This window comes from Nicotiana tomentosiformis, chromosome 12 (assembly GCF_000390325.3).
Source record: "Nicotiana tomentosiformis chromosome 12, ASM39032v3, whole genome shotgun sequence".
Taxonomy (NCBI): domain Eukaryota; kingdom Viridiplantae; phylum Streptophyta; class Magnoliopsida; order Solanales; family Solanaceae; genus Nicotiana; species Nicotiana tomentosiformis.
The window spans coordinates 115,982,035-116,054,123 of NC_090823.1; the positions used below are offsets into that span (position 1 = coordinate 115,982,035).

The 72,089-nt window shown below is 38.5% G+C and overlaps 1 protein-coding gene, 1 long non-coding RNA gene and 2 pseudogenes across 2 annotated transcripts; 3 read left to right on the plus strand and 1 right to left on the minus strand.

Annotated features, from left to right (window-relative positions):
- Positions 1–11,622: 11,622 nt before the first annotated feature.
- Positions 11,623–18,179, plus strand: LOC104096806 (25.3 kDa vesicle transport protein SEC22-1-like). The gene is made up of 6 exons (XM_009603240.4): positions 11,623–11,861; positions 13,904–14,112; positions 15,285–15,445; positions 15,550–15,696; positions 17,067–17,143; positions 17,727–18,179. The coding sequence occupies exons 2-6, from the start codon at positions 13,925–13,927 to the stop codon at positions 17,808–17,810; spliced, it is 657 nt and encodes a 218-aa protein (XP_009601535.1). The 5' UTR covers positions 11,623–11,861; positions 13,904–13,924; the 3' UTR covers positions 17,811–18,179.
- On the plus strand, positions 12,779–12,861 carry LOC117276930 (U6 spliceosomal RNA; annotated as a pseudogene).
- Positions 18,180–35,160: 16,981 nt separating the features above from the next.
- LOC104084680 (protein PHYTOCHROME-DEPENDENT LATE-FLOWERING-like) lies at positions 35,161–43,795 on the minus strand (annotated as a pseudogene).
- Positions 43,796–69,199: 25,404 nt separating this feature from the next.
- On the plus strand, positions 69,200–70,007 carry LOC138903597 (uncharacterized). The gene is made up of 2 exons (XR_011412904.1): positions 69,200–69,338; positions 69,757–70,007. It is a non-coding gene; the product is annotated as an uncharacterized lncRNA (long non-coding RNA).
- The last annotated feature ends 2,082 nt before the right edge of the window (positions 70,008–72,089 follow it).

Below are 72,089 nucleotides of genomic sequence, written 5' to 3' on the forward strand. Positions count from 1 at the left end.
GTATTATTTGCTTTATGTTGTTATGGATTGTTGTGTACTATTGGTTGTGGACCCGACCTTGGTAGAAGCTCGTCACTACTTTTAACCTACGGCTAGGTTTGTTACTTACTCAGTACATGGGGTCGGTTGTACTGATACTACACTTCTGCACATTGCGTGCAGATGTTGGCTGTTGTTGTTGCTGTGCTCGATGGTTGCGGGACTTGAAGATGTACCTGCGTTCCTGTTGTAGCTGCCTCTTGTTCAGGGTAGCCTTAGATTTATAAAAGCTCTGTTTATGTATTATTCAAACAGACTATGTATTTATTTCATTTCCGCTTTGTATACTCTATTCTTAGAAGCTCATGATTTGTACTACCAGTTCTTGGGGAGATGTATCGGTTTTAGATATTTTCTTTTAATTAATTTCATTGGAATTGGATAGTTGGAAATTGGCTTACCTAACGGGTTGGGTTAGGTGCCATCACGACTAGTGGAATTTTGGGTCGTGACAAGTTGGTATCAGAGCTCTAGGTTCATAGGTTCTACAAGTCATGAGCAAGTGTCTAGTAGAGTCTTGCGGATCGGTATGATGACGTCCATACTTATCTTCGAGAGGCTACAGGGCATTTAGGATAATTTCCCATCTTTCTTTCCTTATCGTGCGGAATTGATTCAGCTTGAAATATAACTCTTTGAATTCCTTCCACGTATTTGTATGCGCACATGAGCGCTCAGTATCAGCTGTGCATCGTCGGCTTGTGATTCTATGAATAAGGTTCGAGGTGTGTATTTTGTGTTTTGGTGATGGGCCAGTCTAGAGGACTTGAGGCCAGGTTTAGACCGCAGCTTAGGCTCGGTAGCTTCAGTTGTAACCTGTACATTTGGACTCATATGTCCGGTAATATCCCTATGAGTGGAAGTTGTGGCTTAATGAGCGGCGGAATGGCTTTGTGATAAAGATGATGTAAATGCGGGATGTGTTAAGACGATTTGAATATGACGAGAAGTGTTTCCTTGAAATGTAAAGGAAAGGTCATTGGGTGCTTGATTTCTGAATTGATGTGGCGTACAATCTCTAGTATGAATGTTTTGATGGATATTTCACATTGTTAAACTTTGGGGTAAAACTAAATTCTCACGTCTGGTTAATGAGTTTGGACTCAGATAGACTAAGTGATTGCATAGTAATTGTGAATGCGAAAGGGTATAACAAGATACCAGATTGAGGCTAAGCAGGTGGATTATCCCCTGCAGAGTAATCTACGTAGGAGTATTCCTTATGATGTGAGTAGAGAGTTTCTTTTCTAATGACGGGGTGTATGAGTGGAGATTTGAATCTGAATATGGTTGAGAAAGTTGACTTGTGTGTTAAGAGGATGAATACGAGCTTAGCGGATGATTGAGGTATTTTTATGGTTGGCATTGTATGAACTTGGGAAGAAGTTTCGTTGGACTGACTGTGGCATTATGGCAGTAAGAGAGTATTGGTATTGTGAGTTATGGAATATTTTAATATATGGCTTTGAGCCAAGTGGGGGAGTTTGCTATTGACAATTTGATTTAATGGTTAGGTGTTAAATTTTAATTTTGGTCTGAGGCATACTTGTGGGTTAGCTATGACTTGCAGAAGTTGAGATCGAGTATGACTCGAATAAGGAAATTCCTGGATAAGGATTATATTGCACGTATGAGTAAATGAAATTCGCGGGATGAGTAAGTTGTTATTGGTGAATGATGTAGTGCGCACGGAGTATGAATTTGATATGTGGTGTTAAAGTAGAGTTACTTCTTTGAGTGCTGTGGTGCTAATGGGGCACATGTCTTTTGGCCCATTTGGGCGGTGCAATTAGATTTGAGCAAAGTGGGTGACTCCTGAGAAAATTCCAGTGGGTTTGAGAATTATATATAGCAATTGAAAATATTTCCGGACTTGTGTATGGATAAAATCCGAGATTTGCGTTTGATGGTGCCTGGACTTGCGGAAATTCTATATGACTAAGGATTCTACATTTTTGTATAAGGAAGGTAAGAAGTACAATTTCAAATTCACATAAGGTATTCTAAGAGTGAGTGTTATAATTGTGGTATTTTTGAATGTGCTTAAGAAGAGTACACTTGCTTATGGGTCGTAGGGCATTGTGGTTCTATGCTAAGGTTTGTAGGGTGAGTTGTGGTTAAAGATCATGGTATTTTAGCAAGAAGAAGTATCAATCTGAAGACAAATTCGGAAGGGACTCGGAGAAAAATAGGACAACTGGGTAGTAGGTTGGATCAGTATGGTAATGGATAAGATCGGTTCTTTGGGTGCATATGATGTGGGGGTTTTCTACAGGTGCTTTGTGGCAATACACTTGGACTTGGCGACCTGCGTGGCTTGGTCGAGTTAGAGGAATTTAGTTTTAAGGGCTTGATTATGTGCAAATGGATTCCAAAGTATTCTTGATGGTTTCTACCGGTGTGGAGAACGTGTTATGTATTGTGATTTCCTCCTGGAAAGAAGCAAGAGAAAGGTTTCTAACTAAAAGGGTATGTAAATTATTGGTGACTCAAAGTTGATAATGGGATTCTTGTGCTTGTCACATGATGGCATAATAGATGCGGTGAGTTGTGTGTGATTAAGGTTGGCGTGTGCAAGGTCACGGTTTAGCCTTAAAAGGGAGGTCATAAATTCTTAGAGGCATGAACAGTTTTCGATGTCTAGATGAATACTATTACTACTTGGTGTTGTATGAGAAGGGGCGGACGTCAGAAGGTGCACTGTATTTTAACTTACGGATGTATAAATTGGTATTGCGGTACTCACACTGTTGATAGAATGCTGATATTCAAATTTTGACAAGTGGCACGGAAGAATTTTTAAAGTATTTCTCGTGGGATGATCTTGTATTAGAGAGGTGTTAGACATTCGGGCGGTGGAGATGGAATCAAATATGGTGATTCGCGTGTTCTATGGATTTGGAGATTGGGAGTTCTCAAGAGCGGATTGTTTCATGGTTATGGACTGTGAAGTTGTGGCCGGAGCTGGCCAGATGATAGAATGTGTTATCATTCAGTCATTATGGAGTTTCGGAAGAATTTTTATCTAATTGTGGATAACCCGAGTTGATTTGGCGGTCCATTGGTAGGCCCAATTAAGATGTGTATTCTACACCGAGCCGGAATGGTTGGCTCCATACTGCTATTATTGAGGGATGTGTCATTCGGTTGATGTTGAGCTTATTCGTGTTCTCAGATGATCTGTGAGTTGCTCCTTCATGCTACGAGGAGTTGTGATTCATTGGTTATGTGCACAGATGGTGCGGTCCTATTTGAGTTTTATAGTGGAATTTGAGCGTGATGAGTATTTGGGTATTGCATGATCGATTGCGTAATGGTTATGTTCTTTCAGGTTTTGTGTGGCATTTTTGTCATTTGCCTCTCCGTGGTTATTGATTTTGAGCAGGGTGGCTCGGGGTATATTATATGGACCAACGTTTGGATGGGGACACACATTGCAGCAGAGCTATGCTAAGGTATGAACCTTGTGTTAGAATCAGGTGATGGTTCTACGGGATATGATGAATTTTCAGCATTTCATTGTGGCGGTACTTATTAATATTGCGGGGCAGTTCTCTCATTTGAGTCATTTTTCATGACTGAGTACATTTGAATTGTTGCGTATTGGTGTACAGATGGCACGGGTTGTGGCTCTGAGTTATATTGGTGCGGCATGTCTGTGGAAATAGTTGTGTTTAGTAATATAAGGTCATTGGACCTCGAATAGGTACTATCATATTTGATTACGGTATGTTAGGGAGGATAATATTGAAAGTCGGCTCAAAAAGCAATTATGGTTCTGGTTGGGGCGAGAAAGCTTCGTGACTTGTTTATTTCGCGTGTTTCTTTTATTATCAACAGTGTACGAAGGTTTTGGGATGAGGTTTGGCTTGATATGAGGTTTTATACTAGTACTTGGTTGGTTTGGAGTAATTACTGTGATCGACAATAGTGCTACGAGCATGCGAGTTGTGTAATATGCTGGGTGATTATATCAGTGGTTATGGTTATGGCTTGACACAGCTTGTTCAAACTCATAAAGTGTGTAAATGTAAGATTCGTGTCTTGAAAGAAATTCTAAAGGTTGAAAATTAAACTCCAAGGTTTATGGGCTAGAGTTAAATTAATGAATTCAGTTGGATTGTGTTGTCAAGCCTATATGGAATAGGGTGACGTGGGTTCACCCCCGGGTACGTGTGTGGTAAGATGGAACAGTGATTTGATGGCTTGGAAACAACTCTTGGCACGTTCGAGGACGAACGTATGTCTAAGTGGGGGAGAATGTAACGACCCGACTGGTCGTTTCGAGTATTACAACCCAGTTTCCCCATTTACTTCTCAAATTGGGCTTTACAGTTATTGTGTGACTTACCGGGGCAAATGGTTCGGGTTCGGTGAGGTTTTGGAATGAATTGGAACACTTAGTTCCAAGGCTTAAAGCTTGAGTTAAAATAGTGACCGAATGTCGAGTTATATGTAAACGACCTCGGACTCGAATTTTGATGATTCCAATAGCTCCATGTGGTGATTTTGGTCTTAGGAGCGTGTCCGGTAAATTATTTGGAAATCCGTAGTGGAGTTTGGCTTGAATTGCCGAAAGTTGAATTTTGAAAAATTTGACCGGGGGGTTGACTTTTTGATATCGAGGTCGGAATCCTATTTTTTTGAGATTGGAATAGCTTTATTATTCCATTTATGACTTGTACGCAAAATTTGAGTTCATTCCGAATTGATTTGCTATGTTTCGGCATTGAACCTAGAATGTTCGATGTCGATTCTTCAAGAATATGTGGTATCACATTAAGCAAATGAGCTCCAAATTCAGTTTTGATTGAAGTATTAGATCCGTATTGAAATTACGGAGCCATAGCAAAAAGAATCATTGAATTCGGACATCGTATGAGAGAGTTATGCCTATTTTCGTGTCTGGAACGATTTTTCCGTCGCCGCGAGCGCCCAGGGTAGCGTGGGGCGCTAGCCCTGGCGCTGGGAATTTTGGGATACTGGAAACTGCGCCACAGGCAGCGCCCCACGCTACCTGTGACGCCCGAAACAACTGAGGGTTTATAAAACGGGGTTCTTGCCATTTTTACTCATTTTTGAGTTTATGGAGCTCGGTTTAGGCGATTTTTGGGCGATTTTCATGGGAAAACATTGGGGTAAGTGTTCCTTATCCTATATTGATTATATTTCATGATTCCATATTCATTTACATTATGAATCCATGAATTTATAGAAGAAAAATCAGATTTTTATAAAATCTTCCAAAAATATAAAATGAAGATTTGAAGGTCAATCCGATGTCGGAATTTGATAATTTTTGTATGGTTGGACTCGTATCGGAACTGGTGTTCAGATTTTGTAACTTTTGTCGGGTTCCGATATGTGGGCCCCATGGGCTATTTTTGAGCTAAATTTCGGATTTTTATGAAAAATTAGCATTTTCATATGGAATTGATTCCTATACCTCGTGTTGATTGTATCGAATTGTTTTGACTAAGATTCGAGGTGTTCGGAGGCCGAATCACGAGGAAAAAGTTTATTGGAATAAAGAATTTGCTTGGATTGAGGTAAGTAACTCTTCTAATCTTGGAGTTGAGGGTATGAACCCTGAATATATGTATTTTGTGAATTGTTGGGAGGTGACGCACATGCTAGGTGACGGGCGTGTGGGCGTGCACTATAGAAATTGTGACATAATTATTTATGTGGAATGTTATAGTTAAATAACCTTGGTATTTTCCATGCGGTTTTATGTGTTAAAGAAATTGAGCTGAAAAGCATATTACAAATCATGTTGAGGCTATGTGCCAGTATTATTGGGACCCACAGAGGTCATATTGCTGTGAATTATTGTGTTAAATTGAAAATTCATACTCAGTCATATTCATTTCATTGCATATCATAACTCAGTTTTATGACTCTATTTTGATGCATAAAAATATTTTTGGCCGAATGCCCTGTTTTACTGAGATGCCCGACTGGCTTGAGAGGTTTATGACTGAGTGAGGCGAGGGCTTGATTTATGTTGCATATTCATCGGATCAGGCTGCACGCCGTAGCATGTTGCATATGGGATCGGGCTGCACGCCGCAACATGTTTGATATCGGCCGAGGGCCTGATTTGTGAGGATGAGTGTGGATCGGGGCTGCCCGCCTGCAGCATATCTGAGTGAGGTCGAGGGCCTGAATTGTGAGGATGAGTGTGGATCGGGGCTGCCCGCCTGCAGCATACTTTATTATTATCGCACGTGAGTTGTCCGTGCAGATTATAGCGCTTGGGATGAAGGATCCCCTCAGGAGTCTGTACACACCCCCAGTGAGCGCAGGTACCTACTGAGTGCGAGTGCCGAGTGCTGAGTGACTGGGAGGCATAAGTGATTGTGACGTATGTCCGAGTGGCAAGAGTGATTATGAGGTATGCCCGAGTGGCAAGAGTGATTGTGAGGTATGCCCGAGTGGCACGAGTGACTGTGAGGTTTGCCCGAGGGGCTGTATATGAGTGATGTTCTACCCGAGGGGCTGTTGATGATTTTTATTATTGAGTTGCATTGCATTGGCATGCATACATGACATACAGGCATAGAGATGTATTTTTCCTCATGCTGTACAACATCACATCATTCATGAGTTTTCACACATTGTTAACAGATGGGCATAGTGATGCATTTATTTTTACACGGGTTATCCGGAAGGAAAATGAAACATCTTATTTATTATTGACAAGATTTTGGGAGAAATTTTATTGTTTTCAAACTATTCATATTTTTGGCAACTCCAGCAAACGATTTGGGTTTTCACTGATGTATTTGAAAGAAAGAACTACTATTTTGAAATCATGATTTGGCTGAGCATTTTGTCTCTGAGTTACTTCTGGTATTATTTGCTTTATGTTGTTATGGATTGTTGTGGACTATTGGTTTTGGACCCGACTTGGTAGAAGCTCGTCACTACTTTCAACCTACGGCTAGGTTTGTTACTTACTCAGTACATGGGTTCGGTTGTACTGATACTACACTGCTGAACATTGCGTGCAGATGTTGGCTGCTGTTGTTGCTGTGATCGATGGTTGCGGGACTTGAAGATGTACCTGCGTTCTTGTTGTAGCTGCCTCTTGTTCAGGGTAGCCTTAGATTTATAAAAGCTCTGTTTATATATTATTCAAATAGACTATGTATTTATTTCATTTTCGCTTTGTATACTCTATTCTTAGAAGCTCATGATTTGTACTACCAGTTCTTGGGGAGATGTATCGGATTTAGATATTTTCTTTTAATTAATTTCATTGGAATTGGATAGTTGGAAATTGGCTTACCTAACGGGTTGGGTTAGGTGCCATCACGACTAGTGGAATTTTAGGTCGTGACATCTCTATAGATAAAGAAGAGTACAATGATAATGCCGGAAACAAGACCATGGCTATACCTCAACCATAATACATAAAGAACAAAAGATACATGACCCCGGGATGAAGTGGGGCTCACCAAGTCAGCGGGGAAGAAGGTGTACTGCTATCACTGATCAATGTCTCCTGCTATGGAACCATCTGCATCCATTTAAAGATGCAGCGCCCCCGACAAAAGGGGTATTAGTACCGTCGAATAGTACTAGTATGAAAACTAAACACCAATTTAAGAATTCAGAAATACAAGATGAATATGATGAACCAGTGCGGCAATAGAATAATATAGATAACCGTTTAAACCATAACAAGCTTATTAAAAGCTATCAATAACATTTATAGGATCTAAGATGAGATCCTCTATAACTATCTTCACACAAAGAGGCACCGCCGCCTCACCCGATGTATGCAGGTGGAGGTGTACGTACAATATCACAACTCTAATCAAGCGACCCTGCCGCCTCACCCCAATGTATGCGGGTGGATGTATAACCACAGTACCAAGAACCTACACAAAGCGGTCGTACCGCCTCATCCCATTGTAAGCGGGTGAAGGTACAGTCCCACAATACCATAATCCCTACACAAAGCGGTCATGCCGCCTCACCCCATAATCCCTACACAAAGTGGTCATGCCGCCTCACCCCAATATATATGCGGGTGGAGGTGTATCACAATCACAATCTCTATACCATAATCCCAACACAAAGCGGTCATGCCGCCTCACCCCAATGTATACGGGTAGAGGTGTATCACAATCGCAATCTTTACACAACTTGGCATAATAACTTTCACATAAATCACGACTAGAAATTATAACATGTGGATACATAATCCATAGTTTGGGACACATCCTCAATTTATAATGCAATATGATAAGAGCATTTGAAACACGAATTGAACATATATCTTCATCACAAAACTTATCGGATTACTCCATTTATAATTAACATATCGGAACTTGCAAGGATATTGGGAATTCCAATTCTTAAAGAAGAGTTTAGCCAATATACCTCAATTGAGCTTCCTTAAACTCTAAAATATTTCGGAATTCTTAGCAACTTCAATCTATTTTAGAAATATAACAAATTGAACCACAATTAGGAAGATGATTATGGTTCTAGCTCATTTGAGCATTTTATCAAACACTAGGTGTGCATTAAGATTTTAAGGCCCTTTTTATGGAGGATTCCATCATCCCACAACCCAATCTTTACCATTCTTAGATCAACAATCTTCCTACACCCTTTGATAACACACGCATGTAAGATAAACAACTCTCATGCCTAAAAATTATCTTGCTGATTACCTATTTTCAGATGATTTCGAAACTAGAGTTTAGGGTGTAGAATCTTACCTCTAGGATGAAGACCTAGTGAGCTTCTCTTCTTAATCTTCCAAATCTTGAGCAAGAATTGAAGAAAAATTATTGAAGAATCACCTTCTCACTCTAGGGCACTCTCTCTTACTCTAAAATGTGAGATAATAGCTCAAAAGTGACCCAAAGAGTGTATTTAATGAAATAGGGTCAGGTTTTAAAAACCCAAAAATGAAGCTCCGGATTAGGTTCTGCGGTCGCATATGCGACTGCATAATGGTTATGCGGACCGCATATCGGTCGCATAATTAGTGTCCAAAATGACCAAAAATCTGCCTGAGTCTGCGGTCACTATGCGGTCCGCATAACTGTTCTGTAGTCGCATAGTACACCGCATAAAAGTTATGCGGTCGCATAGTCGACCGCATAATTGCTTCCAACTGACCCAATTAACTGCCTCACTCTGCGGCCATTATGCGGTCCGCAGAGTGATTCTGCGGTCGTATAGTGGACTGCGAAAATGCACTTTTTTGTCAAAAAATTTTCTTTACTTTCCGGTGCATTGTTCAACCCAAAAAGTCCGAGCCGCGGCGAGCAAGCTCGCTGCTAAGAATTTCTATAATACTCAACACGTAAAATCAATTCGGCACCATGAAACATTATTTTCTTTTGTAAAATTTTACGGGGGCTTACAAAGATAAACTAAGTTATGCATTTAATTATAAACCAATGTAAAACTAAAAAATAGATATCCAACACTATCTTTGTTTGAGTTACTATATTTATGGGCTACAAAATTTACTTACTATTCAAGAATATTAAGTCCAAACTTGAAATAATACTTTAAAAGATAAAACAATTAAAAAGTTTAAGAAATATTTATAAATTATATTTCAATAAATATTTATATGTATAAAATAGTTTTAAAAATGGTATAAATGTACTATCGGGTTGGTTTGATTTCGGTTTGACTTTTTTTAGTTAAAACCAAACCAAACCAAACCAATTATGGTCGGATTATTTTTCCAATATCAAACCAAATCAAACCAAACACAATCAGGGTTTTTTTTCCGGTTTGACTCAGATTATCAGCTTGGTGCGGTTTATCGATTTTCTTTGTACACCCCTAGTGATAAGAATGTATCGCCAAAATTTAAGGGTAATTTTACAGAGTGGTGGTTCGACCAACTCTGCTGTATGAGACAGAGTGTTGGCCAGTCAAGAGCTCTCTTGTGTAGAAGATGAAAGTAGTAGAAATGAGAATGTTGAAATGGATGTGCGGGTGTACCAGGAGGGATAAGATTATGAATGAAGTTATTCGGGACAAAGTGGGAGTGGCCTCCGTAGAAAACAAGATGCGGGAGTCGAGGCTGAGATGCTTCGGACATGTTAAGAGGAAAAACATTGATGCTGCTGTTAGCAGGTGTGAGAGCTTGACCATGGCGTGTTTGAGAAGAGGTCGAGGCAGACCTAAGAAGTACTGGGGAGAGATGATTAGGCGGGACATGGCGCGACTTCTGCTTACTGAGGACATGACCCTTGATAGGAGAGTGTGGAGGTCGAGAATTAGGGTAGAAGGTTAGTAGGTAGATGAGAGTTTTCTCATTTCTTACCAGTAGTACTAGTAGCACGCATGTACTTTCCTATTTCTCAGATTTATATTACATCATGTTGTTTAGTTTGTTTTAATTATCGTATTCTCCTGTTGTTACTATTTTGGTAATACTTATTCTCTCCTCCCCCCCCCCCCTCCTCCCTCTCTTTCTTTTCTCTCTCCGCTTCTTCTTCTTATTCTTCTTCCTTTTCTTCTCCTCCTTACCTTTCTAAGCCGAGGGTCTATTAGAAATAACCTCTCTAACTTCACTAGGTAGGGATAAGGTCTGCGTACATATTACTCTCCCCAAACCCTACATGTGAGAATATACCGATTATTTTGTTGTTGTTGTTGTTGTTGTTGTATAGTCAAACCTCTCTATAACAGTATCGTTTGTTTTGATATTTTTTGGCTTTTACAGTAAATAGTTATTATACACATATAACAACATTTGGCGTTTAAATATATTTTGCTGTTATAGACAAAAATGATCCAAAAATTAATTTTTTCTTTTATAATATTACATGTAAAAGAGCAAAAAAATATTTAAAATTAAAATCTCAAAAGATATGAATATTTCACGAATTTAATGCTAAAGAAATTTAATACATTAAAAATTCACAATTGAACGTACAAAACCTCTAAGGCACACAATTAAATCTTTCAACATTGATGGAAGAACTCCATAATTGTAGCTTGTTTTGTACATTCCAGTCTCTTACTAACAGTATAACGCTTGAATCGGTGAAAATTTCCTTCTAAACTTGTAGCAGAAGGCTTCAAATAAAAAGAATGATGTGCATATCTTCAAAAAGTATAAATAGATTTTTTAAATATCTTTTGGCATTTTTCTAATGCAAAATATATTATTTGTAGATCTTCAAAATAAAAAATATATGATGTGTATATATTCATGGAACGTATTTCCATACTTAAGATAATATATTTTTATTATAAGTTGTAATTAAGGTTATAAAAATATATAGAATTATTATTAGCAATAATCTTAGAAAATTTATATGATTGTTATAGAGGGGTAATTTTACAAAAATAATGTACTGTCATACAGATGGTTGTTGCTGTTATAAGTAGAAAGTTATTATAAAGAAGTATAATATAACTTAAAAAATCGGTTCTGAGAAAAACTAGGTTGTTATAGTGAATGAATGTGGTGTGACTATATATATGAGGGTGTAGGTTAAACTTATTCCAAACTTGAGGGACCATTGTCTTTTTTTCTAATAAAATTTCCAGTACTTAAAAACAAATAGGAGGCTGACAGTTTTTGCCAAGGACGCCTTTTAACGTTTAACCCCCCCCCCCCCCCCAGAGTCAATCTCTGCAGAACCCTCTTCTTCACCCACCTCCCCTGAATCCTGTACTACTCCTATTAATTACACAACTATAGAACAAAAATCAAACTGAAGAAAATTTAAAATCTTCCAATACTAGTTGCATCAGATTCATCAAAACCGAAGATCGGGACGTAAATCGATCAACCAACATAGGAGTCACGACGCGTATGATTGGTAATTTGATCTATCACAGATTTAACTTTTTGTCAATGTGCGTTTTACCTAAATTGTTGAATATTGTAACGAAATGGGTCCAAATAGAGCAAATGTTCGATCGGAACGTTGAAATCATGTGTTAATTGGTTTCTTTTCACATTCGATCTTCTTAATTATCTTTTTTTCTTTAAATTTAAATTTTATGGAACTTCTGTAAGTGTGATCTTATTGCATGTGTGAAATGTTAGGTTACATTTGCAAAGGTGTCTTTGTTCTAGATAATTGTTCTGCTAATTAGTTCACAATATCTTTAGTTATGTACTTTATTATGCCTCAATCCCCATCAATTTGGGGTCAATTCTGTGAATCGTCTATGTTCATTCTGCTCCATCCATACCCACTTTCTTCCCCACTAAGTGATAAATGGACTTTTTGCGTAACTCGACCCCAAAAGCTACCTCAGTATTGCCCAAGACCATATAAAGAGACTACGAAATTCAAATTCCACTGATGTGGCTCAACATTCCCTCACGCTCATGCCTGCAAACTAGAGCATGGATAATAGAAATGGGGGCCCAAACATCAGTAATAATAAATTGGGATGGGCCTGGCTCTGGTACCATGATAATGGACCTTGGATCTAACTCACCCCAAAAGCTAGCTCATGAGGTTAGAATTGCCCAAGATCAAAAGAGACCATGAAATTCTCATCTCACCGATGTGGGACTCAAGACTAAGTAAATGTCTCCAAAGCAAAGTGGAGGTTCTCCAAATTTCAGGCAAAACTGGACAGTCTGGACCTAATGTAGTATAATGACAACAACTAAGTTTTTATTCAAATTAGTTGGTGCCAGATTTTGCACATTGTCTTTTGAGGAATATAGCTCAGTTTAGTAGGTTCTTGATGAGTCCAAAGAGGAAACTGTTGTGAGGTGGTCCCTTCGAGGACATCCAATAAAATTGGAATGATAATAGCATGGCCCCTGGGCAAGGATGACACGCAAATCGGAACTGTTTTGGGGTAAAGCCGTTTTAAGAAATTTTAAATAGCTTCAACATGCCATGGGTCGAGGAGACCCCCTAAATTGTTATCGAATTTTCTTTCTTGAAACTTCTGAATTAAACATACCTTGTTCTTCTCAATAGTTAAGGAACACAAAGGACAATATAGGCAGGGGCAACTGCTTCATTTATGGCAGGTGCTGGACATGCTCTCGTAGGTTAATAGAAAGTTGCATCAGCAGGGTATAATGCATAAGTTATTGTCATTTATTGGGAGTATGTCATAAATTGGGAATGAGAGGATATTAGAAAATTGTTGGACTGCATCAGTGCAAAGTCCTAGCGAGTGTTAAATATCTCTAGATTTCCTAAATCTGAAGAACATAATTTTTCAGTAAACTCTGCACCTTTGAATCGTCATATCATTTTAACATCTATCTCCTCTTCGAAGTCCCTTAGGAGTGTCAATTTTTCGATTCAACGTCTCTACATTTTAGGCGATTTATTCTTTCAGTTAAGAGTTTGATAATTTTTAATAGAATGTCTTCGAAGTCATACATCTTTGCGAGCTTTGAATGATTTATTTGGTGTCACATAGGAGTAGTGGGTCTTCGATTTATTACTCTAGTTAACATCTAGTTATTTCCTTTATTTATCATTTGTTTTCAATTTTTTTTTTTTTTTGTATGTGTGTGTATTCTCAAAATGAGAGCAAAATCATTAGATTCTGAGAGATAAACTTAAAGATAAAAATGCATCTTTGAAAAGCTACTCGCTATCTCTTTTCCACTTGAACAAGAAAAGCCTGGCACTTATTGGAACTAAAAGTAGGAAAGTCCCTTAAACAAGGCCTTGTTGGAATCAACTGTCCAAATAATAGGAAGTATGAACGAATTTGTAAAGCCGTGTGCAATGAAAAATGCAAGCACGGCTTGGGGAGGGGTCTTTACTTGTTTATTTAATTTAAGATTAACATTTATTTTATTTAACAAGGAACTTATATATTTCCTGCTTCAAATCTGCAAGTTTAACTCTTACCTTATTGTGTTTGCTTGTAGTTGTATGCTTGTGGAAGAAAAATGGTGAAGTTGACAATGGTTGCTCGTGTGACTGATGGTCTTCCTTTAGCTGAGGGGCTGGATGATGGTCGTGATGTTCCGGATGCAGATTTCTATAAGCAGCAAGCCAAGTCCTTGTTCAAGAACCTCTCTATGGGCCAGATTGACGCATCAAGGATGTCTGTGGAAACTGGACCTTATATTTTCCAGTATCCTTTTATTTTGTTTCATATAGCATCTGTTTCGATGTTCCTGGTTTGTTTACATCTCTAGATTCAATGAAATCTTTCAAAATACGTACTTCGTAGTTACCTTTATTTTATTTTATTGTGAGATAGTACAAGCTAAGCAATAGAATGGTCTCTCCCAAAACACTTCACTGAATTACTTAAGTGTGTAGCAATTTCCATCTCAGAGAAAGACACAGAATTTTGTCAATTTGTTTATGCACTTGTGAGCGACACTGCACTTTTTAATTTTTGTATTTTATTTTTTGGGTGGAAGGGGGTTCCTTTAGAGACTCCCTAATGAATATTCAAGAAATTCAATGATCAAGTTGCCCCCTTCCTCTTTTTTGTTTTTTGAACAGTTTATGGAATAACAGCAGTTTGGTATACGCTTGATTGGATTGCTTAGCATCTGCATATATTGTTGCAAAATTTATGGGCAACTAGGAATTTTCATGATATAAACAGAAGTAGCATAACTAACAAGCGTTGCTCCGACTTCTTCTTGGGAGGACCAAAATTTGAGAATAAACCAAAGACAGGCCCTTATGTGTACAAAGTCAATTTTCTCCTTCAAAGGTTGCCTTGATTCTTTCCGTTCAAAGTACCCACATAGGGATGAAGAGTGCTCCAGCTTAATGCTTTCAATGAACTAAGAGGGATCTTTTTTGTTTTCCTTTTGGAGGACTTCTTGCCCTTACCATATATCCTCTCTGTTTCTCTTTCAGTACAGTTTCTTTTTCAATCTAATAAGCAATAATTTGATTGACACCTAACCTTGGATATGCAGAAACTGGTAAGTACATTTTGAAAAGGAGAAGCTGAATAAATAGGCATGATGCATTTTATACATATCGAAACTGTGATTCTGTTTTTAGGCTTTGAGTCATGGTATGCACTTTACCTATTTAAGCAATATGTTATTCATTTTCCGGATTAAATAGCAGGTTTAAGCTTATAGATGGAAGTATGATCTATTGAAAAAAATCTCACAAAGTATTTGCTTTCCATGTTACACCTTTGCGTCCACTACTTTTTCCTTTCTAAAATAGATGTACTTAACTACTGCTTGTTTGATACTGAAGTTTTCGTTCCACCAACTAAAAGTAAGGTGCTCTCTGGGGATTCAGTGCTCTCTTAACTCATGACCTCAGTTATATCATTGAAGGCCATGTTTGTTATTTGACAATGTGTGATCGCTCTTATCCCAAGAAACTTGCCTTTCAATACCTGGAAGATCTTAAGAATGAGTTTGAGCGTGTCAATGGGAGTCAAATTGAAACTGCTGCTAGGCCTTATGCTTTTATTAAATTTGGTATGGTCTTACCTTTACTGTGTGCTTTTCTAATTTCTTATTGATCTTCTTTTGAATACTAATTTTTCTTCTTCTTGCAATTTGTAATTTTCTTGATTCAATAGATACATTTATACAGAGGACTAAGAAACTGTACCAGGACACCAGAACTCAGCGCAATATTACAAAGTTGAATGATGAACTTTACGAAGTTCATCAGATAATGACTCGAAATGTACAGGATGTTTTAGGTGTTGGTGAAAAGTTGGATCGTAAGTCTCTCATTCTAAAGTTTGCCTGATCTCATTACCATCTCATAATATGTGGAAAGTTTCTTGTGCTAACCTTAGCACTTCCTCATTCATCTTCTAAATATCTGGGAAGCTACTGATGCTCAGTGTTCTACTTCAGTTTAGCCTTAAAAGGCTACTAAATACTGTCTGACAATTTCTTTATTCACAAGTATTTTATGCTATTACTTGCTTTTTCATTTTTTAAGTTTACTGTTATCCTGAAATATTAGTTATTGGTAATACCTATTTACTATGTATAGATTTCTTTGAAAACTTCCTAGTTCAGTCATAAAAGAAATATGGAGCTTCAAATTTTGTCGCTAATGGTGCACCAGAAACAAAAGTAGAAAAGATTGTGGAAGACATGTAACCTTTACTGGTTCGAGCATGAAGATATAGATATGGTTTAGTGATCCTCCGTAGATTTCATTAACTTTTTTAACAACTGACTTTGGTGTAACCGGAGGTGATTATTGAAGTATTCATTCCTCAATTTTATCTCCGTTATGTACCCCTGAAAAGAAAATTTCTGTACTCGTTCATTTCTTTTGATCATAAGATACCAAATTAAAGCTTCTGGTTTTTTTTTTATTAACTCTGGTTTTTCCTCTCACTGCGTGATTAAGACATTGAAACAGCATCTATTTATCAGATGAGCTATTATCTTTGTAGTCTTTATATTCTCAAAACTAGGTTGTGTAGCTCTAATAACACAAAGCCTATGCTGCTTGTGTTGCAAAAGGGTGGGCCAAAATCAACCTGTGTCAAAATAAAGGTAAGAGTTGCATCAATTGTGACATTTTATTGCATCAACAGTAATCTAAAGTGCAGCTAAGAACAGAATGCAACGGAAGCAAAGGGTTCATATAACTGATTCCAACTAATTTGGATTAAAGCTTATTAGTTGTTATGCCGCATTAGTTCATGTGTTTGTCAGGAGTGCTGTTATTCTAGTTAGAGACCCATCCGTTTAGGCATAAAGTGATATATAGAGAACTTCTAGTTTTGGAAAACTCTTAATTTGTCTTAAAAGACATTATTTTGGTTTCCTATAATCGAGAAATAAATCTGAATAAAGCGCAACAGTACGGAGTTTTATCTAGTTTACCCCAACTAATATGAGATTCAGGAATAGTTGATTGATTGATACAAGCCCAAACGCACACGTCTTTTTGTCAGTCATAAGACTCGAAGCTTTAAATACATCAGCAAATACTCTTTCTGTGATGTATCATTTGTCATGTAGTAGTTCTCCCTCTTTTTTTATCTTTCTTATGTTCATGGGATTATCTCCTATAGTTTATGTTTGATATATAGAGATTTGATTGTTCAAATGTGAAATTCTGCAGAGGTCAGTCAGATGTCCAGTCGCTTGACATCAGAATCCCGCATATATGCTGATAAAGCAAGAGATTTAAATCGTCAGGTTAGTGCCGTGGAAATTTAAGATAATGCTTTCATATACTTGGCGGGAAGTGTACTTTCCACTTTTAGTTGGAATGCAAAGTGGTGATGTAAAAGGATTTCAAGGAACATGAAACTTGGGATATGTTCTTTATGTTCTAATGCGCACACAGCTTCGTATCATGTAAGATGTCACTGTAGAAGATTATGGGGCTCGGTCTCCGGTTGATTGCGGATGGAAATTTTCTATTGTTGAACAGAGTATTTGGAGGCCTGTGGTTAAGAAATAGGATGGAGAAATGTTAAACTATGATGTATCACCATTGAGGACTTCTGTTTCGTGCCATTACTCCTCGAAACTTGCCCTTGCTTCAGTTTCGTTTGTGCTTAGACTAGGACAAACCAACAGAAATGGGAATGAAATTTTTCCCCGTCTGGTTCTAGTTTTAGGTGTCTTGTTAGATCCTTGCACTAGCATAGACATGTAGGCATGTATCAGATGTGGATGGTGTTGCTTCTTGTCTTATCATGGATATACTTCTTTAATTTTTATTTTTTTATCTGCAATTACTTTAATATACTGACTCATATCTTCATAACTTTAGGCTCTGATTCGGAAATGGGCTCCGGTTGCTATTGTCATTGGAGTTGTCATTCTCCTCTTCTGGGCGAAAAATAAGATTTGGTGATTCTGCCATCCATATGCAGTTTAGAGAAGTGTTATTACTCTTGAATACTTCCTGATTTTTCAGCATCAAACTGTGTGGCAACAGAGACCACTTAACATTTCAAGGTGGCTGCCGTGTTGTCTGCACAATGAAGAGATTGTTTTTGTGCGGCTATGACACCCAAGCTGTGATTTTGATAATGTAAAACAGAGACAGACCATGATGAGCCATGTTGGTAAACTTTGAAAAATGATACTAATTTCAGTCTTCTCAGCATATTTTGCATTATAACATAACTTTAAAACTTGAAATACAACATATTCTTGTAATTCTGAGGAGATTAGTTGCAACTTTGATATATAGAGATACAGTATAAGATTGCAGTGTCTATATTTCGTTTTCTTCCTTCCCCACTTATACATGCAAATGAAGTTGAAGTGTTTATATCGACGGATCGAAATTTCCCAGAAAATTTCGTGTTGTGCAACAGAAAATGCCTTCCAACTTTTAAATCTTGTTAGCTGTTAGTTTGATAGTTGGCGATTTAACTGAAATGAAGTTCGCCATTTCTCGGATATGAAGGTTTCGTCTGCTTTGTCAAATTAGCCTATTCTCCTATATCCTCAAGGTGGTATTATCTAGTCCATCTGATATCATTATCTTCTCTTCTGAATATTTCAGACCTTGTTCTGCCACTCATAGTTCAATTAATCGATTTTTGCCTCCATAATTTGTATGACTTTATACTGTAGTTAATAAAGCTGCTAGCTCCAATTTTCAGCAAATTCTCACCCGAACAGGACTTTTTTTAATTTTTATTCTGCTCCCCTTTGATCTCCTTTGTTGGAGCTATTGCTTCTTTAGTGAGTCGAACCCACGACCCTGAGATTGCAGGTGGAGGTACTGACTCAATGCTTACTACCTTTACGCAAGATCAACCAAAGAGAGCATTCCTACCCTTCATTTCGACAAAACAGCATTAGGCAGGTCAAAGTAACAAAAAAGCTCATCATGGGTGTGGAACATCCATTCTCAAAGGGATTTATTTGTGGTTCTGAGTTTTACTTTACCAGCTTCTTGAAAGAAAAAAAGAAAAGGAATTGGATATTTGCCCTTGTAGTGAAACAAAGATTGACCAACATAGATGTAATATTTTGGGAGGCCAAAAGTTCTGGCTTAGCTAAATTTTTATGAGGAAGAACTGTAATGTGACCATCGTATGTTCAAGTTCCATAGCGCGATAAATTTCTTTGGGGCAGAGGACCCGTATTTAGAGTAGTTATTGAAACAACATATTCACATTATTTCAATTAATAAAAATTCATTGAGTGTGCATATTCCAGCAGATTAGCTCAACTGTTGTGTACGTGGCCTGTTGAAATGCGCAGGGATGAACTTTCAAAGGGGTGACAAATGGGCGGGTTGGGCTGAATTTGGGCGGGTCAAGATGGGTTGAGTCAATAAATGAGTCATTGCCCAGCTCAGCCCAAAGAGTACTTGGGTTAAAATGGGCTGAGTCAAGATGAGCTAAACAATGGATCATAACCCAACCCGCCCAACTTGACCCATATTTTTACAAATTAGAACCATACTCCATCTTGCTTAAAGAAAACGTTTAACCTTTTATACACCTATGTATGTTCCCTACTTTCCTAGCTTTCTCATAATTTATTCATTTCATGCACCGGCAATGAATTGCTATATATCTAATTTTAAAGTTTTAGCTAACAAACACATGGATTAATCTTATACTCAACTATTCATGAGCTTTTATAACTTTATAAAACCAAATAAATATTAAAAGTGTAAAAGGAGGGGGGAAAAGCAAAGAAAATAGCGGTTGGACAATGTTTCAGAAAATATTTTGAAGAAAATTTTTGTGCAAGATAAAGGTTTGTCTAGTTGATTTTTTTTTTCCAGCTGTTGGAATTGTTCCAAAAACAATTCATTTAGAAAAGAGCGTTCCGGCAACACGAAATTTTCAGAAAACTTTGTTGATAAAGTCTTTTAGAGAAAAACAACCCAGATACTTTTCCGTACAAACTTTGATTTATATCTATTTATGTAGTTATTATTTGTTATGTAACACAAGAAGCCCTACTCCGCACTTAAGAAGTACTATCAAAATATATTTTCTTAAATAACAAATTAGTATTTAAAATTTGTAAGTTGAAAATTATCTTTTATGTTATTTCTAAATAAGTAAATTTCAGCACTACTCAGTTACAAAATTATTCATATTTATATTAAAACTTAGATACCTTGATTCTCGTTTTTAAACTTAGATACAGAAACTAATGATAGGGCAACTAAATTTCTAGACAAGCCTTCAGTTGGGTTGAGCTCCCTTTGTTTTGGGTGAGTTTCATGGGTTAGTATTTGGGTTCAACCCAAATAGACCCATGAGCTAAAATATTTCTAGCCTAACCCATTAATCTCTAGGCGGGTTGGATGGGTTTGGGCTCAAATTGGCACCCCTAATTTCAGGGTGAAATTTTAAAAATAGCCAGATTTACAAGTGGTAATTGAAAAATAGTCACAGTTTCAAAAGTAATCGAAATTTAGCCATTTTTCATGTAAAGATAAATCTGAACGAAAACACTGTTCAAAATTCGGAAAATATTCCAGCATAATATACTGAAGTTCGAATTTTTTACATGTGAACTTCCAGCATAATATACTGGAGTTCCAGTACATTATGATGAAACTCCATTATATTATGATGGAGTTCCGGTATAAATATACTAGAACTCTATCATAATATACTGGAGTTCCAACATAATATATTGGTCCAGCATAATATACTGAAAGTTCATACACATGTGCACCAATCTCCAGTATATTAGGTTGGAACTTTCCGTGTTGCAGCAAAATAGTGGCTATTTTTCAATGACTTTGCAAACACTGGCTATTTTTCAATTATCAATCTAAAAATTGGCTAGCCCGTGCTATTTTTACCTACTTTCAATCCATGCGCTCTACCTGTGTGAAGAGGGAGGAAATAAAAGTAACATACAAGAAAGAGCGCGCATTGAGGGTAGAGGGAAAAAAGACTAAGTGGGCATTTGGACATAAGAATTGTAAAATTCTGGAAAAAAATAAAAATAAATTTCAAGTGAAAATGGTATTTGAAAACTAGATTTGTGTTTGGACATGAATATAATTTTGGGTTATTTTTTAAGTTTTGTAAGTGATCTGAGTAAAAATATTTTGAAAAACAGCTTTTTAGAGTTTTTCAAATTTTGAAAAATTCCAAAATCCATCTTCAAGTGAAAATTTGAAAATTTATGGTCAAACACTGATTTCGAAAAAAAGTGAAAAAATTTCCAAAAAAAGTGAAATTTTTTTTATGTCCAAACGTGCTCTTAGTACTTATATATATATATATATATATATATATATATATATATATATATATATATATACATATGGAGTTCCTAGACATTCTTTTTTCTCTTGTTTATAACCTTCTTTTTCTTTCTTACCATCCTAATTTCTCAATTATACGTGTACCATGCCAGTGTATAGATCTTGCTTTGACTATCAAATTCGGGGATGAAGGTTGACCTTTACATGACTAAAGAGTTGTTGATAGGGTGAATTTCAAAAATAGCCAGATTTATAAGTGGTAATTGAAAAATAACCACAGTTTCAAAAGTAATCAAAATTTAGCCATTTTCATGTAAAGATAAATCTTAACGAAAATACTGTTTTAAATTCGGAAAATATTCCAGCATAATATACTGGAATTCGATTTTTTTACTTGTGAACTTCCAGCATAATATACTGGAGTTCCAGTATATTATGCTGGAACTCCAGTATATTATGATGGAGCTTCGTATATTTATGCTGGAGCTCCATCATAATATACTGGAGTTCCAGCATAATATGCTAGAAGTTCATACACAGGTGCTCCAATCTCCAGTATATTTTGCTGGAACTTTTTGTGTGCTGGAGTTCCAGCATAATATGCTGGAAGTTCATGCACAAGTGCACCAATCTCCAGTATATTATGCTGGAACTTTTCGTGTTGCAGCAAAATGGTCACTATTTTTCAATGACTTTGCAAACGCTGACTATTTTTTAATTACCAGTCCGAAAACTGGCTAGCTCGTGCTATTTTTACGTTACTCTTCTGTTAATAATTAGGGACCGAGAAAAGATGAGTTCACATGAATAAATCAAATGGATAAAGCTACAACAATCAACTTTCAGGTTTCACCTTATCTTGCAGTTCTCTACACGGCCACAGCTGATATTTACAGTTTCCTAATTCAAACTGAAAATTTGTCAACTTTCCAAGTAAGGATTAACCACTGTAAGTTTACACATTGTACTCGTTTACATGTTCATCAACCAAGAGTGCCAGAGTGGTTACAACTATTTCACACCCTAAGAAAGAGATGCAGCTATTCTCAACAGAGAAAACTAAACATCTAGAAATATCATACTGAACAAGATAGATTATCATATTTAGACCAATGGAAGTGGACTCATCTAAGATGCACTAACATATCAACAAACCTAGTGTTTATCCGAAAAATGGATAGAGTTGAATTTATACGTAGTTCTAAGGATACGTGGTGTAGCTTGACACAAATCGGAAAAGTAAGTAGAAAAATATCGAATATTGACTGTAAAAAAGGAATAAAATACAAACCAAACTGAGTAGAAAACGATTTATAAACAAGCAAGATGAATCAATGTACAAGGCTCACAAAAGGATAATTTCTCCTGTATCTATATGTAAATATCAATAATCTTTTCAATAAGGGAGTGTGTAGATGCCTCAATGTTCAATTACCCTTTTGCAGAAATGATAGCCACTCTTTTATAGTGGAGGGATCCTACTTTGGATATAATAAAAAATACATAGTGGGGATCCCATGATATATTAGTTAATTTAGTTTTTCCTTAATTTCCGCCGAGATTCTCTCCCCAAGTGCGGCTACAATGGCTCTTGTCTCTTAGCTCGATCTTGGTTGGACTTGATATTGGTCGATCTCCAGATTTCGAGCTCGATACTGACTCGAGCTCAATATTGACTCGGGCTCGAATCTTGAGTTCGATAACGCCACTTTACATCATAATTCGATTTGGACTCGAGCTCTATAATGACTTCGAGCTCGGTATTGATCGGTCCCTGAATCTTGAGGTTGGTAACTTGGCTTCAGATCTCATCTCGGTATTATGAAAACAACCCTCGGTCAATCATGTTCCAATCTTGACTAATTGCATGAAGGGCAAAACCGTTTTTGACCGTATACAGATAGTCCCCTCGTTTCTCTGAAAGAATGCGGCGAGAAACGACATGATTTTCCAATGATACGACTAGATACACACTGACGTTTGTATCGAGCTCGACCATGACGTATGTGATAACTGTCCCGTCGATTCAGTTACCAAGGCATTAAATGTATATCAGACGATGGTCGGCCACTGCTGATATTGAACCGTCATTGCCAACTCTATAAATAACCCCTCTCTTTACCATATTTTACTTTTAGATCTCCAATCTCCAAATCTTCTTCCTTTTTCGCATCTTCTAAGTTTATCCGCAAATCTGTGATTTTCACTACAAATTTCTTCTCAAAATACCAAAATACTTCTGATCTTTGTTCACAGAAATTTAGATGGCCAAAACGTCAAAAACTGTTCCTTAAAATGAGAATGCCTCTTCATTGCGGCCTGCCGGCGATAAAACACTGGTGGAGCCACGACCTGAGGAGTGTGTTCTCGGGGTGTGTGTTCTCACTTCTAATTTTAAGACCGATAAGGCCTCGTCGGTTCCCGATTGATGAGAGCTAATATCGAGGTATATATGCTTGGTAACTGAGGGATACCTCAAGCAAGTAAGGAAAGATTGCAACTGGGAAAACAAAGAAGTGGTGATCCCGGCTCCCGAATAAGATATCACCACCTATGCGGAAGGGTTTTAAGTGTGTACACTTACCCTTTCACGTTGGTCCCCCTCGACCCCGTTGTTGTTGACTTCTGCCGCCAGTATCAAATAACCTTAGGACAAATCCACCCTTCCTTTAGGCGAATTGTTATTCTGCTCCGAGGGGTTGCCTTTTACATTCGACCACCTCATCAAGTTTATACAGCCCCCACCTCTATCGAGGTGGGTTAATAAAAATTCAACGCCGAGCTACCAAAGTACTGTTCTCGAGCATAGACGAGGATAAGGACCGAGGTTGGATGAGCCAGTTCGTTCGAGTGAAGACTTCCGACCTTATCCCGGCCGAGAAGATGCTATTTCCCGAGAAATGAACTATGAGGCGTAAGTACAATTTTACTGTTAGCTCCTATTGTTTTGTTCCTTCGTTTCTCTCACTGATATCCTTTTATGTAATGTAGTGGTTGCTTGGATGCACGGTGTAATTCCTAACCTTAAGAGCTGGGTACGGGACCTGACCTTGACCTCTACATATGCCGAGCACTCGTGGCACGATTTATCAAAGGGCCGTTGGGAGGCCCAAACACATGGTAAGCTTCTTTCTCACGTCTTTGTTGACTTTGTAAAGTGTTTCTTACTTATTTTCTTTTTATACGATCCTTGGCAAAGATGCTTTTATGAGGCCATTATCTGGTGAGGAGGAGACTTCGATCCGGCACCGAAACCGGCGAAGGACAAAAAGAAAAAAAAGATCTCGACCTCCGAGGATCCGGAACCTTAGAAGAAGGTGGGTCGTAAGCTGAGGAAGAATATCATCCTCATGACCGAAGACTATGTTTGACGTCTTAGGAATGAAGATGAAGAAGAGGAATAAGATGACTCCAGGCTGGTAGCTCGAGTGAAAATGAACATCGAGGCCCCAAAGGCTACTGAATCAGTGAAAGCTGCGAAGATTCCATCTCGTGATGAAGGAGTCTCGGGAAGAGAATTGGTCGAAGTCCCCGAGTAATCAAGGATCGAAGATTTCCCCCACAATAATGAGCCAATGGTGGGTATGGCTGCAGGGGCTGATTTCGAGGCCCCCCGAGATGGAGGACGCCCAAAGTGATTCACTTGGGCTAATAGAAATTGGGAGCTCTCCGTTGTTCCCCTCGTTTTCCGAGGATATGATTCGAGAGGCTCGAGCCTTGAAGACCCTTCCTATCGAAGGAGTCCATGGAAGGGAGGATCCCTTCCGTGATTATTTTACTGGGGTCGAAGATGCTACCGGCCTGAGCAACTTGGAGGTTCCAAGGAAGGACTCGGGTGAGGCATCGAGCCTTTTCAATGAAGTGCAGCAAGCTCTGAATCGGGTAAGCCTTAACTCCCTTTTGTTGATATTACCCTTATGTTTGTTTTTCTTTTCTAACTTCTTTTCTTCTTTCTGTGTAGGCCTCAGTGCTTAATCGGGAAGCATTTTCTCGGTCTCGAGCTGAGCTGAGTCGGTACGAGGCCGACCTCCGAAAGCTCACGAAGGAGAGAAATGCCCTTAGACTTCTCTGTGGGCAAAGAGAATAGGAGACCAAGGACCTCCGAGCCGAGTTGTCCAAGGCTTACCAAGATCAGACCGACCTGACCGAGCAGGTAATGACAATCTTAAAAATTCATGGGCTCAATTCGGGAACGGTGGCTAATATTTCAATCTCACAGCTACAGCAGAAAATCGAGATGATCGAGCAACTCCGTGAGGAGGTTGACATGATAAAGGCGGAGACCTTGGGGTGGAAAGTAGGTATGGACCGCTTCGCTACAGAAAAAGAGACTGCCTTATCCTAATTGTCATCGGCCGAAAGTCGACTTCGAGGCATGAAAGAGAAGAGCTTGGCTCAGGAAAAGGAAATAGCGGAGCTCGAAGCTCGATTGGCTTCCGAACTTGAAAAGGCCAAATCTGAAGCTGAAAAGGCTAAAGCCTAGGCAGACGCGATCGTGGCCATCTATCAAGCCGATGTTGAAGCCGATCAAGTACAAGCGAGAGAGGCAGTCGAGACCGCTCAAACTCGAGCATATTGGATTGCCGAACTCGCCAAATGCCAATCTCGGAGGGAAACCCTTGAGGAGATCTATGATCGAGGTTTCGATCTTACCGAAGAGAAAATAAAGGCTAATGATCTTGAAGCCGATGCTGGAGCCCTGGCTTCCTATGATGATGATGATGATGACGACGATGAGAGCAAGAGTGGGTCTGAGAGTGAGGAGTAGCTTGATGGAGAAGAAACTGCCTCCGGAGAAAATCAGGAACCTTAGGGTTTTTCATTTTTGATCTTTTTGTGTCGGGTCCTGATCGGACCTTGTAAATATTCTTATATATATAGAGATATTTTCCTTTTTCGACTTGTCTTTGTTTTATTTTTTGCCTTGTGAAAATTTTTTTCATAAGTTCGAGGCTTTAGGTAATTTGATCGAAGTCAGACTTTGTAGTCTTTATAACCGAGTGAGCGTTTGCCCGAACTCGCATTAAGAGTAACCCTTGGGATTAATAGTCGAGTCTGTTTGCTCGAACTCGAAGTAAGAGTAGCCCTTAAGCTTAATAGTCGAGTGAGTGTTTGCTTGAACTCGAAGTAATGTAGCCCTTAGGCTTTATGGTCGAGTGAGTGTTTGCTCGAACTCGAAGTAAGAATATACCTTAAGCTTAATAGTCGAGTGAGTGTTTGCTCGAACTCGAAGTAATGTAGCCCTTAGGCTTTATGGCAGAGTGAGTATTTGTTCGAACTCGAATTAATGTGGCCCTTAGGATTTATGAGTGTTTACTCGAACTCGAAGTAAAAATAGCCCTTAGGCTTAGTGGTCGAGTGAGGACTTGCTCGAACTCGAAATAAGGTAGCCCTTGGGCTTTATAGTCGAGTGAGAATGATTTCTCAAACTCGAATAAATGGCAGCCCTTGGGCTCGATAGATAGTCCTCGAGTGAGAATGATTGCTCGAACTCGAGTTAGGGTAGACATTAGGCTTTATAGTCGAGTGAGGATTTGCTCGAACTCGAAATAAGAATAGCCCTTAGGTTTAGTGGTCGAGTGAGGACTTGTTCGAACTCGAAATAACATAGCCCTTGGGCTTTGTAGTCGAGTGAGAATGATTTCTTAAACTCGAATTAATGGCAGCCCTTGGGCTCGATAGATAGTCCCCGAGTGAGAATGGTTGCTCGAACTCGAGTTAGGGTAGCCCTTAGGCTTTATAGTCGAGTGAGGATTTGCTCGAACTCAAAATAAGAATAGCCCTCAGGCTTAGTGGTCGAGTGAGGACTTGCTCGAACTCGAAATAAGGTAGCCCTTGGGCTTTGTAGTCGAGTGAGAATGATTTCTCGAACTCGAATAAATGGCAGCCCTTGGGCTTGATAGATAGTCCCTGAGTGAGAATGGTTGCTCGAACTCGAGTTAGGGTAGCCTTTAGGCTTTATAGTCGAGTGAGGATTTGCTCGAACTCGAAATAATAATAGCTCTTAGGCCTAGTGGTCGAGTGAGGACTTGCTCGAACTCGAAATAAGGTAGATCTTGGGCTTTGTAATCGGGTGAGAATGATTTCTCGAACTCGAATTAATGGCAGCCCTTGGGCTCGATAGATAGTCCCCGAGTGAGAATGGTTGCTCGAACTCGAGTTAAGGTATCCCTTAGGCTTTATAATCGAGCGAGGATTTACTCGAACTCGAAATAAGAATAACCCTTAGGCTTAGTGGTCGAGTGAGGACTTGCTCGAACTCGAAATAAAGTATCCATTGGGCTTTGTAGTCGAGTGAGAATGATTTCTCGAACTCGAATTAATTGCAGCCCTTGGGCTCGATAGATAGTCCCTGAGTGAGAATGGTTTCTCGAACTCGAGTTAGGGTAGCCTTTAGGCTTTATAGTCGAGTGAGGATTTGCTCGAACTCGAAATAAGAATAGCCCTTAGGTTTAGTGGTCGAGTGAGGACTTGAACGAACTCGAAATAAGGTAGCCCTTGGGCTTTGTAGTCGAGTGAGAATGATTTCCGAACTCGAATTAATGGCAGCCCTTGGGCTCAATAGATAGTCTCCGAGTGAGAATGGTTGCTCGAACTCGAGTTAGGGTAGCCCTTAGGCTTTATAGTCGAGTGAGTATTTGCTCGAACTCGAAATAAGAATAACCCTTAGGCTTAGTAGTCGAGTGAGGACTTGCTCGAACTCGAAATAAGGTAGCCCTTGGGCTTTGTAGTCGAGTGAGAATGATTTCTCGAACTCGAATTAATGGCAGCCCTTGGGCTCGATAGATAGTCCTCGAGTGAGAATGATTACTCGAACTCGAGTTAGGGTAGCCCTTAGGCTTTATAGTCGAGTGAGAATGATTTCTCGAACTCGAATTAATGGCAGCCCTTGGGCTTGATAGATAGTCCCCGAGTGAGAATGGTTGCTCAAACTCGAGTTAGGGTAGCCCTTAGGCATTACAGTTGAGTGAGGATTTGCTTGAACTCGAAATAAGAATAGCCCTTAGGCTTAGTGGTCGAGTGAGGATTTGCTCGAACTCGAAATAAGAGTAGCCCTTGGGCTTTACAATCGAGTGAGGATTTGCTTGAACTCGAAGTAATGTAGCCATTAGGCTTAATGGTCGAGTGAGTGTTTGCTCAAACTCGAAGTAATGTAGGCTTATATGGAGTTTGATCTCGTTGATTGTTCAGTCGGCAGTCCCCGATTTACGGGATAATTTTTCAAACTCCGGTCATGGTCGACCCTTAAGCCTGTTTGCATAACAGATCACGAAATAGAAGAATCTTTCTAAGATATGAGATATCAGTAAAGAAGAAATTTCTCTTTATAAGTCGTTATACACGTGTTCATGTTTTGTGCCAAGGCTCGAGCAAACTACACGGGCATGGTTCGTTTTGACCATTTGGCCCTTATAAGTTTCCCTATCGAAACTCTGTTTCCATGAAGTAACTTTCTTGCATTGAACTTGATATATTCGAGGATAATGCCCCCCCTGTATTCGAGTTTGATTGTAAAGAGGTCTCGAATACTGTTGAATTATTCTAAGTTAGCACGATTAATGGTTGCCTTATTAAAAACCTTACCGAAAAACCCATTTGGGATAAAATCGGTCTAAGAGAAAAAGAGTGCAACACGTGCTTTCAGACCTAAAGGCTTCGGGTTGAATAATCGATCCCTGTTTGTAGTCAAACACCTATAAGGGTTAATTTCAAAATATAAATGAACATGGGAGGATCGTACCTTAGCAGTAACATCGCTTTAGGTGCGAAACGTTCCAATTACTCGGTAGTTGTTTGCCGTTTATCACGCCAAGCTTGTAGGATCCCTTTTTGATGATTTCGAGGACCGGATATGGTCCTTCCCAGTTTGGACCCAGTTTTCCTTCACTCGGATTTCGGGTGTTGAGAGTGACTTTCCTTAGTACCAAGTCCCCGATTTTAAAATATTAAAAATTGGTTCTTCGATTGTAGTATCTTTCGATCCGCTGCTTTTGGGCGGCCAATCAGACGAGAGCGGCCTCTCATCTTTCGTCCAATAATTCTAGGCTCGTGTTCATGGTCTCATTATTTGACTCCTTTGTTACATATCGAAACCTGATGCTAGGTTCTCCGACCTCAACCGGGATCAAAGCTTCGGCGCCATAGACCAACGAGAATAGCGTTGCTCCTGTACTGGATTTTGATGTTGTGCGATATGCCCATAGGATCTCAGGCAGTATTTCTCTCCATTTTCCTTTGGCGTCGGTCAATCTCTACTTAAGATTTTGGATGATGGTTTTGTTGGTCGATTCGGCTTGTCCGTTTCCGCTGGGATGGTACGGTGTTGATAGGATCCTTTTGATTTTATGATCCTCGAGAAATTTAGTTACTTTGCTGCCGATGAATTATTTTCCATTATCACATACAATTTCGGCTGGCACACCGAATCGACATATGATGTGGTCCCAAATGAAGTCTATCACTTCTTTTTCTTTGACTTTCTCGAAAGCCTGTGCTTCAACCCATTTAGAAAAATAATCAGTCATAAACAAAATAAACTGAGCATTACCTGGGGCCGATGGGAAGGGGTCGACGATGTCCATCCCCCATTTCATAAAAGGCCATGGAGATAGGACTGAATGGAGTAGCTCCTCGGATTGATGAATCATGGGCGCATGTCTTTGGCATTTGTCTCATTTTCAAACGAACTCCTTCGCATATTTGCTCATATCGGTCCAATAATACCCTGCTCGGATCGCTTTGTGGACCAGTGAATCGGCACTGGAATGGTTTCCACAAGTGCCCTCGTGAATTTCCCGTAGTATGTAATCGATATCTTCTGGTCCCAAACATATTGCCAATGGTCCATCGAAAATCCTTCTGAATAGCGTTCCATCTTCGGATAGGGTGAATCGTGCTGCTTTTGTGCGCAAAGCTCTTGATTCCTTTGGATATGATGGAAGCTTCCCATTCTTGAAGTACTCTATATATTTGTTTCTCCAATCCCAGGTTAGACTTATGAAATTTATTCCGGCGTGACCTTCATCGATCACCGATTTTATGAGTTGTACGACAGTCCCCGAGTTGAGTTCGTAATCTTCGACCGATGAACCTAAGTTCGCAAAAGCGTCGTCCTCGCTGTTCTGTTCTCGGGGTACATGTTTCAAAGTCCATTCTTTAAATTGATGTAGAGTCACATGTAATTTATCCAAGTACCTTTGCATTCGATTTTCTCGGACTTCAAAAGTCCCGTTAACTTGGTTTACCACGAGGAGGGAATCACACTTAGCTTCTATGATCTCTGCTCCCAAGCTCCTAGCTAGTTTGAGACTTGCAATCATGGCCTCATACTCGGCCTCATTGTTAGTCAATTTCGTAGTTCTGATAGAGTGTCTAATTACATTACACGTGTGTGATTTTAGTACAATGCCTAATCTGGATCCCTTCGCGTTCGAGGCACCGTCCGCGAAAAGTCAGCCACGAAGTCTGCCAAGATTTGAGACTTGATAGCGGTTCGGGGTCGATACTCGATATCGTACCCACCGATTTCTATGGCCCATTTGGCCAATCGACCCGAAAACTCGGGTTTGCACAAAATGTTTCGAAGAGGATAAGTTGTTACAATATGTATCGGGTGAGATTGGAAATATGGTTTTAATTTCCTAGAGGCGCTTATTAAATCAAGTGCTAATTTTTCTAAGTGTGGATATCTAGTTTAGGCCTCGCCTAAAGTCTGACTGACATAATAAATGGGGAATTGCGTACCTCGTTCTTCTCGAACCAGGACTCCACTTACCTCTATCTCCGAGACAGCTAAGTACAAGGTAAAGAGGTTCGTCCACTTTCGGGGTATGAAGCAGAGGCGGGCTCGATAAATACCGCTTTAGTTCTTCCAAAGCGTGTTGGCATTCTGGAGTCCATGCAAAGTTGCTTTTCTTCTTAAGCAGTGAGAAAAATCGATGGCTCATATCTGAAGATCTCGAAATGAATCATCCCAAGGCGGCTATTCTCCCAGTTAACCTTTGTACGGCCTTCACATTATCTACTACCGTGATGTCCTCGATAGCTTTAATTTTATCGGGGTTGATTTTGATTCCTCGGTTGGATACAATGAAACCAAGAAACCTGCCCGAGCCAACACTGAATGCACATTTTTCGGGGTTGAGCTTCATATTGTACTTCTTTAGCACGTCGAAAGTTTCCTGCAAATGCTTTAAATGGTCCTTGCTAGCAGGGACTTAACTAACGTGCCATCAATAAAAAATTCCATTGATTTTCCTATTTGTTTTTCGAACATTCGATTTACTAGGCGTTGATAAGTTGCACCAGTATTTTTTAGACCGAATGGCATTACGTTATAACAATAGGTGCCATATTTAGTGACAAATGAGGTTTTTTCTTGATCCTCCGGGTTCATTTGTATCTGGTTGTACCCAGAGTAGGCATCGAGAAAATTGAGAGTCTCGTGGCCGGCCGTGGCATCGATCATACGATCGATGCTATGCAAAGGAAAGGAATCCTTAGGGCATGCTTTGTTCAAGTCTTTATAATCTATACACATTCTAAGTTTGTTTCCTTTCTTAGGGACCACCACCACATTTGCTAGCCATTCGGGGTATTTAACTTCTCGAATGGATTATATTCTAAGAAGTTTGGTTACCTCATCCTTGATAAAGGCATGTTTGACCTCGGACTGAAGCCTTCTTTTTTGCTTTATCGGACGGAATTTTGGATCAAAGCTTAGTCTATGAGTGGCTATCTCCGGTGGGATCCCTGTTATGTCGAGATGGGACCAAGAAAAACCATTCATGTTAGCTATAAGAAATTGAATAAGCTTTTTCCTAAGCTCGGGATATAACCTCGTGCCCAGGTATACCTTTGGCTCGGGCAGATGTTCGACCAGCGTGATTTGCTCCAATTCTTCGACCGTTGACTGTGTAGCATCGGTATCATTGGGGACCACAAAGGATCGAGGGATCCCATAGTCATCACCTTAGTTAGACTTCTAATTCTCTAGCTGAGTCGAGACTGACGTTTGTGATTGTTATTTGGTATCCTGTTCACCCTTCGAATCTGATCCTTTTGTCGATGATAGTGTAGATATCGAAATTACCTCATCGATGGCAAACATTTCTCTTGCGGCCAGTTGCTCTCCATAAACCGTTTTGACTCCCTCTGATGTTAGGAATTTCAAAACCTGGTGGAGGGTCGAGGGTACAACTCTCATATTGTGGATCCACGACCTTCCAAAAAGAGCGTTATACCTCATGTCGCCTTCGATTACGTGGAACTTCGTTTCTTAGATGGTCCCGGCCATGTTTATTGGAAGGACTATCTCGCCCTTAGTAGTTTCACATGCCATATTGAATCCGTTTAGAACCAGGGTTGCGGGCACGTCCTGGTCCTGTAGACCGAGCTGCTATACGACCTTCGATCTAATAATGTTGGTCGAACTACCTGGATCAATTAACATACGCTTAACTTGAGTTTTATTTATAAGTACAAATATTACCAGTGCATCGTTATGGGGTTGTATGATTCCTTCTGCGTCTTCATCACTAAAGGACAAGGTTCCTTTAGGTGTGTAATCCTGAGGCCGAGATCGCTTCTCTCTTCAACTGACATCTTAGTGCGTTTAAGCACCGGCCCCTAGGGGATATCGATCCCACCGATGATCATGTGGATGATGTGTTGTGGCTCTTCTTGTTCGTTTTGTCTTCTGAAATCCCTGTTTTTGAAATGGTTTTTGGCCCGGTCACTTAAAAATTCTCGAATGTGCCCTTTATTGAATAATCGGGCTACCTCCTCTCTCAATTGCCTACAATCTTCCGTCCTTGATCAGCCTTTGTTCTCTGTTGATGTCCCTTTTAGTAACGGACCCAGAACCCAACTGGTTGTCTTCGACTCTAATCTTCAATTGATACCGATTGTGAACATCGGCCCAAGTAACAACTGGGTACTCGATCAGGTTCTGCTTCAACCGTTGTGATGCTATCGAGCTTCGTTCGTTCAGACCTTGAGTGAAAGCTTGAATAGCCCAATCGTCTGTGACTGGTGGTAGGTCTATTCGTTCCATTTTGAAACGAGATACGAATTCTCTCAGCATCTTGTTATCCTTTTGTCTTACCTTGAAAAGGTCCGACTTCCTGGTTTCGACCTTTATGGCTCTAACGTGTGCTTTTACGAAAGAATCTGCAAGCATAACAAAAGAATCGATAAAGTTAGACGGTAAATTATGATATCATATCATTTCTCCCTTTGACAGGGTTTCGCCGAATTTTTTCAATAATACAGATTTGATCTCGTCGTCCTCTAGATCGCTCCCTTTAATGGCACATGTGTAAGAGGTGACGTGTTCGTTGGGGTCGGTCGTTCTATTATACTTAGGAATTTCGGGCATGCGGAACTTCTTGGGGGTCGGTTTCGGAGCTGCGCTCGGGGGGAAAGGGCTTTTGTACGAATTTTTTAGAATCCAAGCCTTTCAATATCGGTGGTGCCCCCGGAATCTGGTCAACCCTGGAGTTATACGTTTCCACTTTTATGTCATTTGCTTCAATCCCCCTTTCCCCTGACTCTATTAGTTTTGTCCATTTCTCGAGCATCTTAACGATTTCGGGATCAGTCCCCGATTCTTGCTCATTCCACCTCACTACAGCTGGCCCCGTTTTGTGGGTGACTTCTTGGGTGGACTGGGCTCGAGCCTGGTCGGTGCCTGGGTTTGGCTCTGCAACTAGGATATTGCTGCTTGTTGAGCTTGCAACATTTCAAAAATAATACGCAAGCTGATTCCGTTTTCCTCAGTGTTTTGGGTATTTCGAGCTGCAGATCGAGTTCCACAGGGTCAGAACGTTGGTTTGCCTCAATGGCCACATGTGAATTAACGTCTATTGGCTCTTCGACAAGTGGCATTTCGCCCCCGGGCGTTAAGTTGTTGTTTTCATCTTGAAGGCGAGCTTCGTTGTCGATAGTTAGGGCCATTAATTGAGAATTCGTCGTTTTTCAGCCTGAAATCAAAGACACTTTCAAGAGCAAGTGTAAAATAGTGTGTTTCACAGAGATTCGTACCAAATAACCACTATTATCCTTAAACCCCATTGTGGGCTCCAAATTGTTTACTCGAAAAACGGATAGAGTTGAATTTATACGTAGTTCTAAGGATACGTGGTGTAGCTTGACACAAATAGAAAAAGTAAGTAGAAAAATATCGAATATTGACTGTAAAAAAGGAATAAAATACAAACCAAACTGAGTAGAAAATGATTTATGAACAAGTAAGATGAATCAATGTACAAGGCTCACAAAAGGATAATTTCTTCTGTATCTATATGTGAATATCAATAATCTTTTCAATAAGGGAGTGTGTAGATGCCTCAATGTTCAATTGCCCTTTTACAGAAATGATAGCCACTCTTTTATAGTGGAGGGATCCTACTTTGGATATAATAAAAAATACATAGTGGGATCCCATGGTAGATTAGTTAATTTAGCTTTTCCTTAATTCCCGCCGAGATTCTCTCCCCTAGTGCGGCTACAACGGCTCTTGTCTCTTAATTCGATCTTGGTCGGACTTGATATTGGTCGATCTCCAGATTTCGAGCTCGATACTGACTCGAGCTCAATATTGACTCGGGCTCGGCATTGACTCGGGCTCGAATCTTGAGTTTGATAACGCCACTTCACATCATAGTTCGATTTGGACTCGAGCTCGATAATGACTTCGAGCTCGGTATTGATCGGTTCCTGAATCTTGAGCTTGGTAACCTGACTTCAGATTTCATCTCGGTATTATAAAAACGACCATCGGTCAATCATGTTCCAATCTTGACTAATTGCATGAAGGACAAAACCGGTTTTGACCGTATACACCTAGATTATCAGTTGCTCAACCAACTTATCACGAGCTGACATCGAAGTGTGTTCTTTCGGCCTGTACAGTGATTGAATACCCCAACAAGAAAAAAAGAAATATCTGCAAGCTATGTCCTAAATGCTTTCTTGGGATCCTTGCATTTGTCTAATTCAGTCATACCACCCACGCTTTACAGTGCCCCCCCCCCCCCAAAACATATTCGTGTGGTTCTGTGCCATAGCCCAGTCTCAGCTTGTTTTCCATGAGAACAGCTTGTTGTGGAGTGAGTGCCCCAATGCAAAGTTGCTGACTGATTGCATTACTAATATTAGAAGTCTGGCTCAACTTTGTTGGCTTCTGAGCTATTTTGCCCATGTCTGGAAAAGAACCCAGCGGAGCTGAAATTCCAGTTTCACCAGCTCCTCTCACACCTCCCATGCCAAAAACATTACCAAGATCACCCAGTGCATCCATGTTGTTGTTAATGCTCCCCATACCTACATTTCCATGACCCATCATCATTTTCCTCTGCATTAGTGGTTGCTGCGGCTGCAGTTGTTGCGGCTGAAACTGCTGCTGTTGTAGTAACTGCTGAAGTTGCGGTGGAGAGGCTTTAATATCCATGTTATTAGCCAACTGCAGATAGGAATTCAGGCTGAGTCTATCAAAATGAGCCATTGGATTTACATCATGCATGAAGGAGGATTTCTGTAACTGTGGATGCTGCTCTTGCACCGAACGATTTTGATTATGTTGTTGCTGCTGTTGTTGCATCGAATGATTTTGATTATGTTGCTGCCGCTGCTGATGCAGAGGGGTTAAAGGATCAGATTGTTGTCTGGTAGGCATTGAAACCCCAGGCAGGCGTCCCTGAGAAGTCTGTAATGGCTGATCGTTTCCAGGCGGCAGTAGTCTTTTGACCTTGCATGTTCTGGGGTGAATTTACTAGTGCATCAACACTGTTAACCAAGACCCATTCAGATTTTTGCATTTCAGTGTCAGAACCAATTAGGGCCGGTGAATTTATTAGTGCATCAACACTGTTAATGAAGACCCTTTCAGATTGTTGCATTTCAGAAACAGAACCAATTGGGACTGTTCCTGTCTCTATAGTGTCATCGCTTGAAGCAAGATTCATGCAAATCGGTTTTGGTTGGACATGATCCTCCACAAGATGCCCTTCACGTATCATCTGCAAACACATAGGCATACAGGCAAAATAAGGGCAGGAAGAATATGCTGATGATTAGCTCTTAAATCTCACACAATTACCTACCAGTGAACGAAATTGTGCTGCTAGCAAGTCTGCAAAGTGCTGTAACAAAAAAAAAGGTACGATGTAAGAATCAGAACATTAACAAATAGCTGGAGATTCATTCTCCAGTTTTTTACATGTGCAATCAAAAACAAATAAGATGACTTCAATAAATTCTACAATGAGCTGTCCTCCAATTCTCCATGTTTCAGATAAAGCCTACAAAAATCACCAACCAATTTGAATCCATTGAACTTCTCAATATGACAACCTCAGAATTCATCTGAAGTTACCATTATCATGGAAAATTTATATCAGAAAGCTATTCTCCTAAAATATTGGTGTAACCTAGCATAGCGTTTGATAAGTGAATCTCACGGCAAATCTGGAATCTGAGATATTCAGATTGTATACACCAAAATTCCACTCAAAATTATTTAGCATACTGATTTTTCTGCTCAATTGAACTGCTATACAAAGATAGCTTGAACTACTACAAGAGCCACATGTACAACCTTTTTTTTTAATAACCGTGATGTTCGGACCAATTTGCACGCACCTTGACTAATTCCACGGGGTATCTGCTACCTCCCACCAGTAGAGGTACCGGGTAGCTCTATCCACCATGGTTTGGTCAGATGGGAAGAAATCACCTAGTATTTTTGACTCCATTGAACCTGAGACCTCATGTCTCTCAACCCACTTTAGTAACTACTAACCACACACACCCTTAGGTGCTACATGTACAATCTTGTCTCAAAACAGCTATTAGAAAGAGGAGCTTGAAAGAGGACCAAATACATTTCCCCAAGGAATATGGAATGGTGTGGTAGAAAAATGTGAAAAGAGACTTGCAACTTGGAAGAGCCAATATTTTTCGCTGGGAGGTGGAGTGGTTTTGAGGAATTTTGTTTTGGATGCACTTCCAACATATGTCATGTCCTTATTTCCTATTCCAGTTAAGGTAAGAAAAATAATAGATGCAGCAAGAAGGAATTTTATCTGGCGGGGTAATAGAGACAAGAGAGCCATTCACTTAGTTAACTGGGACTCACTCATTACCAGCAAAAGACAAGGGGATCTAGGTATCAGGAACTTAAAGGCGCACAATCAGAGTCTGCTCATGAAGTGGTTGTGGAGGTATTATCTAGAGACTAATGCTTTATGGAGGAATGTCATATATGAGAAGTATGGCCAGTTGGATCAGTGGTGCACAAGACCTGTTACCTTATGGGGTGGGAGTTTGGAAAACTATCAGGAAATTCTGGAATTCTATGTTGTGCAACACTAGCATAAAGGTTGGAAATGGAAGGAAGCCATTGTTTTGGAATGATAATTGGCTAGGATATGGTCCACTAAAAGAACTATTCCCTGAATTTTTCTGCATTGCTACACAGCTACAGCGCCTGATCTTAGAATGAAAGCAGCTTGGGGACAACATGGTTGGAATATCAATTTTAGAAGAGGTCTGAATGATTGGAAGCTTGGGAGAATTGCTGAGTTTTTTAATCCTTTGAAAGCTATCCAAGGTCTTAAAGATCATGAAGATTCTCTTATCTGGAACATTGGCAAGAATGGGATGTATACTGTCATATCAGCTTATCTTCTGTTGTCAAACACTGGCCATCACATAGATGGTTGGCAATGGAAGAGTATCTGGAAAGTAAAAGCTCTTTATAAGGTGATTTGCTTCACATGGCTGGTGGCAAGAGAAGCATGCTTAACTCAAGAGAACCTGTAAAGGAGGTGATTCCATCATTCCAACTTTGTTCTAGATATCTTTTATGTGGCGGAGAATTGGAAACAAACAGTCACTTATTCCTTCACTGCCCTATTACTAGTCAACTATGGCAGTTGTTCCTTAACATTGTTGGGCTAAGATGGTCTATGCCAGCTACTACTGTTGAGTTACTAAAATCTTGGAACAACAATGGAGACTCAGTGAGACAAAAGACATGGTGGAGATTGATACCTGCATGCATATGGTGGATAGTATGGAAGGAGAGAAACTCAAGAGTTTTTGAAAACAAATACAACTCCATTCAGGATGTCAAGATGAACTGTATATTCTATTTCATTTTTGGTGTAAAGAAAGTCTTGTAGAGGATACAGAATCTTTGGTAGACATGTTAGGCATTTTGTAGTTAAGATAGATAAAGATTGATCTATTATTCCCTGTACATATGGATTTGCACTGCCTTAGTGCCTTTTTATTAATACGAATGTTACCATTCTCAAAAAAAAAAGAGGACCAAATACATTTGCAAGTAAAGGTAATACATTTTCAACATCCAAATGAGCACATGCTAGCAGAAATGGGATTTGAGAGAACCCCCCAACCCCCGCCAACCCAAAAGATGATCTGTTCATGTCATTTTCCTTTTTTTCACTTCTGTATTGGGAGTTCCACAAGTGGTTTTTAGATTGAGGATTCAGCTCTAAATGGTTCGCTTCAGAATAGAAGCTTGTCAAGCTTGATTAAATCCATAAGAGTGGACACTGCATAAAGAGGCATGCACATGCACTGTATGAGCCATAATATACAGAGTGTGTTCAGAACTCACAGCATTTGGCAGAGTTGGGAGGTAATCCTCAGCAGTCAAGTATTCAGCATCCTCCATTTCTCCGATATGCATTGCAATAGTTCCATCATTTGGCTTTTCGGACATGATCATTCTAGTTCGTTCCTTAGGAACATAAGAGAAACCATTTCCTAGGGAATAACGTCAAGTTAGCCAAAAGATCGGTTAGGCTATATCTTGATCTAGATGGGGAGTGCAGTGCAGACAGACCTTGAAGAACTTCCTCTGTCTGCAGAAATGTCAAGTCTCTTTTTGTACAAATATTCATGTTGCCACCAACAAGTGACTTTGACAGTGCCATTCTGCAGGGTTCATCTTTGAAATTTTCATTGTTTGAATTATTGGAAAGATGAAGCAGCAGCTGTTGAGCAGGATATACATTTTGTTTCCTTCTGCAGTACTCGTCAACCTTATTCTTTTTGTGATTAAGTTGAAACCTGAAACTCTCAGGCCCTTGATGTTAGCCATTGAATATCATCAACAAACTAAATTATCTTGCTTTAGGAACAATGGTTGAAAAGAACATAGTATAAGAAAGTAAGTTGATAAATAAGAAACTACAAGTTCAACTGAAATAAAGACCACTTATATCGACTTTTTAAAGCACAAGAGATCCTTCATAAGTTAAGAAAAAGTATCGTACTCCCAACCTCCTTTGTTTTGACTTGCTTTATAATTTGCTCCATCATGATGCAATTACACCACAATTGCCATGTTAAATGTGCAAATGAAGTTGAAAATAGCAACAGTTCAACCCCAAAGGATAACAAGCAAGTTTAGTTATATTTGTTCACATTATGAATCATTTTCATTTCATAAGCTTCTGCTTCTGCTCATGTTTATGCGCTTATCAAGTTCTAGAATTCAAGATTACTTGGTACTATTATATTTTTCAGTAAATCTGCAGGGAATATGGACAAGGGATTCTTCAATCTTCCCTTTATCCAGTGTCATACTTCTCCTCCAGCTGTAGCTCAATGATGGGAACAATGCGAAATCAACTGAGAACTTTTTCCTTTTACTACAGAAAACTTTGCTTGTTTGGCATTTTTTTTTTTGGGGTAATAAACTGTGAACAGTTACCATTAACAAACAAATAATACACGTAATGAGCATGAAGCATCTAAAGTTTATATCCATCTTCTAGGAAGGTTGACATGAACTAGTAGACCTCAACAAAGAAAAACTAATTACATAAGTGTTGAATTAAAGAACTACATCTTTGTTTGGCATCTTGTAAGCATAAGATCTCATATATCTCATCTTATAGGGTTCCACAGAGAATCTACTGAAAATCAGTGTTGAAATAGCCAGCATGCTCCCGTTAAGATGATATCCTTCGGTTTCTCCTACAAGCAGTCTGTTTCTATTGTTTTATCTGTGGCACTTCCAGACCATGAATACTAAGTCAAGTGACAAGCATTGAAATAGTTCAAGAAAGATTATTTTAATTGAGCTAATTACAAAAGGAAACACATGTATCTGTAGTCTTCTGGCTGATAGACACAACCTAAGAGCTCCCTTTTAGACATGATATAATTGTGTTGATTCAAAAGAATATCTGGTTTATACGGGAAAAATTTTAGTAAGCAATGTACCTCACTGTCACCATTTTAATCTTGGAGAACCTTTCAAGCATGATTTGGTCAGCCAAAGGTGGAGTTCCCACGAAAGGACTACTTGCATAGAATGGAAGACCCATGTTACTGGCACCGGCAGGAGAACCAGCTCCCATCATGACAGGGGCCTTAGGAACAGAACTGGATCTCCGCTTTGCAGCAACTTGAGGCAGGTGTTGCTGCCGCATGGAACCATTAGCAATGGAAGTCATAAATGTTAAGACACCAGCAGAAGGAACAGATGTGGCTGCTGGCTTCTCCTTCATCAATTGTGTAAGTCCATTTGCCACAGCTGCACCATACTGAGGTCGTACTGAACCACCAGAAATATCTCCAGATTTAGATGATAAAGGAGATCGAGGCAAACCTCCAGCAGAAGCACAAGGACTTTGCACTATTTTCCTCTTTTGAAGTGAGTACTCTTTCCAAGGATTGGTCTCAAGAGGTTGACCAAGACCATTCCAGGTTATCTGTGGGAAACCTAATTGCGTTAACTGCTGGGGAAGTATTTGATGTGATCGTGCCTGCTGGAAATCCATAAAGTTCATATCTGATTCCCCCACCTGACTCTCATTCTTAGTCCATCGAGGCTCTAATTGGTCCATTCTCTCTATTTCAGCAGGCTCTTTCTTTACATTATATCTAATTCCTTTCTGTCCTGCCGCAAATGGCATTGTCCTAGCTTCTTGGTTCAAGCCCCCTTGGAAAGTCTGTTGATGGTAGTTTAGCATGGTGTTAGCATAAGGAATAGCCCTGGAAACTGACTGCGGCAGTAATAAAGCATTCTTCCAAGGATAATCTAGAGTGTGAAGGCCATCTACCTGTGTGCCTACATGTTGCATATAATTAACATCAGCAACCATATGCCTAACTCTTGTCCTCTTATTTGAGTTGGACAGGGAAGATTCATGTCCATCCTGACTCTCTCTCTTGCCATGTATAGAAGCACTGGAGGTCATAGCATTTGTGCATGACAGCATCATATCTGGTGCAGCAGGAGAAGATACTGATGCATTCAGAACAATATCTGACTTATGATCCTGCATAATTCTAGGACTCTGAACTCCCATTTGATATTTTGAAAGGTGAGATACCAAATGTGACGCTGGAACAAAGGCCTTAGACACAAAACTGTCACTTTTCAATGTCAACATATCCATTGGTCCATTATCCTGTGCATTCAGATTGTCATGAAGAGGCTGCTGCACAAGAGGTCCTACATCTCCTGACTTTGAGCTTCCGTCACTCTATCTATACAAACATTTTTCCCTTGGATTCTACTATTAGATGTGACAGTAACTTCTGGAGTCTCCCTTAGTCTTTTCCTGAATATATTGCCTAGACCCAAACTTAACTGCAATATAATACAGCACCAGCTTAAATAAAAGAGTGAATTTTACCAGAGGAAGATGGAAAACAAAACTACTAACTCATCACCTTAGAGAAAACTGGGTTGTTCCAAAGCCTGTCTAACTTCGGGGTGGGGTCTAGGCAAAGTTGTGGTTCTAGAGCTCTTAATATCCGTGATTCAACTTCCTACATTTAAAAAAAAAGAATGCTAAGAACACAAAACATTTGGTTGCTACTAAGAGGGATTTATCTTACTAACCATTAGATCACCATATGTCCAAGCATTGTCTGAAATCAGTGGAATATCCTTCACCACATTTTCAAGCGACAATTTGAGGCATAATCTACTAATAAAAGGAGAATCAGTAGCAGAAGGCACACTTTTTCCAGCTTTAGAGAAGCACTTCCGATAATCCCGCACCTGCAGTAGTAGTCAAATCCCTAATTAAGAAATAAAAGACAACCTCAAAGCTACATTGTCGTCACGAAAGGGGAAGAAATGGTAACATTCATTCTATGAGAAATGCCGACTGACTGAACCATCCAGCAGAAAAGCAATTATGCAAACTCTGGAATGATAATTTGACGTGTGATTCTCTTATGAGTAAGCTGATTAATAGCATCTGATAATATAAGAAAAAAACAACTGGAGATCTCTACTCGCCTGATGATGCATGCAATTTGAAGGGAGTAGAACCCGCAATACTCTAATGCTGTAGAACATATAATTGACGAAACGCGTCTATAATAAACCTCACCTCACATACTAGGGTCCCATCGACATATTTGCATGGTATATCCTCCAAAACATCACCAGGCAGTCGGCCAGACTCAATTGCCTCCAAGTGCACAATGTACAAAGAAAAAGTTAAGAGAAAAAAGGAAAAACAATATAAGTCTTTGCAGATGAAAACTACATAGACACAGATGTAATATTAACTTGCAAATGAGCATTAGATTTCTATCTCAGGTTTCATAAACTGTCATAAAGACACAATACTCTTAAATGAGAGCTCAAAAGTTTATAAGCATTAGCTGAAGCATAAAGAAGAATTTCGCAAGCTCCGCCGCTCAAGTTAGGAAATACAGTGTAGATCAACAGATGAACCACACACTAAGAAATAAGAGACAGCCAGACAGAAAAGGAAAGAATACAAAAACCAAAAAAGACAGTGCAATTACTGAGAAGAGAGTTTCAGATGCACTATCGTATGGATGTAAGAATTTTGGAACAATTTCAGAAGTTTGATGCCCAGATTCATTCTGCAATTATAAAAGGAAAAGAACTTTCTTCAGTCCTAACACCTCAGAATTGTTAGATTGGACCAGATGAATAACAGACCTCTGAGGGTCTCCGAATAGAATATCCATCCAAGAAAATGCTTAATGTGAAGGAAACTTCTTTATCTGCAGAATGTAAGGTAAAATAGTCAATCCTGACAAATGTACTAACTCTTGAAATAAAGAAAAAGAAGATGTAAAAATTAACTTAGAGAAAGAACCAGGAAACCGATATATGAAGTCCTTCACAAAACTCTAACTTACCAGAGAGATTAGCAACATTGTCACTCCCATGATCACCCGCACCCTATGACGAAACAAGAGGATTTTATCAGTGAAAATAGAAATTTGAAGAGTAAACTATCAAAACAAAGCCAATTTTTCAAAAATTTTAAGCCCGCCACGTAAAGTAATTTTTGAACTACCTTGTCACTACAATAAATATTTTTCTTACATGAAGGAATCAAAAGTTTATATGTATATATATGAAAAAAAATTAAGTTTGCCCTATTTAACAGTATGATTTTCCAAGGAAGGGGATTCAATTGAACCCCTTCATTGGCTATGGCTCTGCACTGGGTTCAATCCACACCCAAAAATATTACTAATAAATAAATACATCATTCGACCAACAATCTCCAAGTGATGATATTCAAAATCCCACCTTTCAGACTCTCTATTTCATAAAATAGTTTTTCTACCCAAAATGCAACTTACTGCATTCAGTCAGACTTACTGAGCAACAAAGACTAGAGGAAAACTAAGCTCCTGCTAAGCGCGGGGTCGGGGAAGGGCCGAACCATTGCAATAGGTTGTTTCTGTTGAGGTTTATTTTTTAAGATGAAATAGTGTGAATGGGAAATGGAGGGAAAATGAAATTTTTGAGTAAAATTTTAAGTTTCCCTTTCTTGACAATGAGACATTGTCCTATATTGGAAGAGGAAGAGATTTTTGGTGGGTATACACCAAAGATCGACGGTTCAAAGATATCAAATCTACCAATTGACCGAGTATATCCGACATAAGTTTACTACGGAAAGTTCAAACGGAAACCTACTTATCCAGATGCGATTAATCCTTGCTTGTAAATCACACAGTTTTTTCATGCATACTTCCGTGATATAGCCATTCCCCATTCATGTGGGGGATTGTTGAGGTTTTATTTTTTAAGATGAAATAGTCTTAAAATGAGGGTGAATGAGAAATGGAGAGAAAAATGAAATTTTTGAGTAAAATTTTAAGTTTTCCTCTCTTGACAATGAGACATTGTCCCATATTGGAAGAGGAAGAGATTTTTGGTGGGTATATATATAATTGCTCTTCTTGTAGCTCTTAAAGAGTTAAGAAGAAAGCAAGCCTCGCGCCGTCGTCGTCGTCGCTCGCTCGGCTCGGCTTCGGCTACGGCTACGGCTTCGGCATTTGTAACGGATATTTTCCAATCCGTGTATTGACCATTTGGCAGCCGCCTAATGCTCTTCCCACCATGAATGTGCTTGCTCCACAAACATGAATGTGCTTGCTCCACAAACAAGCTAATGCTTGCTCCACCATGGAGGGTGGACGTTTGGTCTTCTTCAACACTGGCTGCTATATATATGTGCAGCAGAAGTTGAAGAAAGACACTCAACACTCAACACACAAACTAAAATCCTGAAATCGCTCAACAGATTTGGCTATACATTGCACTCCTTCCTCTCAGCATTTCCATACGATTTTCTGAGTTTCTACTCCTTCGTTCTGCATTGTTTTAACTTCAAACAAAGCAACTGTAAGTGTGATTTGCTACCGAACTTTGTGTTCGCTGAAACACTGGGGTTTGAAGTACCGCTACACCAGTGTGTGATTCGTTCTATCCTGGGAGGAAATAATCCATTACCTTGGGTACTAGGAGGGGATTAAATTCCTTAAGGAAACACTGTGAATTCAGTGGGCTCGAATTAATTACTGTTTCATTACGCTAACTTATATTTTGCAGAATTATTATTTACAAATACAGCAATATTGGCGAGAATAACAATCTTAAGGAATTTAATATTTATTTATGTATTTGTGTTATTCTTATTATTCTGCAAACTAAAACATTTGTAGTTTTGTGTACTCCCGTTTTGGAGAGTAAAGCCTTCGTGGCATTTTGTTGGAGATTAAAATCTACGTGATTTTTACTCCAGTTTGAAAACGTGTATTAAATGTTTGTTTGTGTCATTCTTTTACAGAAAAAAAATGACGACTGAAAGCGAAAACCAAGCTGTTCCGATGGTGACTGCCAACGCATCGACAAGCCGAACACCGGCGTTGGCACCGGCAGAAAAACCCGGAAAATTTTCTGGGATTGATTTCAAGCGCTGGCAGTAGAAGATGTTCTTTTACTTAACTACGTTATGTCTACAGAAGTTCATCAAGGAAAATATTCCTGATCTGCCAGATAAAACTCCAGAGAATGAACGCTTTCTCGTGATTGAAGCGTGGAAGCATTCTGATTTTTTATGCAAGAATTATATTCTTAGCGGACTGGATGATAATCTGTATAATGTATACAGTAGCGTGGAGACGTCAAAAGAATTGTGGAATGCGCTTGAAAAGAAATATAAAACTGAAGATGCCGGGATGAAGAAATTCGTTGCCGCAAAATTTTTGGACTACAAAATGGTAGATAGCAAATCTGTTATTACCCAAGTCCAGGAATTGCAAGTGATTATTCATGATCTACTTGCTGAAGGTCTTGTCATCAACGAAGCATTCCAAGTAGCAGCAATGATTGAGAAGTTGCCTCCGTTGTGGAAGGACTTCAAAAATTATTTGAAACACAAACGAAAGGAAATGTCCCTTGAAGATCTCATTGTTCGGTTGAGAATCGAAGAGGACAATAAAGCTGCTGAAAGGAGAGGCCGTGGAAATTCAACAATAATGGGAGCAAATATTGTTGAAGATAACAAAAAGAGGAAGAAGGCTTCTGGTCCGAAATACAACCCAAGCAAGAAGCGGTTCAGTGGAAACTGCTACAACTGTGGGAAAATCGGACACAAATCTACGGAGTGTCGTGCTCCGAAGAAAGACAAGAAAAGGGGTCAAGCAAACATGGTAGTAAAGCATGATGATGTTGATAACTTGTGTGCCATGCTTTCTGAATGTAACTTGGTGGGAAATCCTAAACTGTGGTGGTTTGATTCAGGAGCCACTCGCCATGTTTGTGCAGTTAGAGAAGCTTTTGCTACTTATGCTCCTGCTGGACCCGGAGAGACAGTTTATATGGGAAATGCTTCAACAGCAAAAGTTGAAGGATATGGGAAGATATTTCTGAAAATGACTTCTGGCAAGGTCATGACTTTGAACAATGTCCTTCATGTTCCCGAAATGAGAAAGAATTTAGTCTCTACTGGACTTCTTGTTAAGCACGGTTTTAAGTGCATTTTTGTGTCCAACAAGGTTGTCATTAGTAAGAATGAAATATTTGTAGGAAAAGGTTACCTCACCGAGGGCCTTTTCAATCTGAATGTAATGGTTGTGGAAAACAATAATAATATTTCAGCTTCTTCTTACTTACTTGAGTCAAATGATTTATGGCATGTACGTTTGGGTCATGTCAATTATAAAACCTTGCGGAAAATGATTAACTTGGAAGTACTGCCTAAGTTTGAATGCGAAAAATTAAAATGTCAAACATGTGTGGAATCTAAGTATGTTAAACATCCTTATAAGTCAGTTGAAAGGAATTCAAATCCTTTAGACTTAATTCACACAGATATTTGTGACATGAAGTCAATACCATCTCGCGGTGGAAAGAAGTATTTCATAACTTTTATTGACGATGGTACTCGATATTGCTATGTTTACTTACTGAATAGTAAAGATGAAGCAATAGACGCATTCAGGCAATACAAAAATGAAGTTGAAACGCAACTTAACAAGAAAGTAAAAATGATAAGAAGTGATAGGGGTGGTGAATATGAATCTCCTTTTGAAGAAATATGTTTAGAATATGGAATTATTCATCAAACAACAGCCCCTTACACGCCCCAATCTAATGGGATTGCGGAAAGAAAGAATCGCACATTAAAGGAGATGATGAATGCGTTGTTGATAAGTTCTGGTTTGCCACAGAACTTGTGGGGGGAAGCCATTCTTACGGCTAATCGAATATTAAATCGAGTGCCCCATAGCAAAACACAATCCATTCCATATGAAAAATGGAAAGGAAGGAAGCCCAACTTGAATTATTTTAAAGTGTGGGGGTGTTTGGCAAAAGTGCAAGTTCCTAAACCTAAAAGGGTAAAGATAGGACCGAAAACCGTTGATTGTGTTTTCATAGGATATGCGACAAATAGTAAAGCATATCGATTTCTGGTTCATAAATCAGAAAATCCCGACATTCATAATAATACGGTTATAGAATCAGATAATGCTGAGTTCTTTGAAAATATATATCCGTATAAAAAGGAATGTGAGTCGTTTGGTGAAGGATCTAAACGACCTCGGGAAGAAACAAAAGAAAGTACATGTAATCAGGAGGATCCAAGACGTAGTAAACGTCAAAGAACGTCTACTTTATTTGGACCAGATTTTGTGACTTTCTTATTGGAGAATGAGCCTCAAACATTTAAAGAAGCTATGATTTCTTCGGAATCATTGTTTTGGAAAGAGGCAGTCAATAGTGAAATAGAATCCATATTGAACAACCATACATGGGAATTGGTTGATCTTCCTCCTGGAAATAAACCTTTGGGTTCTAAATGGATTTTTAAGAGAAAAATCAAAGATGATGGCACTATTGATAAATTCAAGGCAAGACTCGTAGTCAAAGGGTATAGACAACGAGAAGGTCTAGACTACTTTGATACATACTCTCCAGTTACAAGAATTACGTCCATACGGATGTTAGTAGCATTAGCTGCAGTATATGGTCTTGAAATTCATCAAATGGATGTTAAGACGGCCTTCTTAAATGGAGAGTTGGAGGAAGAAATTTACATGGAACAACCTGAAGGGTTTGTGGTTCCAGGTAAAGAAAAGAAGGTATGTAGACTTGTTAAGTCTCTTTACGGACTAAAACAAGCACCCAAACAATGGCATGCGAAATTTGACCAAACAATGTTGTCAAATGGTTTTAAGATAAATGAATGTGATAAATGTGTGTACATTAAAAATGTTCCAAATCACATAGTCATTGTTTGCCTATATATGGATGATATGCTGATAATGAGTAATGACATTGCCAACATAAATGCTACTAAGCGTATGCTCAATAGCAAGTTTGATATGAAAGACTTGGGAGTTGCTGATTTAATTCTGAGAATTAAGATCCATAAGACTCCTCAAGGTCTGGCATTGTCACAATCTCATTATATTAAGACAGTACTTGAAAAATTCAAGCACTTGGGCTTTAAAGTTGCAAAGACTCCAATTGACGTGAATCTTGCATTAGCAAAGAATAAAGGCCAAAGCATATCACAATTGGATTATGCTCGTGTGTTGGGATGCTTAATGTATATCATGAATTGTACACGACCAGATATAGCTTGTGCTATAAGTAAACTGAGTCGATATACGAGCAATCCAGGCCAATCTCATTGGATGGCAATGAAACGAGTTTTGGGATATTTAGAACATACCCAAAACTTTGAATTGCACTACAGTAATTTCCCTGCGGTGATTGAGGGATACTGTGATGCAAATTGGATCACCGGTTCAACTGATTCTAAGTCCACAAGTGGATATGTATTCACTATTGGTGGAGGAGCGGTATCTTGGAAGTCGTCCAAACAAACATGTATTGCCCGCTCTACAATGGAGGCTGAATTCATAGCCTTAGATAAAGCCGGTGAAGAAGCTGAATGGCTCCGGAATTTCTTGGAAGACATTCCATTTTGGCCCAAACCGTTGGCACCAATATGCATACATTGTGATAGTCAAGCGGCAATTGGAAGGGCTGGGAGCGTTATGTATAACGGTAAATCTCGTCATATACGACGAAGACATAAAACCGTTAGGCAATTACTCTCTAGAGGAATTATCACGATTGACTATGTAAAGTCAAGTGATAATGTGTCGGATCCACTTACAAAAGGCCTAACTAGAGAGGTAGTTGAGAAATTATCAAGGGGAATGGGGCTATGGCCGAGAACAAGTCATTGTGGCGGTAACTCTACCTAGAAGACTGGAGATCCCAAGATCTAGGTTCAAGGAGATCAAACAAAGTCATTAATGACGGTTCAACATTGTCAAATAAAATTTTAGTTCGTTCTCGTGATGAGACAATGTTCAGTACCAAGGATAAAGCATTAAGGCTTTTTAATGATTTCTAAATTTGATACGGGGTATATCAAATAGTGTATCTACATGATGACACGTTTAGGAATCACCTATATAAGTGTAAAGTGTTAGCCGCTTCAAGGAGAACTTTGTAAGGCCAGTTCTCTACGCACTTATGAAACCAGGCGATGTTCATGGCTGAAACGAACACAACAATGAGAACCAAAGACGGTTAAGGGTTGATTGTGTGACTTATGGTTGTCTAGGTATACACCAAAGATCGACGGTTCAAAGATATCAAATCTACCGATTGACCGAGTATATCCGACATAAGTTTACTACGGAAAGTTCAAAGGGAAACCTACTTATCCAGATGCGATTAATCCTTGCTTGTAAATCACACAGTTTTTTCATGCATACTTCCATGATATAGCCATTCCCCATTCATGTGGGGGATTGTTGAGGTTTTATTTTTTAAGATGAAATAGTATTAAAATGAGGGTGAATGGGAAATGGAGGGAAAATGAAATATTTGAGTAAAATTATAAGTTTTCCTCTCTTGACAATGAGACATTGTCCCATATTGGAAGAGGAAGAGATTTTTGGTGGGTATATATATAATTGCTCTTCTTGTAGATCTTAAAGAGATAATAAGAAAGCAAGCCTCGCGCCGTCGTCGTCGTCGCTTGCTCGGCTCGGCTTTGGCTACGGCTACAGCTTCGGCTTCGGATTTGGATTTGGATTTGGATTTGGATTTGGTCAAATGATCGATTGATTGATTAATTTTTTGGACCAAATTTATTTGTTAATTGTAAATATTAACGTAAGATTATCTGCATTTGTAACGGATATTTTCCAATCCGTGTATTGACCATTTGGCAGCCGCCTAATTCTCTTCCCACCATGAATGTGCTTGCTCCACAAACATGAATGTGCTTGCTCCACAAACAAGCTAATGCTTGCTCCACCATGGAGGGTGGACGTTTGGTCTTCTTCAACACTGGCTGCTATATATATGTGCAGCAGATGTTGAAGAAAGACACTCAACACTCAACACACAAACTGAAATCCTGAAATCGCTCAACAGATTTGGCTATACATTGCACTCCTTCCTCTCAGCATTTTCATACGATTTTCTGAGTTTCTACTCCCTCGTTCTGCATTGTTTTAACTTCAAACAAAGCAACTGTAAGTGTGATTTGCTACCGAACTTTGTGTTCGCTGAAACACTGGGGTTTGAAGTACCGCTACACCAGTGTGTGATTCGTTCTATCCTGGGAGGAAATAATCCATTACCTTGGGTACTAGGAGGGGATTAAATTCCTTAAGGAAACACTGTGAATTCAGTGGGCTCGAATTAATTACTGTTTCATTACGCTAACTTATATTTTGCAGAATTATTATTTACAAATACAGCAATATTGGCGGGAATAACAATCTTAAGGAATTTAATATTTATTTCTGTATTTGTGTTATTCTTATTATTCTGCAAACTAAAACCTTTGTGGTTTTGTGTACTCCCGTTTTGGAGAGTAAAGCCTTCGTAGCGTTTTGTTGGAGATTAAAATCTACGTAATTTTTACTCCAGTTTGAAAATGTGTATTAAACGTTTGTTTGTGTCATTCTTTTACAGAAAAAAAATGACGACTGAAAGCGAAAACCAAGCTGTTCCGATGGTGACTGCCAACGCATCGACAAGCCGAACACCGGCGTTGGCACCGGCAGAAAAACCCGGAAAATTTTCTGGGATTGATTTCAAGCGCTGGCAGTAGAAGATGTTCTTTTACTTAACTACGTTATGTCTACAGAAGTTCATCAAGGAAAATATTCCTGATCTGCCAGATAAAACTCCAGAGAATGAACGCTTTCTCGTGATTGAAGCGTGGAAGCATTCTGATTTTTTATGCAAGAATTATATTCTTAGCGGACTGGATGATAATCTGTATAATGTATACAGTAGCGTGGAGACGTCAAAAGAATTGTGGAATGCGCTTGAAAAGAAATATAAAACTGAAGATGCCGGGATGAAGAAATTCGTTGCCGCAAAATTTTTGGACTACAAAATGGTAGATAGCAAATCTGTTATTACCCAAGTCCAGGAATTGCAAGTGATTATTCATGATCTACTTGCTGAAGGTCTTGTCATCAATGAAGCATTCCAAGTAGCAGCAATGATTGAGAAGTTGCCTCCGTTGTGGAAGGACTTCAAAAATTATTTGAAACACAGACGAAAGGAAATGTCCCTTGAAGATCTCATTGTTCGGTTGAGAATCAAAGAGGACAATAAATCTGCTGAAAGGAGAGGCCGTGGAAATTCAACAATAATGGGAGCAAATATTGTTGAAGATAACAAAAATAGGAAGAAGGCTTCTGGTCCGAAATACAACCCAAGCAAGAAGCGGTTCAGTGGAAACTGCTACAACTGTGGGAAAATCGGACACAAATCTACAGAGTGTCGTGCTCCGAAGAAAGACAAGAAAAGGGGTCAAGCAAACATGGTAGTAAACCATGATGATGTTGATAACTTGTGTGCCATGCTTTCTGAATGTAACTTGGTGGGAAATCCTAAACTGTGGTGGTTTGATTCAGGAGCCACTCGCCATGTTTGTGCAGTTAGAGAAGCTTTTGCTACTTATGCTCCTGCTGGACCCGGAGAGACAGTTTATATGGGAAATGCTTCAACAGCAAAAGTTGAAGGATATGGGAAGATATTTCTGAAAATGACTTCTGGCAAGGTCATGACTTTGAACAATGTCCTTCATGTTCCCGAAATGAGAAAGAATTTAGTCTCTACTGGACTTCTTGTTAAGCACGGTTTTAAGTGCGTTTTTGTGTCCAACAAGGTGTTCATTAGTAAGAATGAAATATTTGTAGGAAAAGGTTACCTCACCGAGGGCCTTTTCAATCTGAATGTAATGGTTATGGAAAACAATAATAATATTTCAGCTTCTTCTTTCTTACTTGAGTCAAATGATTTATGGCATGTACGTTTGGGTCATGTCAATTATAAAACCTTGCGGAAAATGATTAACTTGGAAGTACTGCCTAAGTTTGAATGCAAAAAATCAAAATGTCAAACATGTGTGGAATCTAAGTATGTTAAACATCCTTATAAGTCAGTTGAAAGGAATTCAAATCCTTTAGACTTAATTCACACAGATATTTGTGACATGAAGTCAATACCATCTCGCGGTGGAAAGAAGTATTTCATAACTTTTATTGACGATGGTACTCGATATTGCTATGTTTACTTACTGAATAGTAAAGATGAAGCAATAGACGCATTCAGGCAATACAAAAATGAAGTTGAAACGCAACTTAACAAGAAAGTAAAAATGATAAGAAGTGATAGGGGTGGTGAATATGAATCTCCTTTTGAAGAAATATGTTTAGAATATGGAATTATTCATCAAACAACAGCCCCTTACACGCCCCAATCTAATGGAATTGCGGAAAGAAAGAATCGTACATTAAAGGAGATGATGAATGCGTTGTTGATAAGTTCTGGTTTGCCACAGAACTTGTGGGGGGAAGCTATTCTTACGGCTAATCGAATATTAAATCGAGTGCCCCATAGCAAAACACAATCCATTCCATATGAAAAATGGAAAGGAAGGAAGCCCAACTTGAATTATTTTAAAGTGTGGGGGTGTTTGACAAAAGTGCAAGTTCCTAAACCTAAAAGGGTAAAGATAGGACCGAAAACCGTTGATTGTGTTTTCATAGGATATGCGACAAATAGTAAAGCATATCGATTTCTGGTTCATAAATCAGAAAATCCCGACATTCATAATAATACGGTTATAGAATCAGATAATGCTGAGTTTTTGAAAATATATATCCGTATAAAAAGGAATGTGAGTCGTTTGGTGAAGGATCTAAACGACCTCGGGAAGAAACAAAAGAAAGTACATGTAATCAGGAGGATCCAAGACGTAGTAAACGTCAAAGAACGTCTACTTCATTTGGACCAGATTTTGTGACTTTCTTATTGGAGAATGAGCCTCAAACATTTAAAGAAGCTATGATTTCTTCGGAATCATTGTTTTGGAAAGAGGCAGTCAATAGTGAAATAGAATCCATATTGAACAACCATACATGGGAATTGGTTGATCTTGAAATAAACCTTTGGGTTCTAAATGGATTTTTAAAGAAAAATCAAAGATGATGGCACTATTGATAAATTCAAGGCAAGACTCGTAGTCAAAGGGTATAGACAACGAGAAGGTCTAGACTACTTTGATACATACTCCCAGTTACAAGAATTACGTCCATACGGATGTTAGTAGCATTAACTACAGTGTATGGTCTTGAAATTCATCAAATGGATGTTAAGACGGCCTTCTTAAATGGAGAGTTGGAGGAAGAAATTTATATGGAACAACCTGAAGGTTTTGTGGTTCCAGGTAAAGAAAATAAGGTATGTAGACTTGTTAAGTCTCTTTACGGACTAAAACAAGCACCCAAACAATGGCATGCGAAATTTGACCAAACAATGTTGTCAAATGGTTTTAAGATAAATGAATGTGATAAATGTGTGTACATTAAAAATGTTCCAAATCACATAGTCATTGTTTGCCTATATGTGGATGATATGCTGATAATGAGTAATGACATTGCCAACATAAATGCTACTAAGCGTATGCTCAATAGCAAGTTTGATATGAAAGACTTGGGAGTTGCTGATTTAATTCTGGGAATTAAGATCCATAAGACTCCTCAAGGTCTGGCATTGTCACAATCTCATTATATTAAGACAGTACTTGAAAAATTCAAGCACTTGGGCTTTAAAGTTGCAAAGACTCCAATTGACGTGAATCTTGCATTAGCAAAGAATAAAGGCCAAAGCATATCACAATTGGATTATGCTCGTGTGTTGGGATGCTTAATGTATATCATGAATTGTACACGACCAGATATAGCTTGTGCTATAAGTAAACTGAGTCGATATACGAGCAATCCAGGCCAATCTCATTGGATGGCAATGAAACGAGTTTTGGGATATTTAGAACATACCCAAAACTTTGAATTGCACTACAGTAATTTCCCTGCGGTGATTGAGGGATACTGTGATGCAAATTGGATCACCGGTTCAACTGATTCTAAGTCCACAAGTGGATATGTATTCACTATTGGTGGAGGAGCGGTATCTTGGAAGTCGTCCAAACAAACATGTATTGCCCGCTCTACAATGGAGGCTGAATTCATAGCCTTAGATAAAGCCGGTGAAGAAGCTGAATGGCTCCGGAATTTCTTGGAAGACATTCCATTTTGGCCCAAACCGTTGGCACCAATATGCATACATTGTGATAGTCAAGCGGCAATTGGAAGGGCTGGGAGCGTTATGTATAACAGTAAATCTCGTCATATATGACGAAGACATAAAACCGTTAGGAAATTACTCTCTCGAGGAATTATCACGATTGACTATGTAAAGTCAAGTGATAATGTGTCGGATCCACTTACAAAAGGCCTAACTAGAGAGGTAGTTGAGAAATCATCAAGGGGAATGGGGCTATGGCCGAGAACAAGTCATTGTGGCAGTAACTCTACCTAGAAGACTGGAGATCCCAAGATCTAGGTTCAAGGAGATCAAACAAAGTCATTAATGACGGTTCAACATTGTCAAATAAAATTTTAGTCCATTCTCGTGATGATACAATGTTCAGTACCAAGGATAAAGCATTAAGGCTTTTTAATGATTTCTAAATTTGATACGGGGTATATCAAATAGTGTATCTACAGGATGACACATTTAGGAATCATCTATGTAAGTGTAAAGTGTTAGCCGCTTCAAGGAGAACTTTGTAAGGCCAGTTCTCTACGCACTTATGAAACCAGGCGGTGTTCATGGCTGAAACGAACACAACAATGAGAACCAAAGACGGTTAAGGGTTGATTGTGTGACTTATGGTTGTCTAGGTATACACCAAAGATCGACGGTTCAAAGATATCAAATCTACCGATTGACCGAGTATATCCGACATAAGTTTACTACGGAAAGTTCAAAGGGAAACCTACTTATCCAGATGCGATTAATCCTTGCTTGTAAATCACACAGTTTTTTCATGCATACTTCCGTGATATAGCCATTCCCCATTCATGTGGGGGATTGTTGAGGTTTTATTTTTTAAGATGAAATAGTCTTAAAATGAGGGTGAATGGGAAATGGAGGGAAAATGAAATTTTTGAGTAAAATTTTAAGTTTCCCTCTCTTGACAATGAGACATTGTCCCCATATTGGAAGAGGAAGAGATTTTTGGTGGGTATATATATAATTGCTCTTCTTGTAGCTCTTAAAGAGTTAAGAAGAAAGCAAGCCTCACGCCGTCGTCGTCGTCGCTCGCTCGGCTCGGCTTCGGCTACGGCTATGGCTTCGGCTTCGGCTTCGGATTTGGATTTGGATTTGGTCAAATGATTGATTGATTAATCTTTTGGACCAAATTTATTTGTTAATAGTAAATATTAACGTAAGATTATCCGCATTTGTAACGGATATTTTCCAATCCGTGTATTGACCATTTGGCAGCCGCCTAATGCTCTTCCCACCATGAATGTGCTTGCTCCACAAACATGAATGTGCTTGCTCCACAAACAAGCTAATGCTTGCTCCACCATGGAGGGTGGACGTTTGGTCTTCTTTAACACTGGCTGCTATATATATGTGCAGCAGATGTTGAAGAAAGACACTCAACACTGAACACACAAACTGAAATCCTAAAATCGCTCAACAGAGTTGGCTATACATTGCACTCCTTCCTCTCAGCATTTCCATACGATTTTCTGAGTTTCTACTCCCTCGTTCTGCATTGTTTTAACTTCAAACAAAGCAATTGTAAGTGTGATTTGCTACCGAACTTTGTGTTCGCTGAAACACTGGGGTTTGAAGTACCGCTACACCAGTGTGTGATTCATTCTATCCTGGGAGGAAATAATCCATTACCTTGGGTACTAGGAGGGGATTAAATTCCTTAAGGAAACACTGTGAATTCAGTGGGCTCGAATTAATTACTGTTTCATTATGCTAACTTATATTTTGCAGAATTATTATTTACAAATACAGCAATATTGGCGGGAATAACAATCTTAAGGAATTTAATATTTATTTCTATATTTGTGTTATTCTTATTATTCTGCAAACTAAAACCTTTATGGTTTTGTGTACTCCCGTTTTGGAGAGTAAAGCCTTCGTGGCATTTTGTTGGAGATTAAAATCTACGTGATTTTTACTCCAGTTTGAAAACGTGTATTAAATGTTTGTTTGTGTCATTCTTTTACAGAAAAAAATGACGACTGAAAGCGAAAACCAAGCTGTTCCGATGGTGACTGCCAACGCATCGACAAGCCGAACACCGACGTTGGCACCGGCAGAAAAACCCGGAAATATTTCTGGGATTGATTTCAAGAGCTGGCAGCAGAAGATGTTCTTCTACTTAACTACGTTATGTCTACAGAAGTTCATCAAGGAAGATGTTCCTGATCTGCCAGATAAAACTCCAGAGAATGAACGCTTTCTCGTGATTGAAGCGTAGAAGTATTCTGATTTTTTATGCAAGAATTATATTCTTAGCGGACTGGATGATAATCTGTATAATGTATACAGTAGCGTGGAGACATCAAAAGAATTGTGGAATACGCTTGAAAAGAAATATAAAACTGAAGATGCCAGGATGAAGAAATTCGTTGCCGCAAAATTTTTGGACTACAAAATGGTAGATAGCAAGTCTGTTATTACCCAAGTCCAGGAATTGCAAGTGATTATTCATGATCTACTTGCTGAAGGTCTTGTCATCAATGAAGCATTCCAAGTAGCAGCAATGATTGAGAAGTTGCCTCCGTTGTGGAAGGACTTCAAAAATTATTTGAAACACAAACGAAAGGAAATGTCCCTTGAAGATCTCATTGTTCGGTTGAGAATCGAAGAGGACAATAAAGCTGCTGAAAGGAGAGGCCGTGGAAATTCAACAATAATGGGAGCAAATATTGTTGAAGCTAACAAAAAGAGGAAGAAGGCTTCTGGTCCGAAATACAACCCAAGCAAGAAGCGGTTCAGTGGAAACTGCTACAACTGTGGGAAAACCGGACACAAATCTACGGAGTGTCGTGCTCCGAAGAAAGACAAGAAAAGGGGTCAAGCAAACATGCTAGTAAAGCATGATGATGTTGATAACTTGTGTGCCATGCTTTCTGAATGTAACTTGGTGGGAAATCCTAAACTGTGGTGGTTTGATTCAGGAGCCACTCGCCATGTTTGTGCAGTTAGAGAAGCTTTTGCTACTTATGCTCCTGCTTGACCCGAAGAGACAGTTTATATGGGAAATGCTTCAACAGCAAAAGTTGAAGGATATGGGAAGATATTTCTGAAAATGACTTCTGGCAAGGTCATGACTTTGAACAATGTCCTTCATGTTCCCGAAATGAGAAAGAATTTAGTCTCTACTGGACTTCTTGTTAAGCACGGTTTTAAGTGCATTTTTGTGTCCAACAAGGTTGTCATTAGTAAGAATGAAATATTTGTAGGAAAAGGTTACCTCACCGAGGGCCTTTTCAATCTGAATGTAATGGTTGTGGAAAACAATAATAATATTTCAGCTTCTTCTTACTTACTTGAGTCAAATGATTTATGGCATGTACGTTTGGGTCATGTCAATTATAAAACCTTGCGAAAAATGATTAACTTGGAAGTACTGCCTAAGTTTGAATGCGAAAAATCAAAATGTCAAACATGTGTGGAATCTAAGTATGTTAAACATCCTTATAAGTCAGTTGAAAGGAATTCAAATCCTTTAGACTTAATTCACACAGATATTTGTGACATGAAGTCAATACCATCTCGCGGTGGAAAGAAGTATTTCATAACTTTTATTGACGATGGTACTCGATATTGCTATGTTTACTTACTGAATAGTAAAGATGAAGCAATAGACGCATTCAGGCAATACAAAAATGAAGTTGAAACGCAACTTAACAAGAAAGTAAAAATGATAAGAAGTGATAGGGGTGGTGAATATGAATCTCCTTTTGAAGAAATATGTTTAGAATATGGAATTATTCATCAAACAACAGCCCCTTACACGCCCCAATCTAATGGGATTGCGGAAAGAAAGAATCGCACATTAAAGGAGATGATGAATGCGTTGTTGATAAGTTCTGGTTTGCCACAGAACTTGTGGGGGAAGCCATTCTTACGGCTAATCGAATATTAAATCGAGTGCCCCATAGCAAAACACAATCCATTCCATATGAAAAATGGAAAGGAAGGAAGCCCAACTTGAATTATTTTAAAGTGTGGGGGTGTTTGACAAAAGTGCATGTTCCTAAACCTAAAAGGGTAAAGATAGGACCGAAAACCGTTGATTGTGTTTTCATAGGATATGCGACAAATAGTAAAGCATATCGATTTCTGGTTCATAAATCAGAAAATCCCGACATTCATAATAATACGGTTATAGAATCAGATAATGCTGAGTTTTTTGAAAATATATATCCGTATAAAAAGGAATGTGAGTCGTTTGGTGAAGGATCTAAACGACCTCGGGAAGAAACAAAAGAAAGTACATGTAATCAGGAGGATCCAAGACGTAGTAAACGTCAAAGAACGTCTACTTCATTTGGACCAGATTTTGTGACTTTCTTATTGGAGAATGAGCCTCAAACATTTAAAGAAGCTATGATTTCTTCGGAATCATTGTTTTGGAAAGAGGCAGTAAATAGTGAAATAGAATCCATATTCAACAACCATACATGGGAATTGGTTGATCTTCCTCCTGGAAATAAACCTTTGGGTTCTAAATGGATTTTTAAGAGAAAAATCAAAGATGATGGCACTATTGATAAATTCAAGGCAAGACTCATAGTCAAAGGGTATAGACAACGAGAAGGTCTAGACTACTTTGATACATACTCTCCAATTACAAGAATTACGTCCATACGGATGTTAGTAGCATTAGCTGCAGTGTATGGTCTTGAAATTCATCAAATGGATGTTAAGACGGCCTTCTTAAATGGAGAGTTGGAGGAAGAAATTTACATGGAACAACCTGAAGGGTTTGTGGTTCCAGGTAAAGAAAAGAAGGTATGTAGACTTGTTAAGTCTCTTTACGGACTAAAACAAGCACCCAAACAATGGCATGCAAAATTTGACCAAACTATGTTGTCAAATAGTTTTAAGATAAATGAATGTGATAAATGTGTGTATATTAAAAATGTTCCAAATCACATAGTCGTTGTTTGCCTATATGTGGATGATATTGCCAACATAAATGCTACTAAGCGTATGCTCAATAGCAAGTTTGATATGAAAGACTTGGGAGTTGCTGATTTAATTCTGGGAATTAAGATCCATAAGACTCCTCAAGGTCTGGCATTGTCACAATCTCATTATATTAAGACAGTACTTGAAAAATTCAAGCACTTGGGCTTTAAAGTTGCAAAGACTCCAATTGACGTGAATCTTGCATTAGCAAAGAATAAAGGCCAAAGCATATCACAATTGGATTATGCTCGTGTGTTGGGATGCTTAATGTATATCATGAATTGTACACGACAAGATATAGCTTGTGCTATAAGTAAACTGAGTCGATATACGAGCAATCCAGGCCAATCTCATTGGATGGCAATGAAATGAGTTTTGGGATATTTAGAACATACCCAAAACTTTGAATTGCACTACAGTAATTTCCCTGCGGTGATTGAGGGATACTGTGATGCAAATTGGATCACCGGTTCAACTTCTAAGTCCACAAGTGGATATGTATTCACTATTGGTGGAGGAGCAGTATCTTGGAAGTCGTCCAAACAAACATGTATTGCCCGCTCTACAATGGAGGCTGAATTCATAGCCTTAGATAAAGCCGGTGAAGAAGCTGAATGGCTCCGGAATTTCTTGGAAGACATTCCATTTTGGCCCAAACCGTTGGCACCAATATGCATACATTGTGATAGTCAAGCGGCAATTGGAAGGGCTGGGAGCGTTATGTATAACGGTAAATCTCGTCATATACGACGAAGACATAAAACCGTTAGGCAATTACTCTCTAGAGGAATTATCACGATTGACTATGTAAAGTCAAGTGATAATGTGTCAGATCCACTTACAAAAGGCCTAACTAGAGAGGTAGTTGAGAAATCATCAAGGGGAATGGGGCTATGGCCCAGAACAAGTCATTGTGGCGATAACTCTACCTAGAAGACTGGAGATCCCAAGATCTAGGTTCAAGGAGATCAAACAAAGTCATTAATGACGGTTCAACATTGTCAAATAAAATTTTAGTCCGTTCTCGTGATGAGACAATGTTCAGTACCAAGGATAAAGCATTAAGGCTTTTTAATGATTTTTAAATTTGATATGGGGTATATCAAATAGTGTATCTACAGGATGACACGTTTAGGAATCACCAATGTAAGTGTAAAATGTTAGCCGCTTCAAGGAGAACTTTGTAAGGCCAGTTCTCTACGCACTTATGAAACCAGGCGGTGTTCATGGCTGAAACGAACACAACAATGAGAACCAAAGACGGTTAAAGGGTTGATTGTGTGACTTATGGTTGTCTAGGTATACACCAAAGATCGACGGTTCAAAGATATCAAATTTACCGATTGACCGAGTATATCCGACATAAGTTTACTACGGAAAGTTCAAAGGGAAACCTACTTATCCAGATGTGATTAATCCTTGCTTGTAAATCACACAGTTTATTCATGCATACTTCCGTGATATAGCCATTCCCCATTCATGTGGGGGATTGTTGAGGTTTTATTTTTTAAGATGAAATAGTCTTAAAATGAGGGTGAATGGGAAATAGAGGAAAAATGAAATTTTTGAGTAAAATTTTAAGTTTCCCTCTCTTGACAATGAGACATTGTCCCATATTGGAAGAGGAAAGAGATTTTTGGTGGGTATATATATAATTGCTCTTCTTGTAGCTCTTAAAAAGTTAAGAAGAAAGCAAGCCTCGCGCCGTCGTCGTCGTCGCTCGCTCGGCTCGGCTTCGGCTACGGCTACGGCTTCGGCTTCGGCTTCGGATTTGGATTTGGATTTGGATTTGGATTTGGTCAAATGATCGATTGATTGATTAATTTTTTGGACCAAATTTATTTGTTAATAGTAAATATTAACGTAAGATTATCCGCATTTGTAACGGATATTTTCCAATCCGTGTATTGATCATTTGGCAGCCGCCTAATGCTCTTCCCACCATGAATGTGCTTGCTCCACAAACATGAATGTGCTTGCTCCACAAACAAGCTAATGCTTGCTCCACCATGGAGGGTGGACGTTTGGTCTTCTTCAACACTGGCTGCTATATATATGTGCAGCAGATGTTGAAGAAAGACACTCAACACTCAACACACAAACTGAAATCCTGAAATCGCTCAACAGATTTGGCTATACATTGCACTCCTTCCTCTCAGCATTTCCATACGATTTTCTGAGTTTCTACTCCCTCGTTCTGCATTGTTTTAACTTCAAATAAAGCAATTGTAAGTGTGATTTGCTACCGAACTTTGTGTTCGCTGAAACACTGGGATTTGAAGTACCGCTACACCAGTGTGTGATTCGTTCTATCCTGGGAGAAAATAATCCATTACCTTGGGTACTAGGAGGGGATTAAATTTCTTAAGGAAACACTGTGAATTCAGTGGGCTCGAATTAATTACTGTTTCATTACGCTAACTTATATTTTGCAGAATTATTATTTACAAATACAGCAATATTGGCGGGAATAACAATCTTAAGAAATTTAATATTTATTTCTGTATTTGTGTTATTCTTATTATTCTGCAAACTAAAACCTTTGTGGTTTTGTGTACTCCCGTTTTGGAGAGTAAAGCCTTCGTGGCGTTTTGTTGGAGATTAAAATCTACGTGATTTTTACTCCAGTTTGAAAACGTGTATTAAACGTTTGTTTGTGTCATTCTTTTACAGAAAAAAAATGACGACTGAAAGCGAAAACCAAGCTGTTCCGATGGTGACTGCCAACGCATCGACAAGCCGAACACCAGCGTTGGCACCGGCAGAAAAACCCGAAAAATTTTCTGGGATTGATTTCAAGCGCTGGCAGCAGAAGATGTTCTTCTACTTAACTACGTTATGTCTACAGAAGTTCATCAAGGAAGATGTTCCTGATCTTCCAGATAAAACTCCAGAGAATGAACGCTTTCTCGTGATTGAAGCGTGGAAGCATTCTGATTTTTTATGCAAGAATTATATTCTTAGCGGACTGGATGATAATCTGTATAATGTATACAGTAGCGTGGAGACGTCAAAAGAATTGTGGAATGCGCTTGAAAAGAAATATAAAACTGAAGATGCCGGGATGAAGAAATTCGTTGCCGCAAAATTTTTGGACTACAAAATGGTAGATAGCAAGTCTGTTATTACCCAAGTCCAGGAATTGCAAGTGATTATTCATGATCTACTTGCTGAAGGTCTTGTCATCAATGAAGCATTCCAAGTAGCAGCAATGATTGAGAAGTTGCCTCCGTTGTGGAAGGACTTCAAAAATTATTTGAAACACAGACGAAAGGAAATGTCCCTTGAAGATCTCATTGTTCGGTTGAGAATCGAAGAGGACAATAAAGCTGCTGAAAGGAGAGGCCGTGGAAATTCAACAATAATGGGAGCAAATATTGTTGAAGCTAACAAAAAGAGGAAGAAGGCTTCTGGTCCGAAATACAACCCAAGCAAGAAGCGGTTCAGTGGAAACTGCTACAACTGTGGGAAAACCGGACACAAATCTACGGAGTGTCGTGCTCCGAAGAAAGACAAGAAAAGGGGTCAAGCAAACATGGTAGTAAACCATGATGATGTTGATAACTTGTGTGCCATGCTCTCTGAATGTAACTTGGTGGGAAATCCTAAACTGTGGTGGTTTGATTCAGGAGCCACTCGCCATGTTTGTGCAGTTAGAGAAGCTTTTGCTACTTATGCTCCTGCTGGACCCGGAGAGACAGTTTATATGGGAAATGCTTCAACAGCAAAAGTTGAAGGATATGGGAAGATATTTCTGAAAATGACTTCTGGCAAGGTCATGACTTTGAACAATGTCCTTCATGTTCCCGAAATGAGAAAGAATTTAGTCTCTACTAGACTTCTTGTTAAGCACGGTTTTAAGTGCATTTTTGTGTCCAACAAGATTGTCATTAGTAAGAATGAAATATTTGTAGGAAAAGGTTACCTCACCGAGGGCCTTTTCAATCTGAATGTAATGGTTGTGGAAAACAATAATAATATTTCAGCTTCTTCTTACTTACTTGAGTCAAATGATTTATGGCATGTACGTTTGGGTCATGTCAATTATAAAACCTTGCGGAAAATGATTAACTTGGAAGTACTGCCTAAGTTTGAATGCGAAAAATCAAAATGTCAAACATGTGTGGAATCTAAGTATGTTAAACATCCTTATAAGTCAGTTGAAAGGAATTCAAATCCTTTAGACTTAATTCACACAGATATTTGTGACATGAAGTCAATACCATCTCGCGGTGGAAAGAAGTATTTCATAACTTTTATTGACGATGGTACTCGATATTGCTATGTTTACTTACTGAATAGTAAAGATGAAGCAATAGACGCATTCAGGCAATACAAGAATGAAGTTGAAATGCAACTTAACAAGAAAGTAAAAATGATAAGAAGTGATAGGGGTGGTGAATATGAATCTCCTTTTGAAGAAATATGTTTAGAATATGGAATTATTCATCAAACAACAGCCCAATCTAATGGGATTGCGGAAAGAAAGAATCACACATTAAAGGAGATGATGAATGCGTTGTTGATAAGTTCTGGTTTGCCACAGAACTTGTGGGGGAAGCCATTCTTACGGCTAATCGAATATTAAATCGAGTGCCCCATAGCAAAACACAATCCATTCCATATGAAAAATGGAAAGGAAGGAAGCCCAACTTGAATTATTTTAAAGTGTGGGGGTGTTTGGAAAAAGTGCAAGTTCCTAAACCTAAAAGGGTAAAGATAGGACCGAAAACCGTTGATTGTGTTTTCATAGGATATGCGACAAATAGTAAAGCATATCGATTTCTGGTTCATAAATCAGAAAATCCCGACATTCATAATAATACGGTTATAGAATCAGATAATGCTGAGTTTTTTGAAAATATATATCCGTATAAAAAGGAATGTGTGTCATTTGGTGAAGGATCTAAACGACTTCGGGAAGAAACAAAAGAAAGTACATGTAATCAGGAGGATCCAAGACGTAGTAAACGTCAAAGAACGTCTACTTCATTTGGACCAGATTTTGTGACTTTCTTATTGGAGAATGAGCCTCAAACATTTAAAGAAGCTATGATTTCTTCGGAATCATTATTTTTGAAAGAGGCAGTCAATAGTGAAATAGAATCCATATTGAACAACCATACATGGGAATTGGTTGATCTTCCTCCTGGAAATAAACCTTTGGGTTCTAAATGGATTTTTAAGAGAAAAATCAAAGATGATGGCACTATTGATAAATTCAAGGCAAGACTCGTAGTCAAAGGGTATAGACAACGAGAAGGTCTAGACTACTTTGATACATACTCTCCAGTTACAAGAATTACGTCCATACGGATGTTAGTAGCATTAGCTGCAGTGTATGGTCTTGAAATTCATCAAATGGATGTTAAGACGGCCTTCTTAAATGGAGAGTTGGAGGAAGAAATTTACATGGAACAACCTGAAGGGTTTGTGGTTCCAGGTAAAGAAAAGAAGGTATGTAGACTTGTTAAGTCTCTTTACGGACTAAAACAAGCACCCAAACAATGGCATGCGAAATTTGACCAAACAATGTTGTCAAATGGTTTTAAGATAAATGAATGTGATAAATGTGTGTACATTAAAAATGTTCCAAATCACATAGTCATTGTTTGCCTATATGTGGATGATATGCTGATAATGAGTAATGACATTGCCAACATAAATGCTACTAAGCGTATGCTCAATAGCAAGTTTGATATGAAAGACTTGGGAGTTGCTGATTTAATTCTGGGAATTAAGATCCATAAGACTCCTCAAGGTCTGGCATTGTCACAATCTCATTATATTAAGACAGTACTTGAAAAATTCAAGCACTTGGGCTTTAAAGTTGCAAAGACTCCAATTGACGTGAATCTTGCATTAGCAAAGAATAAAGGCCAAAGCATATCACAATTGGATTATGCTCGTGTGTTGGGATGCTTAATGTATATCATGAATTGTACACGACCAGATATAGCTTGTGCTATAAGTAAACTGAGTCGATATACGAGCAATCTAGGCCAATCTCATTGGATGGCAATGAAACGAGTTTTGGGATATTTAGAACATACCCAAAACTTTGAATTGCACTACAGTAATTTCCCTGTGGTGATTGAGGGATACTGTGATGCAAATTGGATCACCAGTTCAACTGATTCTAAGTCCACAAGTGGATATGTATTCACTATTGGTGGAGAAGCGGTATCTTGGAAGTCGTCCAAACAAACATGTATTGCCCGCTCTACAATGGAGGCTGAATTCATAGCCTTAGATAAAGCCGGTGAAGAAGCTGAATGGCTCTGGAATTTCTTGGAAGACATTCCATTTTGGCCCAAACCGTTGGCACCAATATGCATACATTGTGATAGTCAAGCGGCAATTGGAAGGGCTGGGAGCGTTATGTATAACGGTAAATCTCGTCATATACGACGAAGACATAAAATCGTTAGGCAATTACTCTCTAGAGGAATTATCACGATTGACTATGTAAAGTCAAGTGATAATGTGTCGGATCCACTTACAAAAGGCCTAACTAGAGAGGTAGTTGAGAAATCATCAAGGGGAATGGGGCTATGGCCGAGAACAAGTCATTGTGGCGGTAACTCTACCTAGAAGACTGGAGATCCCAAGATCTAGGTTCAAGGAGATCAAACAAAGTCATTAATGACGGTTCAACATTGTCAAATAAAATTTTAGTCCGTTCTCGTGATGAGACAATGTTCAGTACCAAGGATAAAGCATTAAGGCTTTTTAATGATTTCTAAATTTGATACGGGGTATATCAAATAGTGTATCTACAGGATGACACGTTTAGGAATCACCTATGTAAGTGTGAAGTGTTAGCCGCTTCAAGGAGAACTTTGTAAGGCCAGTTCTCTACGCACTTATGAAACCAGGCGGTGTTCATGGCTGAAACGAACACAACAATGAGAACCAAAGACGGTTAAGGGTTGATTGTGTGACTTATGGTTGTCTAGGTATACACCAAAGATCGACGGTTCAAAGATATCAAATCTACCGATTGACCGAGTATATCCGACATAAGTTTACTACGGAAAGTTCAAAGGGAAACCTACTTATCCAGATGCAATTAATCCTTGCTTGTAAATCACACAGTTTTTTCATGCATACTTCCGTGATATAGCCATTCCCCATTCATGTGGGGGATTGTTGAGGTTTTATTTTTTAAGATGAAATAGTCTTAAAATGAGGGTGAATGGGAAATGGAGGAAAAATGAAATTTTTGAGTAAAATTTTAAGTTTCCCTCTCTTGACAATGAGACATTATCCCATATTGGAAGAGGAAGATATTTTTGGTGGGTATATATATAATTGCTCTTCTTGTAGTTCTTAAAGAGTTAAGAAGAAAGCAAGCCTCACGCCGTCGTCGTCGTCGCTCGCTCGGCTCGGCTTCGGCTACGGCTACGGCTTCGGCTTCAGCTTCGGATTTGGATTTGGATTTGGATTTGGTCAAATGATCGATTGATTGATTAATTTTTTGGACCAAATTTATTTGTTAATAGTAAATATTAACGTAAGATTATCCACATTTATAACGGATATTTTTCAATCCGTGTATTGACCATTTGGCAGCCGCCTAATGCTCTTCCCACCATGAATGTGCTTGCTCCACAAACATGAATGTGCTTGCTCCACAAACAAGCTAGTGCTTGCTCCACCATGGAGGGTGGACGTTTGGTCTTCTTCAACACTGGCTGCTATATATATGTGCAGCAGATGTTGAAGAAAGACACTCAACACTCAACACACAAACTGAAATCCTGAAATCGCTCAACAGATTTGGCTATACATTGCACTCCTTCCTCTCAGCATTTCCATACGATTTTCTGAGTTTCTACTCCCTCGTTCTGCATTGTTTTAACTTCAAACAAAGCAACTGTAAGTGTGATTTGCTACCGAACTTTGTGTTCGCTGAAACACTGGGGTTTGAAGTACCGCTACACCAGTGTGTGATTCGTTCTATCCTGGGAGGAAATAATCCATTACCTTGGGTACTAGGAGGGGATTAAATTCCTTAAGGAAACACCGTGAATTCAGTGGGCTCGAATTAATTACTGTTTCATTACGCTAACTTATATTTTGCAGAATTATTATTTACAAATACAGCAATATTGGCGGGAATAACAATTTCCACAGCTTGAACCTGTGACCTCCTGGTCACATGGCAGCAACAAAGACTAGAGCTGACCATGAAATAGATACAAGTGTCCAAGGAAGAAAAACATAAAAGACCTTTTTTTTAATGAGATAGGAATAAATCATCTAGTGTTCAAATTTTATCCGATTAAGAAACACAATTAACTTAAAGTTATTACTCCTAATTAATTGACCTTATCAAAAAATTTAACTCTTTGGTATCGGTAACTTCGACAGCGACCGCATTGTCTTGGCCGGCGGTGGTTAAAGAGGTTTTCGACTCCGAGCAGATTGGTTTGGGACGAAACCTCGTGCCGGTTTTGGAAACCTTAAAGGAAATCCCCATTTCCGAAAATTCTACAACGGCGATAATCGGAAGTCGAGAGTTTAAAAAAGAAACAGTAAAGCAATGAGAGCCAAAAAAATGGATGTTGCAGTTGCAGTTGCATGTTGCAGTTCTCATATATCTATATATCTATATATAAATCTAAATGAGGGACATTGACAGCTGATGTGGCATCTCTCACATATCAGGAAATGTATTTATCTTTTTTGTTAGTTTTTGGCCTTTTCCATCTGATTTTAATTCAAAATACCAATTGTTAAATCGTAAAAATTAAGATTAGTTACAACTTCCTAATAATAAGGAAACAGAAAAGGCAACGTTTCAACCCTAATCTGGGGAAGAGTAAGTGACCATTCTATATTCATAACGTTTTCTGTTAACGATGCAAGTATATAACCTTCGGAGAAAAGAAAATCTTTCGACAAAAAACGAGAAGAAATCAACAGAGCAAAAAATATTGAACCCAACTGCTTTGAATTTCAACGAGACTCAAAGCAGAGAAAGAATCAACGAAGGAGAAGTTAACCATGAGAAAGTTCCGAAGTTACAAAGATTTCTTCTGGTTTTCAGATACTTAGAGTGGTAAAAAGGTTTTTGCTGATCTTTAGAAGTACATAATCCTACAATTGCGAGGCCGCACTGCCAAATTACACTTCGTTCATACTCCTATAATTTTATTGCCATCACTAACGTACGTGTTTCTACTCCTTTTGGGAGAATTTTTCTTGCTGCTTCTAATATATGCTTTTATTTTTACTGCAATTTTTTTATTTTTGGTTGTTAAACCCTGAACCTGGGTATTTTGCGTAAAATAGTAATTATTTCAATTGAAAGGATGTTTCTTTGTTTTAATCTCACTTAGTATGAGTTTTCTTAATTGAATGTTCCTACCTACGTTTTCCAAAATAGGCAGTAAGATTAAGGTAAATTTTTTTCCTCTCACGTTAGATTGAGGCCGGATATATTAAATTTAATCAAAGCAATATTCGATCAGTTTGGTTATTCATCTCCCGTAAATGGAGAGATACTTGAAGTTTTTTTAAAATTGTTTTTTGACAAATGATATACTCGAAGGTGCCTTTCTTTTTCGTTGGCTCTTCTTTATGTTGGATATTTTGGGTATTTCTTTTGCAGGTAATTATAGCAGTACAAGCCATTCTCATATACTAACTTTTTTGAGACACTTTCAAAGTGGTGCTGCTAAAAGAGAAACAGCCACACCACTGCCAGGATTACAATTATTAATGCAGGAGATGGCCCTAGACAACATCCAACATGGGTTTGTGAACTTCCTGAAAAATAATTATTTTTTTTACACAATAGTTAAATTTACAACTCATTTGTAGATAATTATCATAAGTATATTTGTATGCGTTAATATGAACCGAGCATAACTTTAATGATTCAAATTGGTGGTTGTACATTGGGTTAGCTTAAAACTAAATTAATTAATTAATTAATATCTCCTTCTAGATAATCATAAGTTCTTAATGGAGTATCATTTTTTAATCTAAATTGTAGCACAGTAACAAAAACATAGGATAGGATACCTTAAATAACATCCTCTTAGAAATATCAATTTGAATTTCTATAACAGATTTCAACTGGAATTTGTTTTCCTGAGAGCAATTAGTAACTACTAGAAGTATATTGAATTTGTGCGGACTGTTGATACAGAGGATAAGTGAATTTTGCAGGCTTTAGTCTTGAGGCTTTGTCAAGAAGATGGGAGTTGAAACTTGAAGCATAAGTTGAGGAAGACGGGGAACGCACACCACGACACCGGTCACTGCTTCTGCCACTGCTGTGGTAGATACTGAGAATAATGAAATCATATTAGCCAAGATGGAAGAAGCGCCAGCAATAGCAACAGAAACACCAAAAACTTAGTAGGTGTTTGGACATAAGTATTGTGAAATTCCGGGAGAAAGTGATTTTTGTTTTTTAAGTGGATATGGCATTTAAAAATTAGAGTTGTGTTTGGATATTAATACAATTTGAAACTGTTTTTGAATTTTGTGTGTGATTTAAAGTGAAAATTTTAAAAAATATTTTTTTGAAGTTTTTTGTTTTCGAAAGATTTCGAAATTCAACTACAAGCGAAAATTAAAAATTTCATGGCCAAACACTCATTCCGGAAATAAGTGAATTTGTTTTCGGGGCCAATCGGGCCTTAAATCAATGAACAAATTAGTTTGACTAGAGAACTTTTCATTCTCTATATGTCGACATTTTCTATGATCTTCTCTTTTATTTGTGTGTCTTTTTTCTCTTTCACTTTGAAGACAAAAACTAGAACAATTGTTTTTTATACTCAAGTTATTTCCTTTTTCTTCCTTCCCTACCCTTTGTAAGTTTGTGTGCAATATCGCAAATCGTTGATTCCTTCTAATTCCTAAAAACTTTTTCATTACTACATTATGATATATACTTTTTAAGAGTTTTAATTTACATGTCAAGTAGTTAAGTATAATATAATATTATGGAAGAATCACTTCATTTAGATTTTAGATGAAGATGGAGCATTATATCTGTGAAGTTCTGACATGTTTCAAGTGAGTAAAAGCAATTTTAACTGATATATACTGTGAGTGTAAAAACAATCATCATTAATGTAGTTTTGCCAATTGTAGTGGATAATTTACCCATTGTAATAATTGATGGTTGAATAATATAAATTTTAATTAGTAAAGATTGATTTATTTTATATGGCATTACTTATTTAGTGATATTTTTATTTGGATTATAATCGCGCAAAGCGCGGACAATTTAAATAGTTAGTATATATATATATATATATATATATATATATATATATATATATAGCAATACAAATAGAGCTCATAGTTTAGCTTATGAGTTAGCAATTTTTTTTAATAAAGTTACACATTTGACCTCTTATCTGATATTCATATATTGTACACTAATTATGCAATGACTATTATAAATAGAATTATATCTAAGGTGAATGACTATATTTTAGAGAGATTTGTTACTTGGTGGCTAAGCTACTTTTTTTCACTAAATATCGGGATTTTATTCCATTGTAATCATCTCAAATCAATAAGAATTCTCTCTTTTTCTTTGCAATATTCTTCTTTATTGTTTCGTTACACGTTATCAGCACGAGACTCTAACCAATTGAGTAGAGTCATCTGCTTTGGTCACCATACTTTGGGATACGTACACGATGCTCAACTTATATATAATATTAAGCATAATGATTGTCAATTATTCCATGAACTTCCTTTAGGATTAAATTCTGGATTAAATGTAAGTATTTTACCTTATTTTTCTTTTTTAAATTCTTGAAATTCTATAATTTGATTTTAAATACAAGCAAAGATAATAAATTTTGATTATAACTCTAATAGAGTTTGTAAGAAATTATAACCACCCGAGGTAGTAAAATTTTTATGTCTTGCCATGATCAAATTCATGTATGATTATTAGCACAAGCAGTGGAAACCCGTCACATTAACTTTGCTTTATTCTCATTCCCTTAAGAGAATGTGATAGCAATATGTAATAAGTCTGAAAGTAGACAAAATTATTACTGTAAAGGTATCAATAGATGTGGACATGGCAATAGACGAAATTATAATCGTCATCATTGTGGTAATGAGAATAATAAGGATTCCAAAATAATCTTTCACTCTGTGAAAGTAATATTTGCCATTAATTTGACATGATATTTTATAAAGCACGTATAGATTATTATGTTCCATTCGTGAAGTGAATGTGGAGACAATGTGATAATCATTATGAACACATATCCATTCTTGAAAAAATATAAATATGCTCGTGGTAGTGAATATACCGCACTCACATCTAGAAGGAGGTTTGAGAGAAAATAAGAAAACAATGTCATTATTATGGCATGAATGATCATTGGTCGCGTACCCATTGTATGCCAAAATGTTATGGCAATGTGATTATTATAGGGCAAAAGTAATAAAAGCAACATATCTTGCCTATGATGATTTTGACCATGATCATAATGCTATAACTTTCTCCTTGAAAGAGATAT

What these genes read in the sequence shown, in the direction of transcription:
- LOC104096806 (XM_009603240.4), top strand. Translation starts at nt 13,925, where the DNA reads ATGGTGAAGTTGACAATGGTTGCTCGTGTGACTGATGGTCTTCCTTTA. An exon ending in TTATGCTTTTATTAAATTTG is followed by an intron (nt 15,446 to 15,549) that starts GTATGGTCTTAC and finishes TTGATTCAATAG; the next exon opens with ATACATTTATACAGAGGACT. An exon ending in CAAGAGATTTAAATCGTCAG is followed by an intron (nt 17,144 to 17,726) that starts GTTAGTGCCGTG and finishes TCATAACTTTAG; the next exon opens with GCTCTGATTCGGAAATGGGC.